Raw genomic sequence first — 53,223 nt, 5'->3', positions numbered from 1 at the left:
TCTATGAAGACAGCTCCTGTAATCTCTAACTGAAATCTAGCATTAAAAATGACAAATATTAATTTCCTATCACATTACAGGTGTTGCAAGAGCTCCCCTAGTGGCCGCAGCCGGGAATGTTGCGTTGGATTTTTAACAATGTTTTCAATCCAACGCAACATTCCCGGCCGCGGCCACTAGGGGAGCTCTTACCCCTGCCTGGTTTGTCAGCAGACGGAGAGTTTTCTTTTCCGGGCCGGTGATTGGCAGCTTCCGGAGCGAATCGGAGCCTTGCTTTGGAGAGGCCAAGCCAAGGAGTCCTGCCTCTTCGGGGCTTCAGCAGTCTGGCTGGTTTGGGGCAAAGTTTCCCGGGAAAAAACGAGGCCGGTGAGTTATGGAGGCGCAGAGGGCAGGATCTGTGTAGCAAAGGTTGCATCTACACTGTGGGATTAACCCAGTTTGATCCCACTTTAACTCCCCTGGCACAGTACTATGGGATCCTGGGAGTTGTAGTTTTCCCAGGTCATTTGCCATCTCTGCCAAAGAGAGCTGGTGCCTAAACTCTAACTCCTATGAGCCCATAGCAATTAAAAAGCAGTATCAAACTGCGTTAATTTTACAGTGTGGATGGCCAGGGTGTTTATGATCTCTGATTATTATTATTATTATTATTTCCTGGTGTAACTTAGATATCACTTTTTGGTTAAATTAAAAAGCAGTTTTAATTTTTTTTTCAAAGGTAAATTACAATATTGTTGAACCCTCCATTGGGAAAAATAGTTTAGAAAGAGGGAGAAGAAGGTAAATTACATTATCATTTGCTCAAAAGGATGGGTTCGGCCTCAACCAGGAAATGAGGTGCAACAATGTTCTTTTCTTTTTCAAACTACTTGTTTGTTTTCTTCCCATCCGGTTTCAGTGCAGCTTTAATTGAAATATTAATTGCGATGTGGATGATGGTTTGAGTTGTTGTGAGTTTTCTGGGCAGTATGGCCGTGTTTCAGAAGCATTCTCTCCTGACGTTTCGCCTGCATCTGTAGCAGGCATCCTCTGAGACTGTGAGATCTGTTGGGAACTAGAAAAATGGAGTTTATATATCAATGGAATAAAGCCCAGGATGGAAGAAAGAACTCTTGTCTGCTTGTGGCAAGTGTGAATGATGCAATTGGCCACCTTGATTAGCACTTCAAAGCCTGATACTTCCTGCTTGGGGGAATCCTTTGTTGGGAGGTGTCTGTTTGAGGTAGGTGTGAATGTTTCAGTAGGCCACCTTGATTAGAATATTAGAATAGCAGTTTCATAACAGCAAGAGAGGAGATTCCATCTGAACATGAGGAAGAACTTCCTGACTGTGAGAGCTGTTTAGCAGTGGAACTCTCTGCCCCGGAGTGTGGTGGAGGCTCCTTCTTTGGAAGCTTTTAAACAGAGGCTGGATGGCCATCTGTCAGGGGTGATTTGATTGCAATATTCCTGTTTCTTGGCAGGGGGTTGGACTGGATGGCCCATGAGGTCTCTTCCAACTCTTTGATTCTATGATTCTATGAAATAAACATTCAAAAACAGGGGAATTCCAGACAAGAAACAATTACGGCCAGCTAATCACCCCCCAACAAAGGATTCCTCCAGGCAGTAACAACCCAGACCTTAAAACTGTTAGGCCCAAGGGCTGAGAAAAGCGGTATATAAATGAAGTAAATAAATAATAAATAAATTAAATGCTAATCAAGGTGGCCGATTGAGACATTAACACCTATCTCAAGCAGACAAGTTCTTTCACCCACCCTGGACTTTATTCCACAACTATATAAACCCAATTTTCCTAGTTTCCAACAGACCTCACAACCTCTGAGGGTGCCTGCCATAGATGCAGGCAAAACGTCAGGAGACAATGCTTCTGGAACATGGCCAAGAAAACTCACAACAACCCAGTGATTCTGGCCATGAGATCCTTCAACAATACAATGGATAATGGTTTGATCGGTGACCGGTGCCCTTCCTTAAGACAACTTGACTGTTTACATAAAAATTGTCGTGCAGATTGTGAAAATCCATAGGGCCAAAATCAGGAACCACGGGCGTTTCAAATTAAAATGAGAGCTGTCTGATTAAACAGAACAGATGCCATCTGTACAGCGGCTGTCGAAAAAGACTTGTGTGCAAATGCTTTGCATGTCTCCTGAAAGACGTACGTGTGAGCAACCACTGAATCTGTGGCTTGTTTTCACACGCTTTTAACAGGGGTTTGTTGCTGTCTGGCCGCTGCTGTTGAAGCTGGCTTCAAACTGCATTGAATAGTCGGTGCAGATGAGGTCTTCGTTTTGCACAGAATGCAAATTGTATACCAGATCTAGTTGCATAAAAGCGGCACCAAATTTGGATGTGTGTCCCATTGACTTTAGTATAGCTTTTTATATAGTTAGATAGATAGAAGAGAGATAGATAGTGTTGAAGTATGGGTTAAACCACTGAGCTGCCGTTTGAATACAGGGAGTGGGGTGGGCTCCTGCTGTTAGGCCCAGCTTCTGCCAAACTAGCAGTTCAAAAACATGCAAATGTGAGTACATCAATAGGTACCGCTCCAGCGGGAAGGTAACGGCACACCATGCAGTCATGCTGGCCACATGACCTTGGAGGTGTCTAGAGTCAACGCCAGCTCTTCGGCTTAGACATGGAGATGCGCATGACTCCCCAGAGTTGGACTCGATTGGACTTAATGTCAAGGGGAAACCTTTACCTTTTTATGTCTGTATTGTTGCTTGACTGGCTGTACCACAAAGGCTGTTGCTAGGTGAAGTGGTCCTTTGTGATACCACTGGATTGGCTGTTGCTAGGTGAAGGATTGGCTGTTGCTAGGTGAAGCATTGGCTGTTGCTAGGCGAAGTGGTCCTTTGTGATACCACTGGATTGGCTGTTGCTAGGTGAAGGATTGGCTGTTGCTAGGCGAAGTGGTCCTTTGTGGTACCACTGGATTGGCTGTTGCTAGGTGAAGGATTGGCTGTTGCTATGTGAAGCATTGGCTGTTTCTAGGCGAAGTGGTCCTTTGTGATACCACTGGATTGGCTGTTGCTAGGTGAAGGATTGGCTGTTGCTATGTGAAGCATTGGCTGTTGCTAGGTGAAGTGGTCCTTTGTGATACCACTGGATTGGCTGTTGCTAGGTGAAGGATTGACTGTTGCTAGGTGAAGGATTGGCTGTTGCTAGGTGAAGCATTGGCTGTTGCTAGGCGAAGTGGTCCTTTGTGATACCACTGGATTGGCTGTTGCTAGGTGAAGGATTGACTGTTGCTAGGTGAAGGATTGGCTGTTGCTAGGTGAAGCATTGGCTGTTGCTAGGTGAAGTGGTCCTTTGTGATACCACTGGATTGGCTGTTGCTAGGTGAAGGATTGGCTGTTGCTATGTGAAGCATTGGCTGTTGCTATGTGAAGTGGTCCTTTGTGATACCACTGGATTGGCTGTTGCTAGGTGAAGTGGTCCTTTGTGATACCACTGGATTGGCTGTTGCTAGGTGAAGGATTGGCTGTTGCTAGGTGAAGGATTGGCTGTTGCTAGGTGAAGTGGTCCTTTGTGATACCGCTGGATTGGCTGTTGCTAGGTGAAGTGGCCTTCTGTGGCTGGGAAAGGAAAATGACAGGTGTATGAAGGGAAGGAAAGAGCCATGACGAATATTAAACTTCAATTCTATGTTTAGTTTTTGTTTTGTGTATTTTAATATTTATTGTACAGAAATATATTTTAATCTGTGTATTTTACAGAGTGTTTTTTAAATGATTCTTTGTTTTGATTGTGTGTTTTAACAATGTTGTAACCTGCCTCGACCTGTGAGAAGAGGTGGGTGAGATTATTATGTTGTCATGGAGACATTGTGGCATAGACCCTCTCAGAGCTTGAGAAGGAAGGAAGGAAGGAAGGAAGGAAGGAAGGAAGGAAGGAAGGAGAAAAAGAAGAGAAAGAGTGTCAGAAATATTAAAAATTAACTGAGTATTTTTGATTATATAAGTGTGAGTCAAGCACCGAAAGAGTAAGTAGGCCAAAGCCTATTAGACCCAGTGGGCCAATGCTAGTGTCGTCCTGAGGAATGTGAGGTGGTCAACCTTTGTGTGAGAGAAGCCCCGTGTGAGAAAGCTCTAGTGAGAAGTAGGCTGTTAGGAATTGTGGGAGTTGAATTCCAAAACACCTGGAGGGCTAAAGACACAACAGTGTGCCCTTGGTATCCGCTGGGGTTTGGTCCCAAGAACCCTATGGATACCCAAATTGGCAAATGCTCAAGTGCCATTATATACGATCGTGTAGTGAACTCACTTCTCTTGGATGAAATGGCAAAATCAAGACGATATTGTAGGCGTTATGATATGGTGTGAGCCGATCAATAATTCAGACAATTATTTCCTTACCTCAGTGGTTCTCAACCTGTTGGTCCCCAGGTGTTTTGGCCTACAACTCCCAGAAACAGTTTACCAACTGTTAGGATTTCTTAGAGTTGAAGTCCAAAATATCTGAGGACCAAGTTGAGAACCATTGCCTTACAGAAAGCCATGACACCATAGAATTACGAACAGGACAGGTAAGCAGTTGCCAGGTAATGCTGAATCCCCACATCCCTAGGACAGTTGTCTGCGAGGGATTAGGTTGCAAGACGTGCAAAAAAAGATACTAAAAGATACTAAAATTAAATAAGGCATTGTCCCGTTGTATGTATTGAAATATAGCAGCTATCTTCTGATGTTGCAGTGCCGACAAATTCACTTCCGTAGAGTAGGGAGGGTGGCTATACCTGCTGAGCCTGATCCGGTCATAATGTCCTTAGTGACTCTGCTGGCATCTATGCCTTGGGACTGGACCTGAATCTAGAATCCTCTTAACTCCCTGGTTAATTTCAGACCCTAACCGGTCATGACATATGACAGAATGGCTCCCATTATCCTGGTCATATGTGGGGAATCTTGCCTTCCAGGTGGCAGAGCTTGGAAAAGTTTTGGACTAGAATTCCCAGAATCTACATTGAATGGTAGGAGTAATTTGGGAGCTGCAGTCCAAATAAGACCCTCCTCCCAATTGTACTTAATGTTGCTATTACTTAGGCCCCTTCAACACTGCCATATAAATTCCAGATTATCTGCTTTGAACTGGATTATATGGCAATGCAGACTCAGGCCCCTTCTACACTGCCACATAATCCAGAATATCAAAGTAGATAATCTGGAATTTATGTGGCAGTGTAGAAGGGGCCTCATACAATCCAGTTCAAACTCAATTTCAGTTCAAAGCAGATAATGAGGATTTTCTGCTTTGATAACTCGGTTTATTTGATAACCCAATTAATTATTTCCAAAATTATCTGATCTGATAATCTGGATTATATAGCAGTGTAGAAGGGGTCTTAGACAACATGTACTAAGTGTAGTATGTATTATATGGCACCTTAAAGGAACTTTTCTGGGATTGGAAAGCATCAACAGAGGCCTCTTCTGCACTGCCAGATAAGACAAGATATCAAAGCAGAAAAATCCATATCTGATTTGAACTGGATTATCTTAGTCCACACTACCATATAATCCAGTTCAAAGCAGATAATCTGGATTTTATAAGGCAGTGTAGAAAGGGCCTAGAAGTCTGCTACATAGCTGCATGTAAAACGGTATTACCGTTTTCACAACACCTTATGTGATTTAGCTGCGAGACCAGGAGTTTGAGTGTTAAAGTACTAGCTGATGTGTCATCATAGGCCCCTTCCACATCTGAATAAAATCCCACATTATCTGCTTTGAACTGTAATATATGGCAATGTGGGCTCATAACCCAATTCAAAGCAGATTTTTTTTCTGCCTTGATATTCTGTGTGGGAGGGCCCCTAGTTTACATAAAACCAGTTAAGCAGCAACTTGTTTGTTTGCTCACAAAAAACAAAAAACAAAACAAAACAAACATCCAGAACGAGGTTAAAATCCAAGACGGATTTTTGAACAAAACACACACCAAAAAAGTTTAATATTATGCAGACTTTAAAAAATAGCTTCAGTTGCACCAAAAGCCTGCTGAAACAAATGTGTGTTTACAGCTCGTTAGGTATCAAAATAATGAAGAAGCCGAGGCAGACGACTCTCGGAGGACACGTCAGAATCAAACTTGTCAAGTGTTGTATGAAAGTGATGCATATAATTATTCCTTCTGTCTCACATTGTTGAAGCTCTGAGTGCTTTTGAAGTCAAAATGTCACCATCCGCACAGAAGGGAGCTGATGGAACCTCACATTTTGCTAAAATATCAGAATATATTTCGATCAGAAGGAGGAAGCACAGCAGGATATTCCTATAAAAGCCTAAGGGCCGAGAAGGGTGTTACATAAATATAGTAAATAAATAAATAATATATTGAGGATAGTTTTGACAGTGTGGTGAGTGAATTGGAACCAGACATCCTGAGGAGTGAGGTTGAATGGGCCTTAAGAAGCATTGCTAACAAAAAGGCAGCAGGAGACAACGGGATCCCAGCTGAACTGTTTAAAATCTTGAAAGATGATGCTGTCAAGGTGATGCATGCCATATGCCAGCAAATATGGAAAACACAAAAATGGCCATCAGACTGAAAAAAATCAACTTATATCCCCATACCAAAAAGGGAAATGCTAAAGAATGCTCAAACTTTCGTTCAGTGGCACTTATTTCTCATGCCAGTAAGGTAATGCTCAAGATCCTGCAAGGAAGACTCCAGCAATACATGGATAGAGAGTTGCCAAACGTACAAGCTGGGTTTAGAAAAGGCAGAGGAACAAGAGACCAAATTGCCAATATCCGCTGGATAATGGAGAAAGGCAGGGAGTTCCAGAAAAACATCTATTTCTGTTTTATTGACTATTCTAAAGCCTTTGACTGTGTTGATCATAATATACTGTGGCAAGTTCTTGTGTTATGGGCATACCAAATCACCTTGTCTGTCTCCTGAGGAATCTGTATCATGACCAAGTAGCAACAGTAAGAACTGACCATGGAACAACAGAGTGGTTCAAGATTGGGAAAGGCGTACGGCAGGGTTGTATACTCTCACCCAACCTATTCAACTTGTATGCAGAACACATCATGCGAGGTGCAGGGCTTGATGAATGCAAGGCTGGAGTTAAAATTTCTGGAAGAAACATTAACAACCTTAGATATGCAGATGATACCACTTTGATGGCCGAAAGTGAGGAGGAGCTGAGGAGCCTTCTAATCAAGGTGAAAGAAGAAAGTGCAAAAGCTGTGTTGCAGTTAAACATTAAAAAAACCCTCAAGATTATGGCAACCAGACTGATTGATAACTGGCAAATAGAGGGAGAAAACGTGGAGGCCGTGACAGACTTTGTATTTCTAGGTGCAAAGATTACTGCAGACGCAGACTGTGGCCAGGAAATCAGAAGACGCTTACTTGTTGGGAGGAGAGCAATGTCCAATCTCGATAAAATAGTGGCACTGGCAACAAAGATCTGCATAGTAAAAGCAACGGTATTCCCCGTAGTAACCTACGAATGTGAGAGCTGGACCATAAGTAAGGCTGAGCGAAGGAAGATAGATGCTTTTGAACTGTGGTGTTGGAGGAAAGTTCTGAGAGTGCATTGGACTGTGAGAAGATCCAACCAGTCCATACTTCAGGAAATAAAGCCCAACTGCTCATTGGAAGGAAGGATATTAGAGGAAAGATGAAGTATTTTGGCTACATAATGAGGAGAAAGGAAAGCTTAGAGAAGACAATTATGCCAGGGAAAATGGAAGGAAAAAGAAAGAGGGGCCGACCAAGGGCAAGATGATGGATGGCATCCTTGAAGTGACTGGCTTGAACTTGAAGGAGCTGGGGGTGGTGACGGCCGACAGGGAGCTCTGGCATGGGCTGCTCCATGAGGTCACGAAGAGTCGGAAGCGACTGAACGAATGAACAACAAATAAATAAATAAATAAACAACAATTCACAAATGTGGTAGACCAGAGGAGCCTGGCTCACCCGCCATGCTCTGCTCCATGGGAAGGACAAAGATGGTGTATGTGTTTGGAAGTGCAAATTTCAAGCGGAAGTCTGGTCACTTGGGCTCCTTTTCTCAAGGGAAGAGAAAGAAGTGTGATTTTGAAATTTTGGATTTTGTGCAGTGAGTCAGGTTCTGCTGTCTGGAAAACAGAGATCTGATCTGGTTTGTTGTAAGTTTTTCGGGCTGTATGGCCATGTTCCAGAGGAACATAACCATACAGCCCAAAAAACTTACAACAACCCAGTGATTCCTATAAAGCCCTAAACGACTCCGGCCCTGTTTACCTCTCCGAACGTATTCTCCCCTACGAACCATCAAGACCACTAAGATCGTCTGGAGGGGGCCTGCTCTCGGTCCCACCGCCTGCACAAGTACGGCTGGTGGGGACGAGGAACAGGGCCTTTTCGATGGTGGCCCCTCGACTTTGGAACTCCCTGCCGTTAGAGATCAGAACTGCCCCCTCCCTCATGACGTTCAGGAAACTAACAAAGACCTGGTTGTGGAACGCGGCATTTGACAACTGATTTAATTCTTTGCCCACATGAAAGGAGGATGATGAATGGGATTGTGATGGTGTCAGACGATTTGGCTCTTTTAACTGTGATGATAATGTTTTAATGTGTATAGTGCTAATATTTTAATCGTGTTATGAAGTGGCATTGTGTTGTTATTGTATATTCTTTGTATGTTAACACATGTTGTGAACCGGTCCAAATCCCTCTTTGAAGGTGAGAGGGTCGGTATATAAAACCTCGAAATAAATAAATAAATAAATAAATAAATAATTCCAGTCATGAAAGCCTTCAACACTATAGAGATCTGATCCTTGGCATTGTGCTTAGGGACAAGATGCATTTTGGTGTCTTAGGAGTTTTGAAGTTTTGGAACTATGCATTGGCGGATTTGTAAGGAAGCAGTCTGGCCCAAGAGATGTTCTTCACGGAGGAAGGCTGGAGAAATAGTGATGTATGAATGAGGATGACTGAATGTATATGTGTGAATGCGGAGTAAAAATGTAACCTCCCTTTACTTGTTTGTTACTCAGTGTAAGTTGTTTATGAATTCAATGTAGTTATATAGTATCTGTATGTCTGATTCTCCAATGTTTTCTGTAAAACTTCTGATATACCCTCTCACACTGAAAACTGCAATAAAAAGTACCTTTGTTTCAAAAGTATTCATGACAGGTAAATGACCTTGCAGGGCTGCATCTGGCCCACAGACCTTCGTTTGGGGACCTCTGACCTAGGTAGTTTTCCATTCAAGCACTAAACAGACTTAAACATGCTTAGTAGGAGGTTTCGCCACGGTTGTGTTCTGTTCCCCCAAGCCTTGCAAAGTAGGCAATGGTTGTAGTATGGCATTTCAAGATGAGCAAGGTGCGGGGTTTGAAAGCAAAAACACAGGGCCCTTCCACATGGCCATATATCAAGGCAGATAACCCCACAATATCTGCTTTGAACTGGGTTATCTGAGTCTACGCTGCCATATAATGTGGATTTTATACAGGTGTGTGGAAGGAGCCATAGAAACAGAAACATAGTGTCTTGGTTAAGGAATGAGTTTTGGGGGAATGTGAAAACCTGGCTTGTGTTTCAGCCCCTTCTACGCTGCCATATAAAATCCAGATTATCTGATTTGAACTGGATTATATGGAAGTGTAGACTCATACAATCCAGTTCAAAGCAGATAAAGTGGATTATCTGCTTTGATAAACTGGATTATATGGCAGTGCAGAAGAGACCATAGTCTCCATGCTCCATCAGTAATCTGTTACATTGGATATAAGAAAGATGACTTTACTAGAAAATATAGTAAAGACTGTTAAGAGTTTTCATGTGGAGTGAATTCACCCTCTTCTGAGACATCCATACACATATACCTCACTGCTGTGTTTTAGCTTTGTCTAGAAAGAGGAATGAGACTAAACAAATAACCCATCTTCCACTGGATTCTGATTATTTTGTCGCTCTGTGGCAGCAAAATGGAGTGATGGAACCAAGCGGATCTCACCGTTTCCCACATGATCTAAAACTCTGCTTCGCAAGTTGGAAAGAGAATGTGTGAATAAGCAACAATGGAAAGAGCCAATGGTGCCAGCCTGCAGCTCCAACCACTTCCCACCAAAGCTCTGCCAGTCCATGAGGATTTCTTCTCTTACAAGGTAAGGGTTTTAACAATAATAACATAATAACAATGATAATAATAATAATAACAACAACAACAACAGTACCATCTGCCAACTGCAGAAGGCCACCTTACTGAGATCTGCACGCATTATTAACTGATACATCACACAGTCCTAGACACTTGGGAAGTGTCCGACATGTGATCCAATACAACAGTCAGCAGAGTGATCTTGTTTGCTGTGGACTCATGTTGTTGTGTTTCAAATTATTATTATTATTATTATTATTATTATTATTGTGCGGTTTTCTGGCATTGTATATTCCTGCCGCTTCTGTGAATGTTCATTTGTATTTTGATTCTGTAGCCCACTTGTCAATGGATGTTCAGAATCAGCAGCATCCACCGCGGTCCTTTTTATCCGTCAACTGAGCCAGTATAGACTTCATTTTGGTTTGTTTCTCCATAATGCTAATGGGTTAGGTGCTCTTAGTTGTACTCCTCAGCTGAGACCTCTCTGACTTGGTTGAACCTGCTGGTAATTGCACTACCACCAGCACAACTCTCGGCATCCTTGCAACGGTTAAGCCTTCCACCACGACAAGGTGGCCCCCATTGGGTGGTGCATTGAGGAAAAACAACAGGAAAAACTCAGCTGTATCAAGACCTCAAAATCGAACTGCAAAGGCTCTGGCATAAACCACTACAGGTGGTCCCAGTGGTCATCGGCACACTGGGTGCCGTGCCAAAAGATCTCAGCTGGCATTTGGAAACAATCAACATTGACAAAATCACGATTTGTCAACTGCAAAAGGCCACCTTACTTGGATCTGCACACATCATTCGAAAATACATCTTACAGTCCTAGACGCTTGGGAAGTGTTCGACTTGTGATTTTTTGATACGAAATCCAGCATATAGATCTCGTTTGCTGTGACATACTGTGCTTTTGTGTAAGTAAAATAATAATAATAATAATAATAATAATAATAATAATAATAGAGTAAAATAATAAATGTAACAACAATAATAAATATATTAAAATAATGTAATAAATAATGATAGAGTAAAATAATGGAAATATAATAATAATAATAATAAATAGAGTAAAATAATGGAAATATATTAATAATAGAGTAAAATAAGTAAAATAATAAATGTAATAAAAATAAAAATAATAGCAGAGTGAAATAATAAATAACCTTGACTCATACTTGAGTCAAGTTGGGGGGGAGGGGCTTTTTCAGTGTTAAAAAAGGGCTGAAAAACTCGACTTATACTCAAGTATATACAGATTATATTATCAGATTCCCTGTTCGGCAGGACTAACACAAAATCTATTTTGATTTATTATACTTCTTCCAAGCAAGCTTCTTCCCCCAACACGTCAGAATGAGAATATACAGAGCTGGGGTTTTGTTTGTTTGTTTGTTTTTTGTCGTGTCAGGAGCGACTTGAGAAACTGCAAGTCGCTTCTGGTGTGAGAGAATTGGCCGTCTGCAGAGATGCTGCCCAGAGGACGCCCGGATGTTGTGATGTTTTAGCATCCTTGTGGGAGGCTTCTCTCATGTCCCCGCATGAGGAGCTGGAGCTGATAGAGGGAGCTCATCCGCCTCTCCCCGGATTTGAACCTGCGACTTGTCGATCTTCAGTCCTGCCGGCACAGGGGTTTAACCCACTGCGCCATCGGGGGCTCCGGTTACAGAGCTGGTCTAAGGGTCACTTGAGCACTATATGACGATTGAGATTTGATCATGGCAGCTGAACCTTTAACTTCCTGTTTGGAGTTCAACACTCCAACCACTGTGTCATATACCAGGGGTCCTCAAACTAAGGCCCGGGGCCAAATACGGCCCTCCAAGGTCATTTACCCGGCCCTCGCTCAGGATCAACCTAAGTCTGAAATGACTTGAAAGCACAAAACAACAACAATCCTATCTAATCTGCCAAAAGTAGGCCCACACTTCTCACTGAAATACTATTAAGTTTATATTTGCTAAAATTGTTCTTAATGTGAATTCTTGTATTGTTTTAAAGTGTTTTTTGCACTACAAATAAGATATGTGACGTGTGCATAGGAATTCATTCAAGTTTGTTTCAAATTATAATCTGACCCTCCAACAGTTTGGGGGACTGTGACCTGGCCCTCTGTTTAAAAAGTTTGAGGACTCCTGTCATACACCATTAGCAAATTGTTGAATGTGACTTGGAACACTATTACCCTGTTGTTTACAGAACTGGTATCTGTGGTTTCAATCATCTGTGTCCAACAAAATAGATCTTCTCTATGCATTTTCTTGGTTCTTCAGTGGGACTATAGTATTATTAGGCAAAAGTCCTTCATCTCCATAAGGTTCACTATTATCTGCAGTTTGTGGAATTCAGGAATGTATACCCGCAGATACGAGGATCACATTTTAATACCTGAGATTAAGCTGTTTTGTAAAATACGGTATTGCTAAGAAAATACTATGGAATCTATGGAGTCACTCTAAATCAGCAGATGGCTTGAAGGCACACATACACATACTTTATTGGGTGTGTTCAGATTTTGGGACTGCTTGCCATTCGGTTTTGGAAACCCGCTAAAGAGCAAAATTGTCAGTGCAGGGCAATTGTTGACCTCTGTCTTGACCCGCAGAATTAAGGCTTGGCTCAGAAACAAGCATAACCTGCTAGACTTGGATTTTTTGGGAGACAGAAATTTTTGGAGCTGGATTGCCCTTTTCATTCTCTATTGGTATTTCCTTGGAGGGTTTTTTTTTGTGCTTTCGGGAATCAGTTTGGGAACACTTTACAGGCAGCCCCCAAGTTACAAGTAAGATAGGTTCTGTAGGTTGATTCTTAAGCTGAATTTGTTTGTAAGTCAAAACAGGTACATTTTAAGGTGTAACTCCAGCCCCATATATATATGTATATATTTATATTTATACACATAATGAAAGTGAAAATGTGTGTGTGGCTGGGATGTCCACTTACATTGACAAACTCCTGCCTCTACAAACAGCGATAGCTCCCACTACTGAGGAGACACCAGTGGCCCTCCCTCCAATGACATTGCAGGTTATAGTGAGCACCATGAACATGCACAAGAGCTCTTCCAATGTCCTCCACAAATGCCGTACTGCCCACCACCCAAGTGAAGGCTTTCATATGTGGACAACGTCATCCTAGATTTTCTGTTTTTCCTCCACCACAAACATCACAATGTTTCTTACTCTCTCCATTAGTGTGGAATTTCCATGACCCTGCCCACTGCCTCCCCCTTAATCCTTTCCTATTCTTTTCTATGGCACACAACAAACAGAGAAATTGATCAGCAACTGAACATAATAGAGAGATTTGGGGAGAATTCACCATGATTTATAGGACTTGGGATGTATAGTTCACCTGCAATCTAAGAGCACTCTGAACTCCACCAACGATGGACCTGGAACTAACTTGGCACACAAAATCCTCAACTAAAACATACTGGAGGCCTTTGGAGGGATTTATAGGAGTTGTAGTTCACCTACATCCAGGGCACACTGTGAACCCAAACAATGATGGATCTGGACAAAACTTGGTATGAATATCCGATATGCCCAAATGTCCGATATGCCCAAACTGGTGGGTTTTGAGGAGTACTGGCCTGAACATCTTGGAGTTATAGGTACCGGGATTAATAGTTCACCTACAATCAATGAGCCCTCTGAACTCCACCAAAGATGGAGTTGGACCAAACTTGGCACACAGAGCCCCCATGACCAGCAAAACATACTGGAGGTCTTTGGGGAAAATTCATCTTGATTTGGGGCAGTTGTAGTTCACCTCAAATCAAATCAAAATATTTATTTCGGTCATTGACCAGCACAGGAAATAGTGTCACATTTCCAGACAAACCTGGCATGCTTGGTACATTAAAAATATAAATATAACTACTAAAAACACAATATGGGTGAGGGAGCAGAAGGGAAGGGGAAACAAGGTAAAAACCATACAATGCCCAGATCCATCACCAAATTGCAGATTCAGGGAAGAAGATCACCGGACACACAGTTGACTTTTGGAACTAGTCATTCCCTGGCGGACTCTGCATGCTGCTGCACAGAACCTCGCAACACTGTAGGTTGTAGCTGAATTAGCATCTGCAAGTAGCAGGGAGGTATAAAATTGTCCCGAATGGCCTGGGTGCTTGTCTATGAGAGGTAAGATAAGCCTGACACGGATATCCCTGTAGAACGGGCACTGAAGGAGCACATGTTCACCTCCATCCAGAGAGCACTATGAACCTAAACAACGAAGGATCTGAACCAAACTTGGCACGCATTCCTGATATGCCGAAGTTTGAATACTAGATTGGTTAGGGGGGACTCACTTTCTTTTCTGGGAATTGTAGTTCACCCACAACCAGGGAAACGGTAACCTCCACCAATGATGGACGCGGACCAAACTTGGCACACAGAACCCCCATGATTAACTCAACTTACTGGAGTTCTTTGAGGGGCTGACTCACCACAGTGGGAGTTGTAGTTTACTCTATAGTCAGAGAGCACACTAAGCCCCACCAATGATGCATCCAGAGCAAACTTGCCCAACAAACTTCAACCACTGATGGGGTTTCAGAGGGTGAACCTGGCATTATGTGAGTTGTAGTTCACCCACAACCTTATGCATTTTGTACAATTAAAAACTGACTTTTTCAAATAACCCAAGGAATGACGGGTACCCAAGCTTGTGTGTGTGTGTCTCTATCTATCTCTATCTATCTATCTATCTATCTATCAATTTTGGATAACATAAGGAAATTTCCTTTGCTGTCTGCGTCCCTGTTCAGAAGATTTCACCTCACTTTCTGTCCCTGTGATAATTGGATTTTGAAAAAATTAGCTTGTTGTAAAAACAAAAAATGCTGATAAAGCTTCAGTAGAGACCCCTTTCCCCCATGATAATAACTCTTCCAGGTGTGAATTTCCTTTCTGAGAGGGAGATTTCTTCTCACTTCCTGTTGTCTCACACATTCTTAACTGTGAGCTGTTTGTAACTCGTGGGCTGCCAGTATTTGGAAACAAGCTCACACTGTTTTCTGAAAACAATGGCCAAACCCTGAACAATACTCGATGTGCTGTTCCATGCAAACATTCAACGTAAGAAAAGGTGTTGCTTTTTCCGAGTTCTCTTGTTGTTTCGAAAAGGTCACTTCATTTCATGAAGGTTCCTTTCAGGAAGCAGAAGCAGCACACATCTCTCATGACACAGTGTCTTTTGCAAAATCTGGTCAGGTGGAAATTTTTCTGTTAGTATATTTTTTGCTCCTAAGATGGCATTGTTTCATAAAATGAATTAATATCGTAATGGGTGAATACATCACAGAAAAATATTTTGGAATTAATTTAATATTTGTTCCAAAGCTGTCATATGTCGCTTTCCGGTTCAAACAACACAAGAAACTATAAGTAATTAAATTCTTGCTTGGTTCACTCCTGATACGATGGGGAAAGGGCCACACTTCTGCCCATGAACCTCATTCACACTTTTTGTGTTTTTTATTGTGTTATGATCATGTTTAGACAATCTATGAGTGAATACCACAGTATCCATTTTGGTAACTGCAGTAGAGAATATTGAAACGTGAAAGCAAAGTCGTAATTAAGTTCCCCTTACCATATTTAAGGAAAATGAGTATACTTTCATTCAGCACACATGCCAAGCTCAAGGTAAGGAAAATGTATACTATTGAGTTAGCTTGTCTTTGCTTCTAAGTAAAAATTTGAATGTATTTAGACGTGAAGAGTCCAGAATAGAAAGAATAAAAAGTAACATCCAACAATAGAAAAAGAAGAAAGGTAGCTTATGAGTTTGTCCCTAATGAGTAAAATTAACTAAACATAAATCAACATCATCATCATCATCATTATTATTATTATTATTATTATTATTTATACCCCATTTTCTCCCAGTGGGAACTCAAGGCAGGGTATAAATAACTTTAATAATAATAATAATAATAAGAAGAAGAAGAAGAAGAAGAAGAAGACAAGATAACAATGCAATTAAGGACAGGATTTAAAAATCAGCAGATGACCCCAAATGCAGACTGTGCAAGGAAGCTGATGAAACCATGGATCATATCCTCAGCTGTTGCAAGAAAATCGCACAGACGGACTACAAACAAAGACACAACTCTGTGGCCCAGATGATTCACTGGAACGTATGCCACAAGTACCACCTGCCAGCAGTAAAGAATTGGTGGGATCATAAACCCGCAAAGGTTGTGGAGAATAAACATGCAAAAATACTGTGGGAATTTCGAATCCAGACTGACAAAGTTTTGGAACACAATACACCAGACATCACGACTGTGGAAAAGAAAAAAGTCTGGATTATTGATGTCGCCATACCAGTTGAGGAAAAACAACAGGAAAAACTCAGCTGCTATCAAGACCTCAAAATTGAACTGCAAAGGCTCTGGCATAAACTAGTACAGGTAGTCCCAGTGGTCATTGGTGCACTAGGTGTCGTGCCAAAAGATCTCAGCCGGCATTTGGAAACAATAAACATCGACAAAATCACGATCTGTCAACTTCAAAAGGCTACCTTACTTGGATCTGCGCGCATCATTCGAAAATACATCACACAGTCCTAGACGCTTGGGAAGTGTTCAACTTGTGATTTTGTGATACGAAATCCAGCATATAGATCTCGTTTGCTGTGACATACTGTGCTTTTGTGTCAATAATAATATGACAAGATAACCCAGTACTATACATTTTCCTTACCTTGAGCTTGGCATGTGTGCTGAATGAAAGTACACATACGCATTTTAAAATACTGTTCATATTCAATCCTGTTTTAATGTTTGTATATTTGTATATTTTACCCATTTATTTATATATTTACTGTATTTGTATCCCACCTTTCTCTACCCTGAAGGGGACTCAAGACGGCTTTACATATGGCAACTATTCAATGCCTTTGGACAACAAACAGTTAAAATACACTTAAGTTAAAAAATTAAAATCAATTGTACATTAAAACATATAAACTATTGCATTCACTATTAAAATCATGCCATCCTCAATCATAATCCGGGGCTGTTTCAAAGATCAAGTGCACATATTTCGAGACTATTATTACGCTTTAGATTAATATCCAAAGGCTTGACCCCAGAGCCAGATTTTCACTTTCCCTCTGAAGGGCAGGAGGGAGGGAGCTGCTCTAATATCATTGAGGAGGGAGTTCCATAGCTGAGGGGCTACCACTGAGAAGGCCCTGTCTCTGTCCTCACTAGCCACGCCTGCGACAAAGGCAGGATCGAGAGGAGGGTTTCCCCAGACAATCTTAATCTCTGCAATGGTTCTTAGGAGGAGATCTGTTCAGACAGGTAAACTGGGCCAGAACTGTTTAGGGCTTTAAAGGCCAAAGTCAGCATTTTGAATTGTGCTCAATAGCAGACTGGCAGCCAGTGGAGCTGACGTGACAGGGGAGTTGTACGCCCGCTCTGGTGATCAACCTGGCTGTTGTCCGTTGGACCATTTTCAGCTTACAAACAGTCTTTAAAGGCAGCCTCCTTAGCAGCACATGGAAAGGAGTGATAGAGTTGAACATAATCCATGTACAGGTGGTATCAAACTCCAGAACTCCGGGAAAATCTCATCCTGTAAAACCTGGACATTAATTGTATCCCCACAATTTGCATAGACTGCAGTATTTTTATGCAGGGGCATGTTTTTTCTTGAACCTGTTGCCCGTTTAGTACAATGTTATGTTAACACACAAATTGGTAAGAAATAATTACACATCATAACCATGTTTTACAGCTGAGTGGAAAAGTTTTCAGTTGTACCTTTTCTTTCCTTGCAGGAAAACCTGATCGGTGCTTTGCTGGCTATTTTTGGACATCTTGTCATCAGCATTGCTCTCAACTTGCAGGTGAGGAGAATGAAAAAAAATTCATGCAACCTGATTCCAAAACAGATTTCTGTGACTTATACCAAGGTGACCTCCTGTTGTATTTTCCTTTCCTCAGAAGTATAGTCATATCCGGCTTGCAGGCTGTAAAGATCACCGCGCGTATTTCAGAACCAAGACATGGTGGTGCGGACTCTTCTTGCTGCTCCTGGGGGAGCTCGGAGTCTTCTCTGCCTATGCCTTTGCACCCCTTTCCTTGGTTGTACCCCTGAGCGTTGTGTCAGTTATAGGTAAGTGCCCCAGCATGTGATTGTATTATTTCAGGAATCTTATAGTGGTAAAATACAAGAGATCTGGCAAGACTGATTTTTTTTTAAAAAAATAGAAAATTAGCAAAATGCTTACTGTTATAAGCAGCAGTATTTTTGTGAAGATACAATCTTTTCCTTTTGAAACTCCTGCATGAACTCACTAGTTGGCCATTTTATCTCAGCCTCTACTGGGCCAACTTTGGCCTTCCCCCCAGGTGTTTTGGACTTCAACTCCCACAATTCCTAACAGCTGGTAGGATGTTAGGGATTTTGGGAGTTGGTGTCCAAAACACCTGGAAGGAGGGCCGAAGTTGGCCCATGCCTCGTCTAACCTTCTGTCCGCAATATAACCATAATAAGTGCCTTGTATCACAGGTTTGGTTTAAGGATTCCAGCAAAGCATAATGTAGGTGGAGTGCTTGGAAGATGCAAAAGCAATATATAAATGTGTTATCACTACTGTAAGAACATAGGGTGCACTTTCAGTGCCGGGTGGGTTATGTCTTGACCGCATTCGTGACAACAAGTACTCCTTCCCAGCAATGAGAGTCTTAACATCCTGAGTTGGGTTCCTCCTTCCTCTCACTGCAATAAGTAGGAATAATGCAGATCTCAGAGAAGCGCCTTCTCATGAGAGCAACCACAGGTGAGGTCAGCCTTTTTATAAGGCCCCATAGCTCTTGTTTTTTCTTGCAGTCTTTTTTGTTTCACAATATTTTACTTATAACAACAAGAAAAAGTCTGCTTTTTGATGAGAACATCCCAAGTAGGAATTTTGTAAAAAGAGGCCTTTTTACCCACCATGGCTTATTCCTCATAAGCAGAGCCCAGGTCATAATCAACACCTGCTTATGTGTTCATTTCCAGCAGTGGATTTTTGTGTGTGTGTGTGTGTGTCTCAAGAGCGACTTGAGAAACTATAAGTTGCTTTTGATGTGAGAAAATTGGTGTGAGAGAAAAGAAATTACAAGAATTGACCTTGTAGGCCAGAGCACGGTCCAGGGCAATTCCTAGGTATTTAGGTGTGGTGCAATGCTCCAGTGGGATTCCCTCCCAGGTAATCTTTAGAGCTCGGGATGCTTGTTTGTTCTCAAGATGAAAAGCATACATTTGTGTTTCAGATGGATTAGGAATCAGCTGGTTTTCCCTGTAATAGGCAGTAAGAGCACCTAAAGCTTCAGAGAGCTTCTGTTCAACCATTTCAAAGCTTCCTGCTTAGGCAGTGATGGCACAATTGTCAGCATAGATGAAATTCTCTGTCCCTATCTTGTTAATGAAATTATTAGAAAGAAATTACAGTGTTGCTCTCAGATGGAACCTAGGTGTAATTTTTGGGGAACCGGTATGGTGAGTGTGTTTTAAAGTATAGGGTGAGGCAGCATAACTTCCTTTTGTCAAAACTTAATAAAACCCATTGTATGAATCAGAATTTTTTATTTTTTATTTTATAATGTAGGCGCATACCTAAAGTTTTGTTTTATGTAGCTTTGAAGATCAAATTAGGTAGGTGACGTCCCCCATTCTCCATTCTCCATACACTGAGTAAACCGATTTCTGGCGTTTGTCATGACTTGCCAGCATAGCAGGCGTTATGTTGGCAATTTCTTCCTGGATGTTGGTCTTCAAATCTTGTAGGGTCCTTGGATGGTTTACATAAACACGGGATTTCAAAAAACCCCATAGAAAAAAATCACAAGGGGCCAAATCTGGAGAACGGGCTGGCCACTCCAAATCCCCTCGAAAAGTAGGCCTCAACGGCAAAAGCACACTCCTCACTGTTCCAACGCATGATGGTGACTGAACTGTGTCAGGACAAAACTTTATACTTCCGCCTCTCGAACGAGACCACTAGCACTCCGCTACGTCTTCAACTGACTGAATGGCGCGCATTTTAAAAAAGGAAGTTATGCTGCCTCACCCTGTACAATTTGATAATATTTTACATTACTTGTCGAGCCACCTTGGAAGGGTTCGCATCAATAAAGGCACATATTTGTTTCATTTCTTGTTCACTAACAAAAAGGTTTATTCTGAGCGAGGAGTGATGAAACAATTCTAAAAAAATATCACAAATCAAAGAAACAATGAGTAATCTTAACTTTAGCTTGTGGGCAAATGTTCAATGTGATTTTGATAACACTTTTTTGTTTATTCTTATCTTTTTGCTCAGCAAGTGCAATCATTGGAGTCATATTCATTAAGGAAAAATGGAAACCCAAAGACTTTTTGAGTAAGTTTTTGATGTGTCTCTTAAAAGCTTCTTCGTTAGCTTCTGTACTGAATGTAGTTCCCCGCTTCCTTTTCCTCCTTCTCTGCGTTTTGCACGTCTTGTACGAATCAGTTCCTGGCACTCCCTGCTCAAGTTCCCGCTGATCTTACAAATTGCTTTTTATCCTGGTGTCTGTGTTAATTTGTTAGGACCAACTTTGTGAGGTCAGGCTAGTGCTTCATTATCTTGTTGATGTAGAGCCTGGATCCATGAAAACTACTAATCTACCTGTTCACACATAATGTTAGTTTTGCAGCACATTAGCAGCATGCAAAAATGGACAGCCTTGGTAAACTCCTTAGGTTGTTCGCTAGACCAGATTTTAAAATTATGTTGTGCTTAGATTATAGCATGCTTTTCCCCATTTAGGAGTATGTTGTTTCTGCTGGCTATTGTTCTTGCATTGTTTTGTTTTCATTACCCCTCAATTTATGGCTTTTTTCTTTTAAAATTTGTTTGCTCTGTGATTGCTTATAAGCTGTCTTATGTATAATTTGGGAATAAAGATGGGTTAAAATTTCTTAACAAACAAATAAGTGGTAGGCAGCCACCCGCCACCCCCGCCATATAGAATCATAGAAGCCTAGAGTTCGAAGAGACCTCGTCCAACCCCATTCTGCCAAGAAGCAGGAAAATCTCATTCAAAGCACCCCTAACAAATGGCCATCCAGCCTCTGCTTAAAAGCCTCCAAAGAAGGAGCCTCCACCGCACTCCGGGGCAGAGAGTTCCACTGCTGAACAGCTCTCACAGTTAGGAAGTTCTTCCTCATGTTCAGGTGGAATCTCCTTTCTTTCCTCTAGTTTGAAGCCATTGCTCTATTGCAGTGGTTCTCAACCTTGGGTCCCCAGATGTTTTTGGCCTACAACTCCCAGAAATCCCAGCCAGTTTACCAGCTGTTAGGATTTCTGGGAGTTGTAGGCCAAAAACATATGGGGACCCCAGGTTTAAAACCACTGCTCTATTGCATCCTCGTCTCCAGGGCAGCAGAAAACAAGCTTGCTCCCTCCTCCGTATGACTTCCCGTCACATCTTGATTCATGGCCCTCATTATGTCTCCTCTCAGCCTTCTCTTCTTATGCAGGCTAAACATGCCCAGCTCTTTAAGCCACTCCCCATAGAGCTTGTTCTCCAGAACCTTGATCATTTGAGTCGCCCTCTTTCTCTGGACACATTCCAACTTAGAGTCAACATCTCCCTTCAATTGTGGTGCCCAGAATGGGACACAGTGTGATTTCAGGTAAAGTGGTCTGACCAAGGCAGAATAGAGGGTTAGCATGACTTCCCTGGATCTAGACACTAGACTTGTATTGATGCAGGACAAAATCCCATTGGCTTTTTTTGCCGCCACCTGACATTGTTGCCTCATGTTTCCCTTCCACCCCACGAGGATTCCCAAGATCTTTTCCAAATGTCCTTTGCTCAAGCCAGGCATCATCCCCCATTCTGTATCTCTGCATTTTCTTTTTTTCTGCCTAAATGGAGTCTCTTTTCTTTGTCCCTGTTGAATTTGATTTTGTTAGTTTGGTCCCATCATCTCTCTAATCTAGTGGTTCTCCACCTGTGAGTCCCCAGATGTTTTGGCCTTCAACTCTCAGAAAGCCCAACAGCTAGTAAACCGGCTGGGATTTCAGGGAGTTGTAGGCCAAAACACCGGGAAACCCACAGGTTGAGAACCACTGCTCTAAATACTGACAATACTATACAATACAATACACAACACAACAGTTCTGTCTGGAGAAACAGAAAACAAACTTGCTACATCTTCAATATTACATCCTTTCAGATGTCTAAACATGGCCATCATGTTCCCTCTGAACCTTCTCTTCTCCAAGCTTTTTTAAAAAATCTTGTCAGAAGTGACTGGAGGATATACTGCAAGTTGCTTCTGCTGTGAGAGAATTGGCTGTCTGCAGAGACGTTGCCCAGGGGACACCCGGATGTGTTATCATCCTGTGGGAGGCTTCTCTCATGTCCCCGCATGGGAAACTGGAGCTGACAGACGGGAGCTCATCCCGTCTCACGGATTCAAACCACTGACCTTCAGGTTAGCAGTTCAGCCAGCACAAGAGTTTAACCCATTGTGCCACCGCAGCTCCTTCTCCAAGTTAAACTTGCCCAACTCCATGCGTTGCACTTCATAAGGCTTTCTAATGTAGGAGCTCACTGGGACTCTAGCACTTTGCACGATATCAGAGGTCCCCTTGGGCTCAAGAAGGTGATGTAAAGGAAAGTACGCCACAAATTGAATCCCAACTGCAGAAGTTGTTTATTGCGGGCCAAAGCAATTGGTGACAGCAGCACAAAAGGTGTGTTCCAGCCTCAAAAAGGGGTTGCAAGGCTTTTTATCACTTTACAGAAAGTCAAAAGCACCTTCTCATTGGTGTACAAAGATCAATTATTTCATTGATCTAAGCTGGCTAGCACAGATTTTCATCAGCTCTCTATGACCCTAACAAGCAGGATGGCAAATAGGTGGTGGGTAACAATGACACAATTATGCTTTCATGTCTCTGATCCTGTCTTAATTGTAAAGTGTTTATGGGTCAGTCTTACCTGCTTTTCTGTTTCAAGCACAAACTTCAAGCGGCTGGGAATTAGGGAGTGCTAGCTAGAGCCACTTCTGCACTGATGAATTCATTCTTGAAAGTAATTCACCTCCCTGTGGCAGTTCTTTCTCCAAACCTCAGCATTTTTAATGTATTGTCAAAGGTTTTCATGGCCGGAATTACTAGGTTGTGAGGTCTCCGGGCTTTATGGCCATGTCCCAGAAGCATTCTCTCCTGACGTTTTCCTGCATCTATCTCAGGCATCCTCAGAGGTTTTGAGGTCTCACAACCTTTAAGGATGCCTGCCAGAGATGCAGGCGAAACGTCAGGAGAGAATGCTTCTGGAACATGACCATACAGCCCGGAGAACTCACAACAACATCAGCATTTTTGCAAACAAAGGCTTCTGCAAATCAGGACATATGGGACTTGCAATCATTGGAAGCATCCATGAAAATCCCATTTAAAACTACATCTCCCTCACTAAAACCTATCTGCATACAATCATCGTTATTTCTGACCAGAATTACGTGAGTTGAAAACTGTCGCTCAGCAGGCAGTTTTGAAAGTCTCTGCATTTTTTCAGGGAGCAATCCAAAACGTCCTTGTGCAAACTGAAGAGTGGTGGCAGTAATGAATAGCTTGGGGAGACCCTAGCCACCAGCCTCTTACCAGAAGCAACCACCCAGAACGTACTCCTTGCAGAGGCTGGTTCTATAAATCCCCAATTTCTTCAGTGCTTGGCTCTAAACCAAAGCTTCATTAGAGAGTTTGCTTGGATAAATTTGCATAGATAAATATTTGAAAGGCTGCCATAAGGAAGAGAGAGCATGCTTGCTTTCTGTTGCCCTGGAGACTAGGACTCAATGGAGCCATGGGTTGAAATTCTAGGAAAGGAGATTCCACCTGAACATTAGGAAAAACTTCCTGACTGTCAGAGCTATTCAGCAGTGGAACTTGTCAGTAATATTAAAAATCAACTAGGTGTTTTGGGTACAAAATGTGAGTCAAGCACTGAAAATGTGAATAGGTCAAAGCCTGTATAGTCAGTGGACCAAAGCTTGTGTCATCCTGAGGAGAGTGAGTAGGCCAAAACCTGTTAGAATCAGTGGGCCAAAGCTGTTGTTGTCCTGAGCAGAGTAGGTAGGCTGAAGCCTGTTACAGTCAGTGGGCCAAAGCTAGTGTCATCCTGAGGAGAGTGACTAGGCTGAAGCCTGTTAAAGTCGGTGGGACAAAGCTAATGTCGTCCTGAGGAGAGTGAGTAGACCGAAGCCTATTAAAGTCAGTGGGACAAAGCTAGTGTCGTCCTTAGAAGAGTGAGTAGGCTGGACCCTCTTAAAAGTCAGTGGGCCAAAGCTAGTGTTGTCCTGAAGAGAGTGAGTAGGCCGAAGCCTGTTAGACTCAGTGGGCCAAAGCTAGTGTCATCCTGAAGAGAGTGAGTAGGCCAAAGCCTGTTAGAGTTAGTGGGCCAAAGCTAGTGCCGTCCTGAGAATAGTGAGTAGCCAAAGCCTGTTTGAATCAGTGAACCAAAGCTACTGTTGTCCTGAAGAGAGTGAGTAGGTTGGACCGTCTTAAGAGTCAGTGGGCCGAAGCTAGTGTTGTCCTGAAGAGAGTGAGTAGGCCAAAGCCTGTTAGACTCAGTGGGCCAAAGCTAGTGTTGTCCTGAAGAGAGTGAGTAGGTTGGACCCTCTTAAGAGTCAGTGGGCCGAAACTAGTGTCGTCCTGAAGAGAGTGAGTAGGCCAAAGCCTGTTAGACTCAGTGGGCCAAAGCTAGTGTTGTCCTGAAGAGAGTGAGTAGGCCAAAGCCTGTTAGAGTTAGTGGGCCAAAGCTAGTGTCATCCTGAGAAGAGTGAGTAGGCCAAAACCTGTTAGAATCAGTGGGTCAAAGTGTCGTCCTGAGGAGAGTGAATAGGCCGAAACCTGTTAGAATCAGTGGGCCAAAGCTGGTGTCATTCTGAAGAGAGTGAGTAGGCCAAAACCTGTTAGAATCAGTGGGCCAAAGGTGCTGTTGTCCTGAGGAGAGTAGGTAGGCTGAAGCCTGTTAGAGTCAGTGGGCCAAAGCTAGTGTCATCCTGAGGAGAGTGAGTAGGCTGAAGCCTGTTAAAGTCGGTGGGACAAAGCTAGTGTCATCCTGAGGAGAGTGGGTAGGCTGAAGCTTGTCAGAGTCAGTGGGACAAAGCTAGTGTCGTTCTGAGGAGAGTGAGTAGACCGAAGCCTATTAAAGTCAGTGGGACAAAGCTAGTGTCCTCCTGAAGAGAGTGAGTAGGCTGAAGCCTGTTAGACTCAGTGGGCCTAAAGCCTGTTAGAATCAGTGGGCCAAAGCTACTGTTGTCCTGAGGAGAGTGAGTAGGCTGGAGTCGGTGGGGCAAAGCTAGTGTCCGTGGATGTTATGTGCTTATCTGTGTGTGTAAGGCAGAGAGAAAAGGCTGCTGAAAGTATCTGAATGAAACCACTAACAAAACGTCTCCTATCCCCTTCTACCACAGGGCGCTATGTTTTGTCCTTTGTGGGCTGTGGCCTGGCTGTGGTTGGGACGTACCTGCTGATCACCTTTGGGCCTAACAGCCATGAGACCATGACAGGAGAGAACATCACTAAACATTTAGTGAGCTGGCCATTCCTTTTGTATATGGTAAGCAGACAAATCAAAGGCGGATTGGAGTGCATCTGCACTTTTAGGTGCTTACACTGATAAATCTGTTAGAGAAGAGTGATGAAAGAAAACTGATAAAAGCAATGTTTACAGATATGTTGGTCTCTGTCTAGTCTGAAACCCCAATGGAGTCTGTAGGCATACTGTTCCTACTGGAGTCTAAAGCATGCAGTTCCTGCCGGTGTCTGAAAGCATACTGTTTCTAAAATGGAGTCTGAGCCCTGAACAATCTCATATCTGATCACATGGTCTGCAGGCCCTCGCACAACAAAAGAGTTAAGGAAAATTGCAAACCAATATGCACATATATAATACAGTAAACAATTGGAATTATATACATAACAAATAACTAGTGGAGGCTTGAGAAGGTTGCTGTTTCCAACAGCCATAAGTTCAGAGTGGTTTCCTGTAAATATGTACCATAGAAAGTGGCAGGCAAGGTGTCTTTTAAATGGAGAACCCAAGCCAAGGGTTCTCCATTTTACCCTGTAGTCAGAAATTGGGCTCCCTTCATCCTTTCTTTGTTTCTGCTGGAGACAGTACCAAGTTGAATGTGATAGTCAAAGGTTTGCCATAACATTGCAGGATGCAATGCCTTTGATCATCTGATTGGTGTTCTTGAGAATATTGTTGACTACCTTCGACAGCTGAGCTGGCCCTGACATCAGAAGAGCTTCATTTGGAGCATCATATTCAGATTGAATGTTAGACGCATATTATTGTAAAAAGTAACTATAATAGTGAGGATTTCCATACAGATGAGCAAGCAAACTGGTGAAGGAAGGTTGGCATGTGTCACTTGGTAGAAAACTTGTTTTTGACTCACTGGTTTCAAGGCAGTAGTCTGATTTCCATGCTGCCTGCAGAGAATATGGCTTCTTCCTCCACCGCTAGTATAATAATAATACACTTTGTTTATATTCCACTTTATCTCACCAGAGGAACTCAGCAGATTACAGTTTTACATATATAAGTCAAACATTCAACACTTTTTTAGACACTAAGCAATGACATGCAATACACAGGAGATGCTCAACTCTGGCCATAGGGAGGTGCGCTTGTTCCATTTTTTCCATGCTGAGGAGCCTGTTGTCCATAGACTTCTCCAATAGTGTTGCCAGCATGTCTGCATGTCTCAATGAGGCGCCCTTTTATCTCCCCGCCAAGGAGGTACCTTATTTATTATTTATTTAATGCACGGATATTCCGTCCTTCTCACCCCAAAGGGGACTCAGGACGGAGCACAACATATATATGGTAAACATTCAATGCTGGAACTTAAACAAACTATAAATATACACAAACACTAAAAACAGTTATATCCACTTTAAAATCAAATGTTAAAATCATTTCAAAACAGCAATACCGTACCTATTTATCTACTCGCATTACATGCTTTTGAATTGCTAGGTAGGCAGAAAATAGGGCTAAAAGTCAAAAGTTCACCCCAACTCATAGCTTCGAACAGCAGATTTCCTGCCTTGATTTAGGCATTCCCTCATTGTCCAAGTATGATGGCCTTTCAAGTTCTTGTAAGACACCTATGTGTGAGTTTTTTTAATGTGTGGAGGTCGGTGCACAACCGATCAACACATAGTCTTCACAAAGGTAGGGTCCCAGCCATGGCATGGTTAACTTGATGATGGTGGCTTCCCAATCTTTATTTATTTATTTACTTCACTTGTATACTGCTTTTCTCACCCCAGCTGGGATTCAAAGCGGTTTCCAACATATATATGGCAAAATTGAATGCCTCACATACATATGAAACCTAACATAAAACAACAACATATAACTATCAATCAATCTATATATATATAAATGCTCTGTGCGTAATGAGTACCTTAAAAACAAAAGAACTAACGAACGAAATCACACCAAATTTGGCAACAAAACATCTCACAACACAATGAGGACCATCACTCAAAAAATTATGATTTTCTCATTTGGGAGTTGTAGTTGCTGGGATTTATAGTTCACCTATAATCAAAGAGCATTCTGAACTCCATCAACAATGGAATTGAACCAAACTTGGCACACAGAACTCCCATGGCCAACGGAAAATACTGGAAGGGTTTGGTGGGCATTGACCTTGAGTTTGGGAGTTATAGTTCACCTACATCCAGACAGCACTGTGGACTCAAACAATGATGGATCTGGACCAAACTTGGCACAAGCACTCAATACACCCAAATATGAACACAGATGGAGTTTGGGGGAAATAGACCTTGACATTTGAGAGTTGTAGTCACTGGGATTCACAGTTCACCTACAATCAAAGAGCATTCTGAACCCCATGAACGACAAAATCGGGGCAAACTTCCCACACAGAACCCCCATGAACAACAGAAAATACTTAAGGCCATCCAATTCAACTCCCTTCATCAGGGCAAGAAAACGTAATCAAAGTCCTCCTGACAAAGAGCCATCCAGCCATAGATATAGAGAGACAGAGAGATAGAGAGAGAGATAGATAGAGAGAGAGAGAGATGATTCACACACACACAGAGATATAGTATCATAGATTTGAAAGGAAGGACAATGATATGTTACATGTTCCAGGGTGAGCAAACCAGACACTCTCCACATAAACACTGACAAAGAAATAAGAAGTACTGTTTACCCGCAAGCATAAAGAAATTACATATATTAGAAACCAACACTTTTTCATTACTTTATTTTCCAGATCAACAGACTGGGCCACAGCAACGCGTGGCAGGGGACAGCTAGTTAGATAATAAAAACATAACATGTACCATATTCCACCTGATCTGCCATTGAGGTCTTCAGATTGTGCTAGGTCTGGAACCTTATCTGCCCCCCATTCCCCAGGGAGTACAGGGTTATGCCCACAGGTTCATTGGAACACGCAAGCCCCCTCACCACGACATGTGATCAGATCCATTGAGGGGGCTTGCAGATTTCCTGCAACTAACGGTTTAACCTACAGTGCTACTGCAGCCCAATATAGAGCTCTGGCTACTGTCATCTCCGCAGGCTGGTATTTTGTTGGTTTCAGAGCAACAGATATTATATTTTTGGTCTACAGCTCCCTGAACCTCCTAGCAAAGATAGTCACGAACCATGTAATCCAAAATGTAACATTTGCAAGTTCTGGATTTATGTCTTTATTCTGCTAAATGTTGAGTGAAAACCATTTTTGTATTGTGTGTATGGATGTGTAGGTAGATTTAGACATAAAACTAAGCCTGTCATCTTTGTATGTGTCCCCTAGCTGCTGGAGATCATCCTTTTCTGCCTACTGCTGTACTTCTACAAAGAGAGGAAAGCTAATTATATAGTCGTGATTTTGTTGCTAGTTGCACTCCTGGGTAAGTTTGCCACGCACGCATGCCTAATCCAGATACAGTATATTTCATATATGGTACTTGCTTTCTTTTCGAATACTTAACGTGTGTGTGAGAAAGAGTGCATATTTGTATGTTTTGTTTAAAAAGCAAGCCCAATCAATATGGAACGCAACTGTGTGTTTCTTTCTCCCATGGTATTTGTTGTCTTCAAGAAAAAAAACACAATTTGGAGATTACAAATGTACAAAGATATTTATTTATCATGTCAGGAGCAACCAGACAGTTGTATTACATTTTTAACAAAACAAACAAACAGACAGACAAAACACAAAGTTTGCAAGCTTGGTAGTTGATTAAATGTCCTTTGACCAGTATCTGGCCACTTGGAGTGCTTCTGGTGTTGCTGCAAGTAGGTCCTCCATTGTGAATGTAGCAAAGCTCAGGTTGCATTGCAGGTGGTCAGTGGTTTGCTCTTCTCGACACTCGCATGTTGTGGATTCCAATTTGTAGCCCCATTTCTTAAGGTTGGCTCTGCATCTCGTGGTGCCAGAGTGCAGTCTGTTCAGCGCCTTCCAAGTCGCCCAGTTTTCTGTGTGCCCAGGGGGGAGTCTCTCATTTGGTATGAGCCATTGGTTGAGGTTCTGAGTTTGAGCCTGCCACTTTTGGACTATTGCTTGCTGAGGTGTTCCAGCGAGTATCTCTGTAGATCTTAGAAAACTATTTTTTTATTTAAGTCGTTGACGTGCTGGCTGATATCAAAACAGGGGATGAGCTGGAGATGTCTCTGCCTTGGTCCTTTCACTATTGGCTGCTACTTCCCGGCAGATGTCAGGTGGTGCAATACCAGCTAGACAGTGTATTTTCCCCAGTGGTGTAGGGCGCAGACACCCCGTAATAATGCGGCATGTCTCATTAAGAGCCACATCCACTGATTTAGCGTGGTGAGATGTGTTCCACACTGGGTGTGCATACTCAGCAGCAGAGTAGCATAGCACAAGGACAGATGTCTTCACTGTGTCTGGTTGTGATCCCCAGGTTGTGCCAATCAGCTTTCATATGATATTGTTTCTAGCACTCACTTTTTGCTTGATGTACAAAGATTGAAAAATAGGAAGGGACTGGCCATCCAGGGAAAGCTTTCAGGACTGGATTGCAACTCCCCAGTTCCACAGCCCTGTTTTAGACACAGCCATCAGTATGCCTGGTTTTTACAAATAAACCTACGAGGGGAGTAAGGATGTGTCCCTTTGACAATGAGATTGCAATGTAAATCTTGTTTCTGTTGTGTGGAGCAGTGCAATTTCTGCCTTGCTTGCAATGCAGTTTTCTTGTTCTCCAGCAATAGCAAGGATGTTGTTTTAAATATTTTCAGGTTCCATGACTGTCATAACAGTGAAGGCTGTGGCTGGCATGATCGTGGTTTCGATTCGGGGGGATTTGCAGCTGGGCTACCCTATTTTCTACATCATGGTGGTTTGTATGGTGGCGACGGCAGCCTTTCAGGCAACGTAAGTGAGCCTTGGCAAGATTCCTTCCTTCCTGCTAAAACTGCTTTCAGTTCCAGCTCACTGTTGAATGTCAGCATAATTGAAATTTAATTAAAACAAATGATACATTTTTCAAGACAGCCCCAAGGGGAAACCTAGGTAATTGTGTTTTTGTTATTATTGACAGTTGGCAGAACATGGGCCTTTTAGGCAAAGGTAAAGGTTTCCCCTTGACATTAAATCTAATCATGTCTAACTCTGGGAGGTGGTGCTCATCTCCATTTCTAAGCTGAAGAGCCAGCATTGTCCATAGACACCTCCTAGGTCAGGGGTCCTCAAACTAAGGCCCGGGGGCCAGATATGGCCCTCCAAGATCATTTACCCGGCCCTCACTCAAGGTCAACCTAAGTTTTTGAAAGGATTTGAAAGCAAACAACAACAACAACAACAACAACAACAACAATCCTATCTCATCAGCCAAAAGCAGGCCCACGCTTCCCATTGAAATACTAATAAGTTTATATTTGTTAAAATTGTTCTTCATTTTAATTGTTGTATTGTTTTTAAGTGTTTTTGCACTGCAAGTAAGATAATGTGTAGTGTGCATAGAAATTCATCTTTTTTCAAATTATAATCCAGCCCTCCAACAGTTTGAGGGACGGTGACCTGGCCCTCAGTTTAAAAAGTTTGAGGACCCCTGTCCTAGGTTATTTGGCCGGCATGACTGCATGGAGCACTTTTACCTTCCCGCAGAAGCGGTACCTATCGATCTACTCACATTTGCATGTTTTTGAACTGTTAGGATGGCAGAAGCCAGGTCAGAGAGTTTCAGAAAAACATCTATTTCTGTTTTATTGACTATTCTAAAGCCTTTGATTCTGCGGGGCTTGATGAATCTAAAGCTGGAGTTAAAATTGCTGGAAGAAACATTAACAACCTTAGATATACAGATGATACCACTTTGATGGCTGAAAGTGAGGAGGAGCCTGATCACCAAGGTAAAAGAAGAAAGTGCAAAAGCTGGGTTACAGTTAAACATAAAAAAACCAAAATTATGGCAGCCGGACTGATTGATAACTGGCAAATAGAGGGAGTAAATGTGGAGGCAGTGACAGAGTTTGTATTTCTCGATGCAAAGATTACTGCAGACGCAGACTGCAGCCAGGAAGTCAGAAGATGCTTCTTGGGAGGAGAGCAATGTCCGATCTCGATAAAATAGTGAAGAGTAGAGACATCACACTGGCAACAAAGATCTGCATAGTTAAAGCAGTGGTATTCCCCGTAGTCACCTATGGATGCGAGAGCTGGACAATAAGGAAGGATGAGCAAAGGAAGATGGATCCTTTTGAACTGTGATGCAGGAGGAAAATTCTGAGAGTGCCTTGGACTGCAAGAAGATCCAACCAGTCCATACTTCAGGAAATAAAGCCCGACTGCTCATTGGAGTGAAGGATATTAGAGGCAAAGATGAAGTACTTTGGCCACATCATGAGAAGTCAGGGAAGCTTGCAGTAGAGAATGATGCTGGGGAGAATTGAAGGAAAAAAGAAGAGAGGCCGACCAAGGGAAAGATGGATGGATGAAGTGACTGGCTTGACCTTGAAGGAGCTGGGGGTGGCCACAGCCCACAGGGAGATCTGGCCTGGGTTGGGCTACAAATCAGAAGGGACTGAACGAATAAACAATAACAATAGATGGAGTCAAATGCAATCTAGCACTGAAGCTCTCAATAGTAGCAGCAAAGCTTGGGGAATCTGGGCAAATTCCATGCTGCTTGAGGGATTCTGGGAGTTGGTACTCCTGAAAAAAGTAATCATCCCAACCTTTGAATGGCAGCCAATCTGATACCTCTTGGAAAGCTTGCCTGCAGGGCATGATGATAGTGATAGTTATGCCCCTGTGGCTTTTCTATTAGCAACTGTTAATCTGGGAGGCGATGCATTTAGACCTCGAGGCTCAGCTTTAAGTCATCATAATTGGTGCCTCTAGGTTTGTTTTATCTACTAGGAAAGAGTGAGGCATTTGAGGATTCTTAGTTCAGAAGGAAAGGTGAAACACAAAGAAAGGGGAAAATAGCAGACCAGGGGAGAGCAGGCTTTAGGGCTGGGACTAGGATATGAGTTCAGGGCTGGCATTTGCTTCGCCTTCTTGCCTCCCCCTCATACACTCTTTTTGGGAGGAAAAAGAGTATAAGCCCCCACAAACACTCACACATTATTTGAATCTCGCTTTCTGTTGAATTATACATTCACCCAGTTTGAATAAATCCTTTTTCTTTACTGCCCTGTCGGCCAACTCCCTTTGATCCCCTTTATATCATGCATAATAAGCAAGTTGAAATGTGCTTTTGATTCTCTTTGTGTCTAAAGCTCCAACCCACTTTCTTAGACAGTTTTCTGCATGTGATGTAATTAAAATAACACTATGTAACACAATTTTTGTTCCTGGGTTATCAGTGTTATTTCCTAATTGGTTCTATCATTAATAATAATAATAATAATAATAATAATAATAATAATAACAACAACAACAGCAACAACAGCAACAACATAAGAAGCCCCCCCCCCCCCCGTGGCACAGTGAGTTAAACTGTTGAGCTGCTGAACTTGCTGACCGAAAGGTTGCCAGGTTGAATCCGGGGAACGGGGTGAGCTCCAGCTTCTGCCAACCTAACAGTTCAAAAACATGCAGATGTGAGTAGATCAATAGGTACCACTACGTCAGGAAGGTAATGTCGCTCCATGCAGTCATCCGGCCAAATTACCTTGGAGGTGTCTATGGACAATTCCGACTCTTCGGCTTAGAAATGGAGATGAGCACCACCTCCCAGAGTCAGACATAACTAGACTTAATGTCAGGGGAAAACCTTTATCTTTACCTAAGAACACTTTATTTCTATTCTGCCCTTTTCCCCGAGGGGACTCAGAACGGATTACAGTATATATAAACAGACAGGCAAACATTCAATGCCTTGTTACAATGAAATACAGTGCTACAAATACACAATGGCAAAGGCTTCTCCTTTCATTTCCGGCTTTGGGGGAGATGCTCATTTCCATTTCCAAGCCGAGGAGCCTGTATTGTCCATAGACACTGCCTGGTCGTGTGGCCAGTATGACTACATGGAGTGTATTTTTACCCTGCCCGCCAAGGTGGTACCTATTGATCTACTCACATTTGCATGTTTTCGAACTGCTAGGCTGGCAGGAGCTGGGGCTAACAGTGGGAGCTCACCCCATCCGGTGGATTTGAACTGCCAACCTTCAGGTCAGCAGTTCAGCAGCACAAGGGTTAACCCATTGCTCCACCCGCAGCCCCTTAAAACATGGGAAATGTTTATTAAACTGCAAAAAATGTTTTTATGGGAGGGACCTCCTGCAGCACATTTTTTTCAATGAATATCTCATCATCGAGTCTCAACCAATTCAAGCTAGTTTGTGGCTGCACTAAAACGAAGTTTCTGGAATAGAACAACTTTCAAAGTAAGGACTGCACGATTAAGCTGGAAATAACACTCAACAACAACAACAACAATAATCATAACTACTTTATTTATACCCCACCACCATCTTTCCAAGAGGACTCGGGGTGGCTTACATGAGGCCAAGCCCAACACATCAATAAAACAACAAAGCAATAAGCAAATAAAACAATACAATTAATATAACTCACATATAGGCAAATAACACACAAAAAATTAAAACCTAGGGCCGGGCCAGATGTAATAGATAATTTTTTAAAAATAAACACTGGGTGTGAACAGAGGTAGGATGTATCTAAGCAGGAGGGTTTTAAAGGATAGTGTAGAGAGATCAACCCAATGGGTAGATAAAGTGCTTCTGAGGATATTTTGCAGGGAATTGGTCAGAGTAGGGCATGTTTCCTTTATTCAGGGAAGGCACACTGGAACAGCCATGTTTTCAGGCTCCTCCTAAAGACTGCCAACCAGGAACAGAACATTTTTCAAATTTTGTTACATAGTGTAATTGATAATGCTCGGTGTTAATGTTATCAATGTGTGTTCCTAAAATACACTATTTTCTTTTTTGTAGGTTTTTAACCCAAGCATCACAATTGTACGACACATCACAGATTGCCAGTGTGGGTTACATCCTGTCTACCGCAATGGCAATAACTGCAGGTAACATCTATATCTATATACATAATAAAACTGAAAATATGTATGTGTGTGGTTGTCTGGGGTGCCCGCTTTCACACACAGGTTCCTGCTTCCACAAACAGCCACGGTAGTCCACGCTCTGGTTACATCCCGTTTAGACTACTGCAACACTCTCTACGTGGGGTTGCCTTTGAAGACGGCTCGGAAGCTCCAATTAGTCCAACGTTCGGCAGCCATGATACTAACAGGAGCGGAGCGCAGGGAGCATACAACTCCTCTGCTGCACCAGCTCCACTGGCTGCCGATTTGCTACCGGGCTCAATTCAAAGTGCTGGCGTTGGCCTTTAAAGCCCTAAACGGTTCTGGCCCAACCTACCTATCCGAACATATCTCGGCCTATCAGCCCACCAGGACCCTAAGATCTTCTGGGGAGGCCCTGCTCTCTATCCCGCCTGCTTCACAGGTGCGGCTGGCGGGGACGAGAGACAGGGCCTTTTCTGTGGTAGCCCCTTGGCTATGGAACGCCCTTCCCATGGAGGTAAGATCAGCCCCCTCGCTGATGGTGTTCCGAAGAAGATTAAAAACCTGGATGTTTGAACAGGCATTTGGTTAATCGGTGCAATGAATGTGATGATTACAGGAATGGTAATATGGACGACGAAACTGGATCACGATTTTAGTCATGAGATGCATTGGGTTGTTATTGTTGTGTCAATATTGTGTATTATGCTTTTATGGTTTTAAATTGTATATTGTTGACTGTTGTACCTTTGTTGTAAACCGCGTTGAGTCGCCTGTTAGGCTGAGAAACTGCGGTATACAAGTAAAGTAAATAAATAAATAATCCACAGCGCTGAAGAGCCACCAAAGGCCCTTCCTTCAATGCCATTTCAGGTTATACTGAGCGCCATTAACATGTAGCCCAACCCCTGCCAGTGTCCTTCCCAAATACTACACAAAGAATGCTTTCATTCGGAGAGAAGTTCATCCTAGATTTTATGTGTTTCCTCCACCACAGACATCCCAGTGTTTTTACTCTCTCCATTGGTGTGGAATTTGCATGATCCCACCCACTGCCTCTCTTTTAACGTTTTCCTACTCTTTTTAACTTTGTCTGCACAACAAACAGAGCAGAACTAATCAGCAACTTAACATACTGGAGGAGTTTGGGGGATTGACTCCACATGATGGAAGTTGGAGTTCACACTGCATCAAATCAGAACACTGTGACCTCCACTGACAATGGACCTGGACCACATTTGGCACACAGAACCCAAATGACCAATAAAAAATACAGGAGGGCTTTGGGGAAAATTCACCTTGATTTAGAGGAATTTTAATTAACCTATATCCAGAGAGCACTGTGAACGCAAACAACGATGGATCTGCATATACCTAATATACCAAAATCTGAATACTGGTGGGTTTGGGATGGAATTGGCCTTGACATTTTTTAGTTGTAGGTACTGGGATTTATAGTTCACCTGCAATCAAAGAGCACTCCGAACCCCACCGATAATGGAGGGATTTGACGGGACTGACACACCACGGTTGGAGTTGTAATGCATCCTGCAGCTGGAGAGCATGTCTCTAGAGAAAACTTGCCAAACAAACTTTAAGTATTGATGGAGTTTCAGGGAATGAATCTGGCACAATGTCAGTTGTAGTTCATCCACAACCTTCAAGGCATGGGGGTTCTGTGTGGAAAATTTGGCACAATTTTATCATTGGTGGGGTTCAGAATGTTCTTTGATTTTATGTGAACTATAAATCCCAGCAACTACAACTCCTAAATGTCAAGCTCTATATTCCCCAAACTCCACCAGTTTTCACATTTGGGCATATTGAGTATTCGTGCCAAGTTTGGTCCAGATTCATCATTGTTTGAGTCCACAGTGCTCTCTGGATGTAGGTGAACTACAACTCCAAAACTCACCCACCAAACCCTTCAATGCCCACCAAACCCTTCTAGTATTTTCTGTTGGCCATGGGAGTTGGGCAAGTTTGGTTCAATTCCATCAGTGGTGGAGTTCAGAATGCTCTTTGATTGTAGGTGAACTATAAATCCCAGCAACTACAACTCCCAAATGAGAAAATCAATTCCCCCTAGACCCTACTAGTTTTCAAATTTGGGCGTATCAGGTATTTGTGCCAAATTTGGTACAGTGAATGAAAATACATCTTGCATATCAGATATTTACATTACGATTCATAACAGCAGCAACATTACAGTTATTACGTAGCAACAAAAATAATTTTATGTTTATGGGTCACCACAACGTGAGGAACTGTATTAAGGGGTCACGACATTAGGAAGGTTGAGTATAACTGCTTTAGAGAATGAGGAAAAAATATCACTCCTCTAGGTGTGATTTCCAGTCCCACAATAGTTCCAATGCTGTTCTTGCCCTATAAAAATAACAACATATTTTGTGACCTTTTGAGTTATGACATGCTTATGTTTTCGTACTTACAGCATTTGCCTCCTTGGATCCTATCCCAGGAAAAATGTGGGGTACAAATACAGTAAATAAGTAAATAAATATTCGAACACGTCTATATAAATAAAAATGTAATGTTCGTTTGTGATATTCACAGAACTCAAAAACCACTGGGGGGATTGACACCAAATTTGGACACAACACACCTAAGAACCCAATGTATGTTCTTCACTCAAAAAAAATTTGATTTTGTCATTTGGGAGTTGTAGTTGCTGGGATTTATAGTTCACCTACAATCAAAGAGCATTCTGAACACCACTGACAATAGAATTGAACCAAACTTGGCACACAGTTCTCCCATGACCAACAGAAAATACTGGAAGGGTTTGCTGGGCAGTGTCCTTTGGTTTTGGAGTTGTAGTTCACCTACATCCAGAGATCACTGTGGACTCAAACAATGATGGATCTGGACCAAACTATAAACGAATACTCAATATGCCCAAATGTGAATATTGGTGGAGTTTGGGGAAAATAGAATCTTGACATTTGGGAGTTGTAGTTGCTGGGATTAATAGTTCACCTATAATCACAGAGCATTCTCAACCCCACCAATGATAGAAATGGTCCAAACCTCCCACACAGAACCCCCATGTGGGCCACAGCAACGCGTGACAGGGGATGGCTAGTATATAGCAAAGTAATACATTATTATGTTTACAAGACTGGCCTAGCTTTTGGTGGAAAGACTGTGGGTTGGAGATACTTAATCGTTTGTTTCTATTTCTCCTCCCTTTTGGATCAGGTGCAACATTCTACTTGGACTTCCTTGGGGAAGACATACTCCATATTTGCATGTTTGCTTTGGGGTAAGTTTACAAAATTGTTCTAGGCAGTGCAGTGTACTAATTGCTTCTGCGGCCATGTTTATGCACGACTTGAAAATGTACACCCATTTATTACGCATCAACAGATAGAAGAGGCACCTCCAGTTTGTACTGACTGGTTCTTACAACCGTTGGGACCATAGGCTTATCAGAACATTTTGGGGAGTGGGGGAGATTAAAATTGTAACTTCTGGAGTTCCACACTTACCAGTGGCTGGCTGGCTTAGGATTTTTGGGACTTTTCTTCCCCAGAGCAACTTTAAAGTCCCTAAAGCAGCCCTCAACACCACTCCATGAGGTCAGGTTATTGCTGCTGCTTAGGTTTTGTTAACTATCAACCACTTCCTCTCCTCTCTGTGTTGTTTTAAAAACTAAAATATTTCTTTCATTCTTTTTGTTTCCCCTTCAGGTGCCTCATTGCGTTCTTGGGTGTCTTTTTGATTACTAGAAACAAGAGGAAATCGATCTTTTTTGAACCTTACATTTCGATGGATGCTATGCCAAGTAAGGTTAAAAGTAATTTCTTTTCTTGTGAGCCAATCAACACTGCCTTTGATGATGATAACAACAACAACATCTTTATTTATAATCTGCCCTCTCTCCCCGAAGGGACTCAGGGTGGCTTACAAAGACAAAAACAAAATAAAGATAAATAGTGGTAAAAACAATTAAAACAAGCAATTAAAAATCACAAATAACACAATTGTTAAAACAAGTAATAAGTTCTATAAATGACATGGTGAATTAATAGGATCAACATGAAAATTGGACAATAAAAATGTGGCTGTGCAATGAGTTAGAGCAGTGGTTCTCAGCATTTCTAATGCCGTGACCCCTAACTATATTTCCTCATGTTGTGGTGACCCCAACCATAAAGTTATTTTTGTTACTACTTCATAACTGTAATTTTGCCACTGTTATGAATCGTAATATAAACATCTGATAAGCAGGATGTGTTTTCATTGTTACAAATTGAGCATACTTATAGCATGGCGATTAATCACAAAAACAATATGTTTGGGGGAGAATAGACAATAGATGATGGGATTTGCAGTACCTTCAGCCGATTCAGCTCTGACTTCCACAGACGACTGAGATCCCCAAAAATTACAGACCTGGACCAAACTTGGCACACAGAACTCCCATGAAGATACTGGAGATGTTTGGGGAAAATAGACGGAGACATTTGTGAGTTGTAGTTGCTGAGATTTATAGTTCACCTACAATCAAAGAGCATTCTGAACCCCAACAACAATGGAATTGAACCAAACTTGGCACACAGAACTCCCATGGCCAACAGAAAATACTGGATAAGTTTGGGGAAAGTATACCTTGACATTTGGGAGTTGCAGTTGCTTCTAGCATTCTGGAGGGGTCTGCACCTGGATCCTGTGGGGAGGCTTTTGGTAAGCGGTGAGAGCCAGGTGGCGGAGGCTCCTCCCAAAGCCTGGCCTCATGTGGAGCATCTCTCCTGGCTCTCACCACCATTGGCTCGGCAAGCGGTGAAAGCAAAGAGGGCCAGTGGCTATTCTGAGGTGGCGAAAGGGGCAGCACCAAAGGAGGAGGCCTTGTGACCCCTCCTAAATGGCCAGTCGACACCTCTGGGGAGAGCAGGGCCCCCGCCGATGACTGCAGTGTCCGCATAGGTTTATATGCAGAGGTAGTTAGTTAAGTAGCCTGGACCTGAACCATTTGGGGCTTTATAGATAATAACCAGCACTTTGTATTTAGCCCGGAAGCAGATTGGTAGTCAGTGGAGTTGCCGTAACATGGGGGTTATCCACTTCCTGTATGGCGCTCCAGTTAGCAACCTCGCTACCAGTCTTTGGACCATTTGAAGCTTCTGAACTATTTTCAAAGACAGCCCCACATAGAGGGCGTTGCAGTGGTCCAGATGAGATATAACTAGGGTGTGGACTACCATGGCCAGACCTGGCATCTCAAGGCATAGGAGAAGCTGGCACACAAGTTTTAACTGTGTGAAGGCACTCCTGCCTGCTGCTGACACCTGGGGTTCCAGGGTTAGCTGCGAGTCCAGGATCACCCCCAGGCTGTGGACCTGTGTCTTCAGGGGGAGTGTAACCCCATCCAACACAGGCTGTAACCCTATACCCTGTTCTGCCTTCCAACTGTAGGTGAAGAGAGGGGTCTGCAATAGGGGCAACAGCGGGTTAAGCATGCATATGTGAGTAGATCAATAGGTACCGCTTTTACGGAAAGGTAATGGCACTCCATGCAGTCATGCCAGCCACATGACCTTGGAGGTGTCTACAGACAATGCCGACTCTTAGAAATGGAGATGAGCACAACACCTCAGAGCCAGACACGACTGGACTTAATGTCAGGGGAAAACCTTCACCTTTACTATGAGGTATTTACATTACGATTAATAACAGTAGCAAAATTATAGTTATGAAATAGCAACAAAAATAATGTTATGGTTGGGGGGTCACCACAACATGAGGAACTGTATTAAGGGGTCGTGGCATTAGGAAGATTGAGAACCACTGCTTTAGTACAAAAAGGCAGTGTTAGGGGGAGATAAAACAGTTCCCTTATCCTCTTTCCTTGTTTTACAGTCCTGTCTCTGTTTTCCTCTCCTTTGCAGGCATGCAGAATTTGCATGACAATGGGACAGCAGTCCAGCCTGACCTCAAGACCTCTTTTTCCTATGGTGCCCTGGAGAGCAATGACACCATCTCGGAGATCTATGCTCCTGCCACACTAACAGTGGTCCAAGAGGAACACGGCTCCAAAGCAGCTCCATACAGAGCCGTGGAGCACAGCAAAAGGGAGTGACTGCCCTGAAGGACTGGGCATAATGTGCTTCCATGCATGTGGTCCATCATATTTATTTATTTATTTCTCTCTCTCTCTATTTTTTTTCTCTAACTCCACGGAAACACAACATTCACCTGATGGGTGGGGTAAATCGAATACTAATCGTAGCTTTAAAAAGCCAAGCTGTATTTGATTAACTGTGTACCGAAAGCGAAGCTGAACTGTTTTAGGATCCATACAGCCTCATCAAATGAAATGCAGAAGGGATTATATGGCCTATAGTATTAAATAACAGACACCAAAGATGGAGTTTAGCCCAGGGATGGGCAAACTTAAGCCCTATAGGGATTTTGGACTTCAACTCCCATCATTCCTAATAGCCTCGGGCCCCTTTATTTTCCCCCTCAGCCACTTAAGCAGAAAAGGAAAGGGAAAAGGAAAAGGAAGGGGTCTGAGGCTGTGAGGAATTGTGGGGAGTTGAAGTCCAAAATACTTGGAGGCCCAGGTTTGCCCATGCCTGGTCAACATAATCTTTGGTTACAGTCCAGTCCTTTGGAGTCAGTGCAGATGGCACATCACAAGAGGTCCATCTTGTACCAGCACTTTTTTGAGATTCTGGATTGTAAACACATTATGAAATAAGAAAAACACGATCCCAGGGATTTCCACCTTTCAGTGGGATTTTTCATAACGGTTATTTGTTTGCACTTTAAAGCATCCTTTCTTTCTGCGAATGTTGCACTGTGATCGTATTCCCAGTAGGATTTCATTCTTATGTGTCTTAAATCCTGTTAATTCATCACATTGAAGCAGGGAAGTGTTTGGTAGAATAGTACTCAGTCATACTTTGTTTAAAAATGAAATGGGTGTTTTTCCCACCTTCCTCACATTGTTAAATCTATCCGTGTGACTCAGTTGTACTCAGGATTCTTCAGGTAATTTGCCATCACACTATAATCTCTAGGCTCTGCCCACCATCCCTCCTTGTGTCCTTTGTGGGGGGGAAACTCTCCTCGGCTATTATGTGTCTTCAATTCCCTGAGCTTCCAGCCTATAGTATTCAAAGTACAGTCCAGCTGCATTCATTCCACAATGTAGATGCACCCAAAGAAGGGTATGGATCTTGGGAAACTATAATTCCCAGGAGGACTCCATCTCATGGAGCCATGGCATTTAAAGTGGTGTGCAAGGGCATTCATTCCATACTGTAAATACACTAAGAGAAGGGTATGGACCTTGGGAAACTATAACTCCCAGGAGGACTTCATTGCATGAAGCCATGGCATTTAAAGTAGGGTACAAGGGCACTCATTCTATACTGTAAATGCACCAAGAGAAGGGTGTGAACCTTGGGAAACTATAACTCCAGGACTGCATAGTATGGAGCTATGTTATTTAAGTGGGTCCCAACTGCTTTAATTCTACAGTGCAGATTGGCATCCTTCTCACCGGGCTTTCCCATGCAACATAAGGCACAGACATATCACAGAAGGAGAGAAGAGGAAAGAATCCGGAAAGACTATTTTTTTTAAAGCAGTTGTTTTGGTAAAGTAAAAAATCGGTGAGCAAAAGGTGATGGTGGAACTTTCCCTAACAAGGGGACTTTTGGCTCCTCCCACAATTTCCTCTCCCACAAATTGGGGAAACATTTCATTTTAAACCTGAGAGCAACAAATGCCATCACATTGCAGAACTGTATATTTTGCCCATCTGCATCCAGATTATTACAAAAAATCCACTTCCCCGCCACATCCTGAAACGTTTGAAAAGAATGCTGGCCCCCACACTTAAAATATGGAAAGAATGCTCTACCGTACACTTGGACGCAAGCTAGTGTGATGAACACAGTGGGTCACCACATTTTAAGTGTAGCACTCAGTAGAATTTAGTAAGTGTGATGAAGTGGCTGATCTACATATTCAGTAGGATGAGATGAAAGGACTAGACTTCCGTGGTGTAGATAGGAGTTTGCATTTTCAAGATTCCCCATAGAAAAGAATTCCCTGCAAACAGAAAAAATAGCACAGCAGGCGGTGGATAGTATAGGCCTTAATCCCTGAATTGTGGTTTATTGGTTTGTCTTCATTTTTATGGAGAATACAGGAGTGCTTTCCTGTGTTTTCAGTCTGAAGCATTAAGACTCCCATTTATTATCTCCATGTACTTCACATGTAGATAAAACCAAACTGGTTCAGACAGAAGAGTTAAGTTAATAGTAGGTTGTTTTTATGCATACCTGCACCACACTGCTACTTGCTTTGACTCTTAGGGGAGAAATAATGCTTATTTTATTTTATTTTGGTCTTCCTAGCAATAAATGCATTATACAATACTAGCAGGATTAGGTTATTACAGGTTTAGCCTCCCTTATCCAGAATTCTAAAATCCAAAATACTCCAAAACCCCAAATTATTGTCATGGGTGGCTAAGATAATAATGATATCTTTGCTTTCTGAAGATTTTATGTGCATACATTTTGTTCCATGCAAAATAAATAAGTAAAATATTGTGTATACAATCAAATGTTGTATATACAAATATTGTGAGTCCCTTTTGGGGTGAGAAGAGGGGCATATAAATGTTGTAAATAAATAAATTGCCTTCAGACTATGTGCTATATAATAATAATGACAATAACAACAGCAGCAATATATTTATACGCCGCCCTGTCTCCCCAAAGCGACTCAGGGCAGTTTCCGACATATAAGGCAAACATTAAATGCCAAAAAGTAAAAAGATTCAGACAAATTACATCAGGACAAATCATATTAAATAATATAACAACAACATGACTCTAAACTTAAGAACAGACCAAATAACCAACAGAAAGGACTTAAATGATCTGTACGAATATAATAATTAATGTAAATTTGACATTAAATAAAAGCAATTAAGCATAATGGATAAAAACGTTAGAAAAAGATACGTTATGCAACAACCAGCGGGCAGAGGTTAGTTCCAGTCTCAAGACAGTACAAAGGTGGGTTTTCGGCAGTTTTTTAAAAGCAAGGAGAGAGGGAGCCATTTTCAATTATTTTGGGAGGGAGTTCCAGAGGCGGGGAGTAATCACAGAGAAGGCCCCATCTCTCGTTCCAACCAGACATACTTTAAGATGGGGGTGGGACCGAGAGCAGGGCCTCCTCCTCAGATCGCAAGGCTCAAGCTGGCTTGTATATGGAGATGGAATTCTGCAAATAGTCTGGGCTTGAACCGTTTAGGGCTTTATATGTAACAACCAGTGCGGAAGCGGATCAGCAGCCAGTGGAGTTGCTGCAGCATGGAAATCGTCCTCTCGCGGTACAGCGCTCTGCAGGCCCGTAGCCAGGATTTCGTTTCGGGGGGGGTGTGAATTTTTTTCAGGGGGGGTTTCGGGGGGGGCTGAGTTTCGGGGGGGCTGAGTCTGAGTGAAAGAGGGTCTAGCCTAGCAAACCTTTTGTATCATTACCCCAATATCCCCATGCATATGGGATATATTGAGTATGGTGATCAGATCATGATATGAATAAACATAACAGTTTAAATAATGCACCAATAAGGCCTTTTCGCGAACCACCATGAAAATTTGGGGGGGGGGCTGAAGCCCCCCGAGCGCCCCCCCCCCCCCCCTAGCTACATGCCTGGCGCTCTGGTTAGCAATCTGGCCATTGATCTCTGCACTAATTGCAGGTTCCAAACCATCTTCAAAGGCAACCCCACATTGAGAGCTTTGCAGTAGTCCAGATGGGAAGTAACCAGGGCATATATAAGGGATATATGAAACAAATGCACATTGTTTTCAGGCTTGGGTCTCATAGCCAAGAAACCTCATGATATACATACAGGTACTCCACAATTCCAACAACTCCAAATCAGAAACATTTCTGGCCCCAGGCATTTTAGTAAGAGATAGCTCAATCTGTAAGCCATGTTCCTGTTTCTTTAGGAAAATGAATATTACTAAGTAACTTGTGAATATTTACTGGGCACAGTCATCTCAACTCCCATACAGTTTGTTTTATTCATTTGTGAACTATGCAAAGCATTTTGCTCATTAAAAAGGTACTTAGCAGGGGAGATAGAGGGGAGGCCAAAAGGCATTTGAATTTCCTTGTTACCTTTTGATGATTAATGCAAGAAGTTGTTTTCTAATGGCATGAATGCAGTGCTGCATAACCACCAAACAGCATGTCTTACCATTTATTTAAATGGTTTCTTAAAATGGTATTTCATAGCAACAGTTTATCTGTATGTAATAGTCATCATCATCATCATCATTATCACCATCTTTATTTGTATATCTCCCCGAAGGGACTCGGGGCAGCTCACAGAAGCACTTCAAGTGCCACATACAGACAACAATACATAAGTATAAATACAATGACATAAGTATAATCAACAGCACATAAACATCTCACTTATAAAATTATAAAAATATGAAAATTATAAAATTCCTAAAACACAGTGGAACCTGCCAGCCAGCTATCTATCATAACAATCAATCACAGAGAAGGCCCCGTCTTAAAATGTTTTTATCAATGATTCATCACTCTGGATTACTCAGGTTCAAAGGCTTGTCTGAAGAGCCATGTTCTTAGACTCACCCAGAAGGCCTGAAGAGAGGGGGCTAATCTAATTTCTTTAGGGAGGTATTCCAGAGTTGGGAGCCACCACTAAGAAGGCCCTCTCTCTCATTCTTGAGATGGTGGTGGGACTGAAAGAAGGGCTTCCCCAGCCTGTGCCAGTTCGTAGAAGGAGATGCGGTCTCAAAGATAGATTCGACCCCAAGTGTATAGGGCTTTATATGTAACCACCTGCACTTTGAATTGGGCCCGGAAACGTATAGGTAGGTAGTGGAGCTACTTTAAAAGGGGGGTGGTATGCTTCCTAAAGCTTTCCCCCAGTTAATAATTTGGCTGCCGCTCTTTGCACTAGCTGCAGTTTCTGAGTTGTTTTCAAAGGCAGCCCCACGTAGAGTGCATTAATAGTTCATTCTGGATGTAACTAAGGCCATCGTGGCCAAGTCATATGCTCTTGTAACGGCATAATGGATGCCTTTGGACCAATGGTTCCCAACCTTTAGTCCTCCAGGTGGTTTGGACTTCAATTCCCACAATTCCTAACAGCTGGTAGGCTGAAGTTTACCCATGCCTGGTCTAACCAGACCTTCAACTTGGATGTAAACAATAATAGATATATTATTGATGTCTACCAAAAGTTGTTTTTTGGATAAACAACAGGAGTTTTCTACAATCTGATGTCTTGCCAGCCCCATAAGCCCTAGCCAGCATGGCTGTTGACATGGAATTAATAATAATAATAATAATAATAATAATACTTTATTTATACCCCGCCACCATCTCCCCAAGGGGACTCGGAATGGCTTACATGAGGCCAAGCCTGACAACACATCAAAAGACAAAAAGCAATAAGCAAATAAAACAATACAATTAATATAAATATAAATCACATATAAAACAATAACATGTCAAGGTCCAAAATGTGGAGGACCCAAGATTCCCCAACCCATGTCTATGTCTACATTCGGTTTGAGATACCGTATTTCTTCCATTATAAGACGCACCCCATTTTTAGAGATTGGAAAAAAGTGCATCTTAGAGTGGAAGAAATACGACAATCTTTCTTAGTCCCATGTGGAACTTGAAGGCCTTGAACACCAGGATGGTATCAAAATATATGAAGAAGCATCACACCAGGTATTTCTTTAATAAAGTAGGATGTTTAAAAAAATGTCAATTTTATGGCAAAAGATTTCTCCTTAACATGCCACTTTCCTTTTATTTTTGGCTAGTAAATAGTGCTCCTCACCAGTGCTAAGTGATGCTAGCTGTTTCTAGCTGCATGTGGCTGTTGCAGCGCACTTGAGAAGTAATGCTCCAATATATTCTATTAAGTACTTGTGTGTATGCATCCAAGCACCTCTTGGCATAACAAAATTGGCATTGTGTTGTGTGTGGAACTACTCTGGTTGTGTGATGTCTCTTTAAGTGCTTTGGGATCATGGAAGTTTAATATGAGCTTCCCGTAAGAGCAGTGCTATATCTACTCTGATCAGCATTTTGGCCTGGTAACTTCACAATAGGATGTGGCTTCTGTTGCCTTGACTCTCCCACATTCACAAGACAAACGGCAGAAAACAGTGTCTCTTCTGAGGCTATTAAGTCCTTCAATAGGGTTCACTCTTGGGACTATTCAACACATGAGTCGTTTGGGAATGGCATTTTCTGGGGCCATGACTGACAAGTCTTAAACTGATTTCTGTTTTCTGGATAATGCCCAACTGTGTTGCCCTGTATAATTTAGTTTTGTGCTTTCGCAAGGATCTAAATGTTACCATCTTCACAGTATATGTAAATAAAAAGAGCTCTATGATACACTTAAAGAATCACCACCATGTTTTTTGTTCTTCTGTGAAAATGCTGTGCCTAGTAGGGTTGTGCATTCGGGGTAAACCTTGACCTGTTTCGTATCCCAGCCTTCTGTGGGGGCCCCGACTCGTTTTTTGGGAGCCTCCTGAAATTGGGAGGGCAGACATCTGTTTTCACTCTGGGGTTTTCACTCTGGGGTATCAGCCCATTATGGGTGGAGGAGCTTCCCAGGCTCCCTTTCCCATCATTTTAAGCATTTAAGTTGTTTTACTCTAGAGGAGAGGCGCTCAGCTACAGGTAGTCATGCACTTTGAGGAGGCTTCTTACCTGTTTTTACTCTAGAGGAGAGGCATTCAGCTGCAGGCAGGCGTGTGCACTTTCTGGGCCTGCACGCCACACACGCATGCACTCTTTCCAAGGCAAGAAGCCAAGTTCTTCTCAGGAACAAAGGCATCAGGAGAGAAAATACTTGTACAGGGAATTCCAAGTACAGGCAGTCCCCGAGTTACAAACACATGACTTACATACAACTTACATACGACGTGGACTCTACAGACATCACATGCAACTCCTGGAACGATTCCAGTAGCGCTGCCTCCGGAAAATCCTGCAAATCTCATGGGAAGACAAGCGGACAAATGTCAGTGTGCTGGAAGAAGCAAAGACTACCAGCATTGAAGCAATGGTCCTCTGCCATAAACTCCTCTGGACCAACCACGTTGTCCGGATGTCTGACCACCGTCTCCCAAAGCAGTTGCTCTACTCCGAACTCAAGAAAGGAAAACGGAATGTTGGTGAGCAGGAAAAGAGATTTAAAGATGGGCTCAAAGCCAGCCTTAAAAACTCTGGCAGAGACACTGAGAACTGGGAAGCCCTGGCCCTTGGGTGCTCCAGCTGGAGGTTGGCTGTGACCAGCAGTGCTGTAGAATTTGCACGAATGGAGGGTGAAAGAGAAACGTGCCAAGAGGAAGGCGTGTCAAGCCAACCACAACCGGGACCGCCTTCCACTTGGAAACCTATGTCCTCACAGTGGGAGAAGATGCAGATCAAGAATACGGCTCCTCAGTCACCTACGGACCCACCGCTAGTACACCGATCTTGGAAGACAATCCTACTCGGACAACGAGGGATCGCCTAAGTATGTAAGTTAGTTATATACGACTCATAGTTAGGAAGGGAAGTGAGACAACAGGGAAGGAAAAACCACTCCTGAAAGATGGGAAAAGGTGTCTCCACTGAAGCTTTATCACCAATCCTTTTTTCCGCAACAAGCCAACATTTTCAAATTCTCACAAGTACAGAAAGTGATGTGAAATCTTTTAAACAGGGGAACAGACTGCAGAACAAATGGGTGTTAACCCTTTCCTATGCTATCCAAAGCTTAAAAATGTTCCGACTTACATACACATTCAACTTAAGAACAAGCCTACAGAACCTATCTGGTTCGTAACTTGGGGAGTACCAGTAGTTTCACCAAGTTTCAATTCAGACAATGATAAACATTTAAATACAAGATGATTTGGGGGCCCAAAGCCTGTATGTGATGTTGAATGGGCGCTCTGTGTATGTGCGTCTGTCTTGTGTGATTGCATGCACGCAACAAGTGAACTTTCCTTGCTTGGGAACAAAAGGAGATCTTGCTCACTCCTACCCTGCTGTCCAAGGCAACTCTTAACACAGAATGCTCTTTCCTCGCCCCTGGCAGAAGCGAGAGTGCAATCTGTATTGATTTGGCTTGGGGAGGAGGAGCAGGGCACCCATTAGGAACCATGCTCGAGGCCTTAGGGAGCTTCAGGTTGCGTATCCCCTTTTAGCTGCACATGAACAAGCCATAAGTGCATACCCTGCCCTCTCCTTCCTGCCTCTAGCCCAGAAAGATACAAATAATATGCTTCTAAATTACATACTGGTTCTTATATATAAACTGGATGCGCTTGTTAACCCTTATGTGAACAAGATGGGATTATACATTCCAGGGTGACCCTGGATTGTCTAAACAACTGGTAATTCAAACTAGCCACTTTTCAATTTCAATTTCAACATTTTATTATGGTCCAAAGACCCTTATTTAACCATAGGCATACAAAGTGTGCTGGTAATGAGATTAAGAACATCCGGTTGATTGAACACACAAATTGATAAAATTTACAACAGTTAAAAACTGCTTAAAATACATGTTGGCTAAAAACATAGGTTAAAGACTACAAGAAGTGCTGGCGCGTTTCAGCCTGTGTCTAAAATTGGGAATTGTCTAATTCTGGCTACTTCAGAAAGAAATTTGGTAGCCGCCAAGGTCACGTGGGGAAGGTTGTCACTAAGTAGAAATTTCACATAAAATTTCACTGGACTTGCTGGTAAGTTTCTCAGTAGGGGGTTGATTATGTGTGCTCGGGGTTGTTCACAGAAACTGCAAGACAGTAGAATGTAGTAAATGCATTCTACTTCCTGTTTGTTACATGGGCAGAGTCTTTCATTATATGGGGTACCTGCAAATCTTCCACGCAGCAATTCAGACGGAAGCACATTGCACCTTGCTTTGGAAAACATCAGTATTTGGCCACAATAATAATTTTTTTTTTTGTCGTGTCAGGAGCGACCTGAGAAACTGCAAGTCGCTCCTGTTGTGAGAGAATTGGCCGTCTGCAAGGATGTTGCCCAGGGAACGCCCAGATGATTTGATGTTTTATCATCCTTGAGGAAGGCTTCTCTCATGTCCCCGCATGAGGAGCTGGAGCTGATAGAGGGAGCTCATTCGCTCATTCGCCTCTCCCCGGATTCAAACCTGCGACCTGTCGGTCTTCAGTTCTGCCAGCACAGGGCTTTAACCCACTGCTCTAATAACACAGATACCTATAAATCAGTTGTAAATAAGCAATTGTCCTATTTAAATAAGCTTCAACATAGGTACAAGTTTAAGTAACTTCAATAGTGAAACACACAAAATATATACGGTTTACAACATAATTTCATAGGACATATACATCAATGAATATATCAAACTTAAAGGCAGTTCACATTGTGTTTAGTACATTTGAGAATATGTCCATGATCTTACAACAAAAGTTCACATTGTATTCCACAAACTTGAGAGTATCAAAACTGGAAACAGTTCGTGTTGCTTTCAGCCAACTCGGGAGTCCACAACAAGGTTCCCCGGGTGCTTTTGTGTCCTTGTTTCAAGAACAAAATTATCTTCTTCAGGCTTCTGGATGGCCTTGAGTATTTTCCGTTGGTCATGGGCGTTCTGTGTGGGAAGTTTGGCCCCATTCTGTCGATGATGGGGTTCAGAACACTCTTTGATTATAGGTGAACTATAAATCATGCGATGTTCGGGGCTTGGTGAATGCAAAGCTGGGGTGAAAATTGCTGGAAGAAACATTAACAACCTCAAATATGCAGATGACACCACTCTGATGGCCGAAAGTGAGGAGGAGCTGAGGAGCCTTCTAATCAAGGTGAAAGAAGAAAGCGCAAAAGCCGGGTTGCAGCTAAACATAAAAAAAAAAACCAAGATTATGGCAACAAGAATGATTGACAACTGGGAAATAGAGGGAGAAAATGTGGAGGCCGTGACAGACTTTGTATTTCTAGGCGCAAAGATTACTGCAGATGCAGACTGTGGCCAGGAAATCAGAAGACGCTTCCTTCTTGGGAGGAGAGCAATGTCCAGTCTCGATAAAATAGTAAAGAGTAGAGACATCAGACTGGCAACAAAGATCCGCATAGTCAAAGCCATGGTATTCCCTGTAGTAACCTACGGATGTGAGAGCTGGACCTTAGGGAAGGCTGAGCGAAGGAAGATCGATGCTTTTGAGCTGTGGTGTTGGAGGAAAGTTCTGAGAGTGCCTTGGACTGCGAGAAGATCCAACCAGTCCATCCTCCAGGAAATAAAGCCCGACTGCTTGATATCGAGCTGTTTTTAGGAGGGTTTCCCCAGCCGGGGGAAATCCTTGAGGACCGCACCAAAGAGAGTCCTGGAAACCTTGGTGAGGCCAGCGAAGCCAATTCCAGCTGTTAAAATATTAAAAATAATAATACCTTACCAAAGCGGAAGAAGTTCAGCGACCGAGGTGTTTATTAGCGATTCAGCTGCAATTGGATGCATTGCAGGGATAATTCCACCACAAGCATAAGCATACAGAGACCAGGAAGCATTTTTATAGCAAAAGTACAGTTTCGCAAATTTGAAATTCCCGCCCGCCTTCCCCACCTGGCTTGTCAGTGATTGGTGGATGGCCGAACAGCTGGGAGGAGGCTTGCCGAACCTCCCCCGCGCTCAGCCAATCACCGAGCTCCCTCGCTTCGGGCGGACCAATCAGGATCGTCCGGCCGCTTCGAGGGGCTAGCGAATCAGGAGCGAGGAGGCGGGATGAAGAAATGACAATGGAGGGGAAGGATTATGACAATCTTGACCAAGAATCTTCCTGCGTCCGGGGCAAAGTCGGGCCAGCAGTGAAGACAGTTATTGTTTGAGTCAATGGGTGGGTGATTGAACCAATCTGACTTTTCCTGTCAGTGCCGGATTAGCTGAGTTCAGTGAAGAGTTTCGAGTGATATGATCAGGGTTGGGCACAGGACCCCCTGATGGGCAGTCTCACCCTTATTGTCCTTGGTAAATTAGTTTCTGACCGGAGGAAGAATATCACTTGTTGGCCATGCTCCGAAGACAAATGAAGAAACTTCCTGAACTATTGTCCATGCAAGGGATGAGCAAATATGAGTTCCATTGTGGGGCAAATGACCCCTCGGGGCAGCTGTGCACGATTCAGTCTTTTGCTTCATAGTTTTAGTAGGGCAAAGTTAAAGGGTAAGACAAGCAATGTTTCATAGCAAGATACATACATACATTCAAATCATAAGCATTTCATAGCAACAAAAACCCCATCTTTGTCCCACATCCCAAGTATATTTAATAAAAGGATTAATTTTCATGAAGAAGTCTGAAGTCCAATGTTTTAAAAGGTCTTTGAGGAAAGTTCATGAGGGAGATAGTATGTACTCAAGTCCAAAACAGGCAGGCAGAGAGTCCAATGATCATTGGGAAGACTGGCAGATGAAACCCCAGCTGTGCTGCAACTGATTCATGCTTTTGTTCCTTGGGAAACTACAACTCTCACAAAGGGCAGAAGTCGCAAGATCCAGCCATTTCCCAAAAGCCTCGTGGGATCCTTGTTGTTGTCAGTGCCTTGGCAATGTGACCAAGACTTAACCCTTGTTGTGTAGTCTGGTGCCCTTGCCCTTTGCAGAACTACAAGTCACTATCCCTTATTTTTTTGGGGGGGGGTGCTTGACATCATTCTCATTGGAGGGAAGGATACTAGAGACAAAGTTGAAGTACTTTGGCCACATCATGAGGAGACAGGAAAGCCTAGAGAAGACAATTATGCTGGGGAAAGTGGAAGGCAAAAGGAAGAGGGGCCGACCAAGGGCAAGATGGATGGATGGCATCCTTGAAGTGACTGGACTGACTCACCCCACTCAAACCCATCGTGAGTGCCATTGGATCCCCCACATACGACCTAGCAAAATTTCTTGCTGCACAGTTACAAAGCCATATTGGGCTCACTACACACTACATCAAGGACTCAGCCCACTTCATAGAAAAAAAAAATCAGCAATCTCAAGCTGATCAGCTTCGATGTGGTATCTCTATCTACCATGGTCCCGGTAGCAGACACCATGGCACTCATCAACCAGAGGTTCCCAGAAGACATCACGGCTCTGTTTCACCATTGCCTCACCAACAGTTACTTTCAGTGGGACAATGAATTCTATGAACAGAAAGATGGAGTAGCTATGGGGAGCCCTCTCAGCCCGGTCATAGCTATCTTTACATGGAACACTTTGAAAAACAAGCCCTGGAGACAGCAACCAAAAAGCCCACGATATGGTTCAGATATGTGGATGACACCATCACCATTTGGAGCCATGGAGAAGAAGAACTCAACAGGTTCCTGGACCATCTTAACAGCATCCACCCAAACATCCAGTTCACCATGGAAAAAGAAAATGAAGGAAGACTGCCTTTTCTAGATGTCCTAGTCATCCGCAAACCAGATCAACAATTG

General features: G+C 42.7%; 1 protein-coding gene across 1 annotated transcript; it reads left to right on the top strand.

Annotated features, from left to right (window-relative positions):
• Nucleotides 1-227: 227 nt before the first annotated feature.
• Nucleotides 228-41,524, top strand: NIPAL3 (NIPA like domain containing 3). The gene is made up of 12 exons (XM_060784408.2): nt 228-366; nt 9,950-10,133; nt 17,939-18,007; nt 18,105-18,276; nt 20,468-20,527; nt 25,600-25,745; nt 29,002-29,098; nt 30,450-30,585; nt 34,617-34,705; nt 37,928-37,991; nt 38,419-38,513; nt 40,618-41,524. The coding sequence occupies exons 2-12, from the start codon at nt 10,047-10,049 to the stop codon at nt 40,806-40,808; spliced, it is 1,206 nt and encodes a 401-aa protein (XP_060640391.2). The 5' UTR covers nt 228-366; nt 9,950-10,046; the 3' UTR covers nt 40,809-41,524.
• Nucleotides 41,525-53,223: the final 11,699 nt, after the last annotated feature.

The sequence above is a fragment of the Anolis sagrei genome, chromosome X (genome assembly GCF_037176765.1).
Source record: "Anolis sagrei isolate rAnoSag1 chromosome X, rAnoSag1.mat, whole genome shotgun sequence".
NCBI lineage: Eukaryota > Metazoa > Chordata > Lepidosauria > Squamata > Dactyloidae > Anolis > Anolis sagrei.
Note: the sequence above shows the minus strand (reverse complement) of the source record. Positions and strands in the feature narration are given on the sequence as shown.

Excerpts from the sequence above, each read along its gene's own strand:
- NIPAL3 (XM_060784408.2), top strand. The coding sequence starts at position 10,047 with ATGGAAAGAGCCAATGGTGCCAGCCTGCAGCTCCAACCACTTCCCACC. Across the intron at positions 18,008-18,104 it reads GCATTGCTCTCAACTTGCAG|AAGTATAGTCATATCCGGCT; the intron begins GTGAGGAGAATG and ends TCCTTTCCTCAG. Across the intron at positions 30,586-34,616 it reads ACGGCAGCCTTTCAGGCAAC|GTTTTTAACCCAAGCATCAC; the intron begins GTAAGTGAGCCT and ends TCTTTTTTGTAG.